General features: G+C 35.6%; 6 protein-coding genes across 6 annotated transcripts; 3 read left to right on the top strand and 3 right to left on the bottom strand.

Moving 5' to 3' along the window:
- Window positions 1–33,485: 33,485 nt before the first annotated feature.
- Window positions 33,486–34,867, top strand: LOC133333459 (uncharacterized). Its single transcript, XM_061541777.1, has 2 exons — window positions 33,486–34,543; window positions 34,604–34,867. The coding sequence occupies exon 1, from the start codon at window positions 33,513–33,515 to the stop codon at window positions 34,305–34,307; it is 795 nt and encodes a 264-aa protein (XP_061397761.1). The 5' UTR covers window positions 33,486–33,512; the 3' UTR covers window positions 34,308–34,543; window positions 34,604–34,867.
- Window positions 34,868–43,048: 8,181 nt separating this feature from the next.
- Window positions 43,049–45,116, top strand: LOC133333440 (acetyl-coenzyme A transporter 1). Its single transcript, XM_061541761.1, has 2 exons — window positions 43,049–44,440; window positions 44,917–45,116. Exons 1-2 carry the CDS (start codon window positions 43,049–43,051, stop codon window positions 45,103–45,105), a joined length of 1,581 nt encoding a protein of 526 aa, XP_061397745.1. The 3' UTR covers window positions 45,106–45,116.
- A 2,518-nt stretch (window positions 45,117–47,634) lies between these two features.
- On the top strand, window positions 47,635–52,134 carry LOC133333439 (dentin sialophosphoprotein). The gene is made up of 5 exons (XM_061541760.1): window positions 47,635–48,455; window positions 48,518–48,843; window positions 48,904–49,104; window positions 49,258–51,734; window positions 52,075–52,134. Exons 1-5 carry the CDS (start codon window positions 47,635–47,637, stop codon window positions 52,132–52,134), a joined length of 3,885 nt encoding a protein of 1,294 aa, XP_061397744.1.
- Window positions 52,135–53,599: 1,465 nt separating this feature from the next.
- On the bottom strand, window positions 53,600–55,939 carry LOC133333432 (eukaryotic translation initiation factor 3 subunit E). Its single transcript, XM_061541751.1, has 3 exons — window positions 55,716–55,939; window positions 55,147–55,539; window positions 53,600–54,422 (listed from the first exon to the last, which is right to left on the bottom strand). Exons 1-3 carry the CDS (start codon window positions 55,803–55,805, stop codon window positions 53,601–53,603), a joined length of 1,305 nt encoding a protein of 434 aa, XP_061397735.1. The 5' UTR covers window positions 55,806–55,939; the 3' UTR covers window position 53,600.
- A 1,267-nt stretch (window positions 55,940–57,206) lies between these two features.
- Window positions 57,207–58,305, bottom strand: LOC133333450 (probable prefoldin subunit 4). The gene is made up of 3 exons (XM_061541770.1): window positions 58,203–58,305; window positions 57,799–58,020; window positions 57,207–57,360 (listed from the first exon to the last, which is right to left on the bottom strand). The coding sequence occupies exons 1-3, from the start codon at window positions 58,245–58,247 to the stop codon at window positions 57,211–57,213; spliced, it is 417 nt and encodes a 138-aa protein (XP_061397754.1). The 5' UTR covers window positions 58,248–58,305; the 3' UTR covers window positions 57,207–57,210.
- Window positions 58,306–59,684: 1,379 nt separating this feature from the next.
- On the bottom strand, window positions 59,685–66,877 carry LOC133333453 (EGFR adapter protein-like). The gene is made up of 4 exons (XM_061541773.1): window positions 66,741–66,877; window positions 60,322–60,598; window positions 59,975–60,255; window positions 59,685–59,903 (listed from the first exon to the last, which is right to left on the bottom strand). Exons 1-4 carry the CDS (start codon window positions 66,777–66,779, stop codon window positions 59,685–59,687), a joined length of 816 nt encoding a protein of 271 aa, XP_061397757.1. The 5' UTR covers window positions 66,780–66,877.
- Window positions 66,878–72,089: the final 5,212 nt, after the last annotated feature.

Genomic DNA, 72,089 nt, shown 5'->3' with positions numbered 1-72,089 from the left:
AAAATCTCCTTGAACTCGAAATGGAAAAACTTCATATCAAAGCATACAGTCAGTCTCAAAGCAAAAGGGAAAATGTTTTTGGCAGTTTGTCGATCCATATATAGTTACGGTGCTCAAATCTGAGGAAATTCTTATTTTAACGAGGTGGACAAACTATATCGTTATTTTATCAAGAAAATATTGAAGCTACCTGATTCTACGCCAAATTACGTAATCGCATTGGAAACAGGATATGAACCAGGGTATATATATATACGTATTCCATCCACATGCAATATCTGGCAAAAATTATATTCGATCTGGACACCCATAGATTGCCCCATATTCTTGGAAAGAAACTTTTAAACAAAGATTTGTCTTGCTTCAAGGATTTAAACGCTAAATTAGCTGCTTACTCCATTGACCATAGCAATATGCACGTGAGCAAGAAATTTTGGATGGACGCAACACAGAAGTTATTGCTTGAAATGAAAACTAGGTCTTATAGCACATATATTGATAAAGCAAAGCGAAGTGAAACCCGATTTTATAAATACCTGAATTCAAATCGTAGTCGACTGTATTGCCATGAAAATATTAACCAAGAACAAATATCTCTTATAATGAAAGCAAGAGGTGATTTACTGTGGTTAAATGCTAATAAAAACAGAAATGCAGGCACAACGATGTTCCCTGTGTAATCTTGGAGAAGCAGAAACAATTGCTCACTTCATTGGACGATGTCCTATTTTAAGAAGTCTGCGTTGCAAATACTTGAACAAAATTTTGTTACATGACGATGATATTATCAGTATTTTAAATGGGGGTGAAGATTTATGCTGACTTCCATTATTTAAATTTATGAAGGAGGCTTTAAAATATAGGAAAATATTAATAGATGAGTACAATTATTAAAAAAATGTAACACCAATAATATAATCTCAATAAACCAGCAGACGGTTTTAATTAAACCAAGCTGAAAATTCGTTACTAGTCATAAGATTTCAAAGTATGTAAATTTGATACTCATTATAATGTATATGAAAATAAAGAAACTTGAATTGAAATTGAATTGATAAAATGGCTTCCACTCCATTGGACTTATTTATTCGTGCACCTCTATTGTGAGATTCGCTGCACACTTTGTTGCACTGAAGGATGACGATATTAGGAGTTAGGAGTGAATCGGTTAAGGAAACTTTTAATAATTGTCTCTCATATATTGATAGTGCTGAAAATCTTTATTTATTATATAGCATATAGCGGTCATTTTGACCGCTTTCCAATTTCAAGTGCAACTGGGCATTTAATGACACTTTTTTTAAAATTTGGTGAATTTTTTATAATAAATGTAATTCTATGAGGTACAAAATTTCACCATAATTTAAAAAACAGTGTCATTAAATGCACAGTTGCTTTTGTACTTGAAATTGGAAAGCGGTCAAAATGACCGCCTTCGGCGTTCTAGTGTTAAACCAGTGAGCGGAGCAGTATAGTCGGACGGGGCCGACCATGCGATAGCCTACACAACTACCACGAACTCTAACTTTCTGAGGATGTTTATTCCGAGTCTGAGTAATATTTCGTGATATTTGCCCCCTCTTGTCCGATTAGAGGTTAACAACACCTCTTCCTTACTTTTTTCAAATATTCAGTACAGTCCTTCTAATTACTTGTCCAGATTACCTTCACGGTGGGTGTGTTGTGATTTTCGGATTATACTCTACTCGAAAACACACAAAAAATTATGTTTTCAGTCCATTTCATCCCAAAATTTTAATCTGATCATCACCGAAAATTGTAGGCGTTGTTCTTGACCATAACTGGAACTTCATGAAAAATTTCAAAGCCATCAGCGCGATATTTCTCCATCTAATGGGTTACTAAATAATATCTGATAATATCTGTAAATATTTGACTGTAACTCCCACATCTGAGTAGATACATCGCTATATTTGGTATCAATTTAAAGGCCAACCACTCCTATTGGATATGCTATCAACTCCTGGGTTCTACATCCTCCAGGAGTAAATATATATGACATAGAATACAAGTTTTCTCATTTTTCACACAAAAGTCAGGGTCCATTTGACCCGCTAAATATTGACCAATCTTTATCAAAACATGCATGCTTATTCTCTGGCCCGATCCCCTTCTCCATGCAAAAATTCGCGGTATTTGGGCCATAATTGCGGCCTCTGGAGCGACCAGAAAAACCGACAAAAATTTAGTATTTGGTCCATTTCATCCCCTAAATATTAACCGATCTTTTCCAAAAATAATAGGGGTCTTCATTGGCCAGAACCCATCCTACATGCAAAATTTCGTGAAGATTGGTTCATAACTGTGGCCTGTATCGTGTTTACAAATTATAATGGACAGACGGACGGACGGACGGACGGACACACATGTCTAGATCGACTTAGCTAGTCGAGATATGACGATCGGTATACTTAAAGGTGGGTCTAGGACCAATATTTCGCGGCGTTACAAACATTTGGGGCTGCACAAAGCTATAATACCCTGACAACATAGTTGTGTAGGGTATAATTATCGAAGTTTTGAACCTGGATGGAATGCATTGAATTCTACGAATGATAATCCGGATAATTGGGATCCGATAGTGGGGCTCATTTGTAAAAACAATGCCTAAATTGACACACGCTTTATGGGAGCAAAGTGTTAAATCTAAATCGCATCTTTCATCTTGGAAAGAGTTAGATGCATTCTCGACAGAGAGAATTCATACTCTTCTGTGTTTGCATGAAATGAGAAATGTTAACACTGTGTCAAACTCAAATAATAGAAATAGAATAGTCATGTATAGGAGTTACCCCTTCTTCGCCTTCTGAATGTTGCGTTCTTTGTTCAGAGCAACGCAGACTACATTTTTGCTATCGATTTGTAAATTGTAATCCTGTCGATAGATTGGCCAAAAGGCATAGATTGTGTGTAAATTATCTTCGTAGGGACACAAAGTAAAAAATTGTAATAGTCGTTCCTGTTGGAAGTGCAATCAGTAATATCAATCTTTCGTCTTCTCCCACTGCGATTGATCCAAGGACGTACGAAAGATTTAATTTCAAAATCCAAATTTTGCCTTCCTTAAATATGAGATTAGTAGATTTTTAAGTTAATACAAGTGAACATTGGATACCCTCCACAATAGGTATACTGACAAATACTTGAAATGAAAATATAGCGTATGTTCGCTATATTTTCATTTCAAGTATTTGTATGGTATAATAATAGAAGGTAACAGCAAGTGTTGTTGTACAAAAAACGATACAACAACCACATGGAAATTTGTTGTTGTAAGTTCTACTAGTGTCAACTCATTTGACAGAAAAATTTAAAGAAACAAATTATCATCAAATTATTTTTATTTTGAAAATGAAATATTTTCGAATCCTCAAAATAAAAATTAAAAAACATGAATGAAAATCTAACAAATTTATTTTTCTATCGCTTCTCTTTCTTCTATCCTATAATATCCTATAATTCTTTCCTATAATTGGGCCATTGCCATATATATGTGTAACACATATGATAATGCTGGAAATAGCGAGTTATTCCTTGAAGAAAGATTTGCTTCCTCAAACTTTCCCAGAAGGCAGATTGAGTAAATTGAATACAGGAGCACATTTAATAAGGAACAATTTCAAATTGTATGCGTTCCCAATTTTCCTGTTGGGTGATTTTTAAAAACATAATTTGTCAATTCATATTGACACTAGTATTACGTTGGAATCAAATCAGCTGGGATTTGCTGTTACCTTTTATAATTGTACCATGCGAACATACCAAAAAGTGAACCTATGCCGATAATTCTACAAACCGGTTTATGTATACCATTATGTACACCAAATACAAATTTCAGTAATTTTTAATGAAACCCCCAAAGCGTGGACTGATACTAATAACGCATTGTAAAATATACAATCCTCAAACTTGGGCATGTTAGATTACATACTTAGGAATTAGCGAATATTTGGGGTTAAAGTTATATGAGGGCTATGCCTAATTAATGACCGACATATGTCAATTTCTAACCAAATATTTTTGTTTTGTGTCTCAATTTTTTTCTTCAGGAGGTAAATTTATATGGGTGAGATGTATAAATGCAGGCTGATATATTTCATTATCGTCAGGATCGAGTTTTTTTATCATGATTTCCTTAGAAAGCGGAATTATTGCAACCGATGGCTAGATCGTCTTAAAATTTCATGATTTGTAGGGTTAAACAGACTATTTCGAGTAACGACTATCCCCTATACTATGGTAGAATACGCCTATATGGGGACAACCCCTACACACGGAACTAATCAGCTAGCTTTTTTAATATAAGAAGGGGGTTAAATGGGGACTACCCCTAACTGGGGGCGAATATTAATAATTTTTGGTAGGAAGATTTTTAACCATATGCGACTACAAAATACCAATGGGCTTAGGAACCCCAAAAATGCCGAAAATTGAGGGTGTCTTATATGGGGGCTACCCGAAAAAATGGGTCTATCTTTATAATTTTTTGTGAATTAGAACCCATTGTACCGAATTTCAGCGAATTAGTTGAAAAACGCACTCAAGAACCCCAAAAATATCGAAAATTGGACGGAACCCTTATATGGGGACTATGCCTAAACGTGGACCGATATAGCCCATCTTCGAACTTGCCCTGCCTGCAGACAACAGACAAACCTATGTGTTGAGGCGAGGAGTGTGCTCTACTCCTCGCCGTGGTGATGTATGGTGTGATGGAGGGGGGGGGGTGTGATGGAGGGGGGGGGTGTTCAATGTAATTAACTCTTGGGAGCGGGGGTAAATCGACAACAAGAGAACTCCCAAGCAGTCAATGGTGTATGGTAAAGAAAAGAAATGTTCAAAGAAATAAAACACAAGTATGTATTATTAAATATTCTAAGTATCTTGGATTTATTGGTGATATTCTTTATTCAACGACAAAATTACCTTTGTAATTTGGGGCGGCGACAGAGGCCTGTTAGTAGATAACGCGTAGACGTTATTCAACAAGTTACTTCTAAAGAGGTTAAACGACAAGTTAACTCTATGGAGGTTGGTCGACAAGTGAACGCTGTGGTTCATACAATCACAGAGGATTGCGGTGATCGCTGATGATCGGTTGTCGTTTACTACTACATTAACATATTCCAATGGGAGAAAAGTGTCGAGCAAGGGTGAATTTATAGCTCGAGGTTGGGTAACACATTTTGTATGATGTGCCGACAACAGTTTATTGGGGGATTGAGGTGTAGCGATATTACTAGGTGACAACTTCTTAGAGGAGGAATGCTTTTTCTTTGACAACAACTTATTTTTGGAGGGGAGGACGTGTTTTAGACAAATCAATGTTTGTATCCTCTCTGTGAGGAATGCGTCTAATTCTATCCAAGAGGACAACGACGATTTATTTTTTATGCTTTGCTCCCAAAGAGTCAAAGTCAATTTTGGCAATCGCTGCAAGCAAATAAAAACAACAATCGGATCCCAATGATCGGTGGTGACGTCATAGACTGGCATTGCAGCAAGGCAACTATTTACCCCACGTTGGATAGTTTTAAGGCCAGAAATAGTTTCATAGAGTAAGGAGGGGATTTCAAACAAACATTTGAGATGACAATTTACCACAATTCGTTTGTTGTCATACGTATCAGACAGAGCTTTCCACGCTAAAGGGAAACTAGAATTGGTGAGTGGAAATCTGGAAACAATTTCACGAGCTTTACCGGTGGTCTTCTGTATTAAATGGCAGAGACGTTCAATGTCCGAAATATGTGAATTGTTTACAAATAAGGTGGTGAACAGATCCCGAAAGGAGGGCCAAGATATAAAATCGCCAGCAAAAATTTCATTGTCGATAGGTGGAACTACAAGACTATGATTATCGACAGGTGGATTGGTGTAGCTATTGTTGGTGGAAGAATTTTGATATTCACAGGAAATTATAGGAGTGGTGGACTGCACAGAATTCGAAGTTGAAGGTGGAGACAAGGTGATAGGTGGTATATAATTGTGACAATTTGATGGAGATGGTGATCGATTTATGGTGGATAGACACCAAGAATACGCAATAAATGCAGTATTGTATTTTTCTTCAACGACATCAATTTTAACAACCTGCGCAGTCTCGGATGTCGCAAGGTATGTTTTGCACTCATCATAGGTGCACTTAACTTTATCCCATAACTCTCGAATTTCTGTATTGCGAATTTCGAGGTTGTACACAGAAAACTGGGATTCAGGAATTCGTTCAAAGAATTCCACAGTTTTTATGACAATGTCAGTGGCTCTATTGAAGCGGGTGAGAGGAGTTATCGACATTATGTATGGTAAAGAGGGGAGAAAACACAGTAGATAATATATAATAATGCCAAAAAATAAAAACTCTTGTACAAAAAAAAAAAAAACAAAGTATGGGGGAATAGTAATTGAATGACAACAAATGTTATACCAAATGCTATAGCTCAAAATATATTTCAGCAAAAACTCAAAAATATCGACAAAATTTGTAAAATGTTGCAAATGTCTATATTAAAGTAGTACAAAGTGAAGACAATTTTGAAGAATTTCTTCACGATGCCAAACTACTTTAAAAAGACCACAAAAAACAAGTTTTTTTTCAAATTTCCTCAAAGTAAACCAAATCTACCAATTGTAGGGTGTAGTTGAGGAGGTGAATGCAAATAATAGGGTGCGGTTGTCCAAAAAGCAAACAAGAATATATCCACTGAGCAAAAGTAATGTGTAAAAACAAACAAAAAAATATATATTTAATTCTCAAAAACAATAAAGCAAAATAATTTTGCTTGGATATATGTAACAACGGTCGATTGTAGGGTGCAAATGTCCAAAATATGTAGATAATTCTACAAAAAGATTTCAAATGCTGAAAGCCTTACAAAAATGACTAATATTCAATGGGTGGAATTGAAAACAACAACAATAAGGGAGAAATATTCAAAAAATTAATATTTTCACAAGCACTCTTTATGCTTCAATTGTGTGCAATAGCTGCCGAATGTAGGGTGAATTTGTCCAAAAATATCAAAAACCCTACTACCAATCAGTATTTATTCAAAAAAAATATAAAAAATATTTTTAATATAATTTGTTATTGGAAATTCCCAATTTTTGTCGCTTGGTACCACTGTACTGTAGTGTGGTGAATAACGAATATCACACAAAACAGAATAAAACAAAGCGACGCTAGCAGCAAAATGGCTATGCGTAAGCAGCTACGCACCCACACAACACACGTCGCGAGAAACGATCCAACAGTGAGAGTTGGAGCCGACAACAATTGTTGGTATATTTTCTGATATACCAAGATGACGCTAGAAAAAGGCGCGTGGAATAAACGTGTGTTGTTATTGCAAAATGACAATGCAAATTCTGCAGTGAGAACTGACCAACGTGAGAACAATAACAACAACAGAAGAATGTTTGGTTGGTGATGGATCTATACCACAAAGAAACCAAACAACAAGATCGTGGACTGTTAGGGTGATTGTTGTTATTGTATATTTGGTGATGCAAATTTAGAACAAAAGAATAACAACAGCAAAGAATCGTTTGGTTGGCGAATAATGGAACAACAAATAAACCAAACGAAAAATAGGAGGAGAAGAGTTTTTTTATGTTATTATTGCAAATATTACAATGTAATTTCTCTACTTGTGAACAAAGGAGGGGGATAACAACAAGAATTCGTTTGAGGAAAAAAGCAACAAATAATCCAAACGAACAATATATGGAGAGGTGATGTTTGTTGTTAGTACAAATATGAGATATCGAGAAAAAACGAATATGTTTGGTTGGTGAGGGTAAAAAACAACAAGTAAACCAAACAGACAATATGTGGAGTTGTGATGATTAGTAATTTAACTGCAGAGAGTCGAATGGAAATATTGAGTGTTGTTGTTGCAATATTACTTCGAATTCTCACTGAAGGGCTTTAAATGAGAATCGAATGGTAACAACAACACCAAATTGGTTTGTATGATCAACGCGACGTAGGGAGAATGTACGTGCTAATGTAAGTCGACTAAAACGACTAAAATTGCAGAAGAAATGAGAACGGGTGATGTGTGTTGCTGTGGTGAGATTAAAAAAAGCAATTTAAAGCAAACAAAATAGCAACAACACGGATTTGTTCTCCAACGATCAACAATGTTTTTTACAAACAAATGTGGACTGTATATAGGTGAATAGGAGTTATATTAAAAGTAGGGATAACCGAAAATCGACCACTGCCAATTCAATACCGATAGAAATGGCAAATAAACGAAAAAACTAACACTCGCGGTAGCTCACTTTTAACGAAATCTGAGTTTACGTACCTGGTGTTAGTATGGTGATTTATTGTTGTGATGAGAGATGATATTATGGTTTCAAATGAATTCTCCGACAAGACCAACAACAAACAGGCGGTTGACTTCTATCCGGCTCGAAGGACCAAATGTTTAGGCGAGGGGTTTGCTCTGCTCCTCGCCGTGGTGATGTTTGGTGAATGGGGGGTGATCAACTTATTAACTCTTGGGAGCGGAGGTAAATCGACAATGAGAGAACTCACAAGCAGTCAATGGTGTATGGAAAAGAAAGTGCAAATAAATAAAACACAAGAAAGTATTAGTTAAATTATTTTAATTACCTTGGTTTTATTAGTGGTAATCTTTTCTTAATTCAACAAATAAATTACCTCTTGTAATTTATGGTGGCGGCGGTGAGACCTGTTAATAACGCAAAGACGTTATACGACTAAGTTTACTCTAAGGAGGTTGGTCGACAAGTGAACGCTGTGGTTCATGCAATCACAGAGGATTGCGGTGATCGCTGAGGATCGGTTGTAGTTTACTACTACATTCACATATTCCAATGGGAGAAAAGGTCAAGCAAGGAGAGCAAAACAGCAACAACCACCGCTCGGTGGCATCTGCACTCTACGGTCTCCGCTGAGGGAACTTACAGAGGAGATGCCCGTGGTGTCAATCAGCAGACGTGATTGACTGAGTTCGGAAAGTTGAGTCAGATCGTATCAAACTTATACATTCCGGCCCCCTTGCTACGACCGACAAAGTAGCAATTAACAATTAAAATGGAATATGGGTTAGTAAAAGCTATATGAACGTAAATTCAGATTTCAAGTGAGCTTCAATGTACATGCTACAAATTTAGCAAACGACACGAGTTTTTTAAACGAGGGATTTGTATATTAAAATGATAAGGTGATCCGGCTCAAAGGACCAAATGATTAGGAGCGCGAGAGCTGAAAAAGGGAGATCGGCAACAACAAGGCAAGTTTCTATCCGGTTCGAAGGACCAAATGTTGAGGCGAGGAGTGTGCTCTACTCCTCGCCGTGGTGATGTATGGTGTGATGGATGGGGGGTGTTCAATGCAATTAACTCTTGGGAGCGGGGGTAAATCGACAACAAGAGAACTCCCAAGCAGTCAATGGTGTATGGTAAAGAAAAGAAATGTTCAAAGAAATAAAACACAAGTATGTATTATTAAATATTCTAAGAATCTTGGATTTATTGGTGATATTCTTTTCTTTATTCAACGACAAAATTACCTTTGTAATTTGAGGCGGCGACAGAGGCCTGTTAGTAGATAACGCGTAGACGTTATTCAACAAGTTACTTCTAAAGAGGTTAAACGACAAGTTAACTCTATGGAGGTTGGTCGACAAGTGAACGCTGTGGTTCATGCAATCACAGAGGATCGCTGAGGATCGGCTGTCGTTTACTATTACATTAACATATTCCAATGGGAGAAAAGTGTCGAGCAAACCAGCAACAACCACCGTGAGGAATGCGTCTAATTCTATCCAAGAGGACAACGACGATTTATTTTTTATGCTTTGCTCCCAAAGAGTCAAAGTCAATTTTGGCAATCGCTGCAAGCAAATAAAAACAACAATCGGATCCCAATGATCGGTGGTGACGTCATAGACTGGCATTGCAGCAAGGCAACTATTTACCCCACGTTGGATAGTTTTAAGGCCAGAAATAGTTTCATAGAGTAAGGAGGGGATTTCAAACAAACATTTGAGATGACAATTTACCACAATTCGTTTGTTGTCATACGTATCAGACAGAGCTTTCCACGCTAAAGGGAAACTAGAATTGGTGAGTGGAAATCTGGAAACAATTTCACGAGCTTTACCGGTGGTCTTCTGTATTAAATGGCAGAGACGTTCAATGTCCGAAATATGTGAATTGTTTACAAATAAGGTGGTGAACAGATCCCGAAAGGAGGGCCAAGATATAAAATCGCCAGCAAAAATTTCATTGTCGATAGGTGGAACTACAAGACTATGATTATCGACAGGTGGATTGGTGTAGCTATTGTTGGTGGAAGAATTTTGATATTCACAGGAAATTATAGGAGTGGTGGACTGCACAGAATTCGAAGTTGAAGGTGGAGACAAGGTGATAGGTGGTATATAATTGTGACAATTTGATGGAGATGGTGATCGATTTATGGTGGATAGACACCAAGAATACGCAATAAATGCAGTATTGTATTTTTCTTCAACGACATCAATTTTAACAACCTGCGCAGTCTCGGATGTCGCAAGGTATGTTTTGCACTCATCATAGGTGCACTTAACTTTATCCCATAACTCTCGAATTTCTGTATTGCGAATTTCGAGGTTGTACACAGAAAACTGGGATTCAGGAATTCGTTCAAAGAATTCCACAGTTTTTATGACAATGTCAGTGGCTCTATTGAAGCGGGTGAGAGGAGTTATCGACATTATGTATGGTAAAGAGGGGAGAAAACACAGTAGATAATATATAATAATGCCAAAAAATAAAAACTCTTGTACAAAAAAAAAAAACAAAGTATGGGGGAATAGTAATTGAATGACAACAAATGTTATACCAAATGCTATAGCTCAAAATATATTTCAGCAAAAACTCAAAAATATCGACAAAATTTGTAAAATGTTGCAAATGTCTATATTAAAGTAGTACAAAGTGAAGACAATTTTGAAGAATTTCTTCACGATGCCAAACTACTTTAAAAAGACCACAAAAAACAAGTTTTTTTTTCAAATTTCCTCAAAGTAAACCAAATCTACCAATTGTAGGGTGTAGTTGAGGAGGTGAATGCAAATAATAGGGTGCGGTTGTCCAAAACGCAAACAAGAATATATCCACTGAGCAAAAGTAATGTGTAAAAACAAACAAAAAAATATATATTTAATTCTCAAAAACAATAAAGCAAAATAATTTTGCTTGGATATATGTAACAACGGTCGATTGTAGGGTGCAAATGTCCAAAATATGTAGATAATTCTACAAAAAGATTTCAAATGCTGAAAGCCTTACAAAAATGACTAATATTCAATGGGTGGAATTGAAAACAACAACAATAAGGGAGAAATATTCAAAAAATTAATATTTTCACAAGCACTCTTTATGCTTCAATTGTGTGCAATAGCTGCCGAATGTAGGGTGAATTTGTCCAAAAATATCAAAAACCCTACTACCAATCAGTATTTATTCAAAAAAAATATAAAAAATATTTTTAATATAATTTGTTATTGGAAATTCCCAATTTTTGTCGCTTGGTACCACTGTACTGTAGTGTGGTGAATAACGAATATCACACAAAACAGAATAAAACAAAGCGACGCTAGCAGCAAAATGGCTATGCGTAAGCAGCTACGCACCCACACAACACACGTCGCGAGAAACGATCCAACAGTGAGAGTTGGAGCCGACAACAATTGTTGGTATATTTTCTGATATACCAAGATGACGCTAGAAAAAGGCGCGTGGAATAAACGTGTGTTGTTATTGCAAAATGACAATGCAAATTCTGCAGTGAGAACTGACCAACGTGAGAACAATAACAACAACAGAAGAATGTTTGGTTGGTGATGGATCTATACCACAAAGAAACCAAACAACAAGATCGTGGACTGTTAGGGTGATTGTTGTTATTGTATATTTGGTGATGCAAATTTAGAACAAAAGAATAACAACAGCAAAGAATCGTTTGGTTGGCGAATAATGGAACAACAAATAAACCAAACGAAAAATAGGAGGAGAAGAGTTTTTTTATGTTATTATTGCAAATATTACAATGTAATTTCTCTACTTGTGAACAAAGGAGGGGGATAACAACAAGAATTCGTTTGAGGAAAAAAGCAACAAATAATCCAAACGAACAATATATGGAGAGGTGATGTTTGTTGTTAGTACAAATATGAGATATCGAGAAAAAACGAATATGTTTGGTTGGTGAGGGTAAAAAACAACAAGTAAACCAAACAGACAATATGTGGAGTTGTGATGATTAGTAATTTAACTGCAGAGAGTCGAATGGAAATATTGAGTGTTGTTGTTGCAATATTACTTCGAATTCTCACTGAAGGGCTTTAAATGAGAATCGAATGGTAACAACAACACCAAATTGGTTTGTATGATCAACGCGACGTAGGGAGAATGTACGTGCTAATGTAAGTCGACTAAAACGACTAAAATTGCAGAAGAAATGAGAACGGGTGATGTGTGTTGCTGTGGTGAGATTAAAAAAAGCAATTTAAAGCAAACAAAATAGCAACAACACGGATTTGTTCTCCAACGATCAACAATGTTTTTTACAAACAAATGTGGACTGTATATAGGTGAATAGGAGTTATATTAAAAGTAGGGATAACCGAAAATCGACCACTGCCAATTCAATACCGATAGAAATGGCAAATAAACGAAAAAACTAACACTCGCGGTAGCTCACTTTTAACGAAATCTGAGTTTACGTACCTGGTGTTAGTATGGTGATTTATTGTTGTGATGAGAGGTGATATTATGGTTTCAAATGAATTCTCCGACAAGACCAACAACAAACAGGCGGTTGACTTCTATCCGGCTCGAAGGACCAAATGTTTAGGCGAGGGGTTTGCTCTGCTCCTCGCCGTGGTGATGTTTGGTGAATGGGGGGTGATCAACTTATTAAATCTTGGGAGCGGAGGTAAATCGACAATGAGAGAACTCACAAGCAGTCAATGGTGTATGGAAAAGAAAGTGCAAATAAATAAAACACAAGAAAGTATTAGTTAAATTATTTTAATTACCTTGGTTTTATTAGTGGTAATCTTTTCTTAATTCAACAAATAAATTACCTCTTGTAATTTATGGTGGCGGCGGTGAGACCTGTTAATAACGCATAGACGTTATACGACTAAGTTTACTCTAAGGAGGTTGGTCGACAAGTGAACGCTGTGGTTCATGCAATCACAGAGGATTGCGGTGATCGCTGAGGATCGGTTGTAGTTTACTACTACATTCACATATTCCAATGGGAGAAAAGGTCAAGCAAGGAGAGCAAAACAGCAACAACCACCGCTCGGTGGCATCTGCACTCTACGGTCTCCGCTGAGGGAACTTACAGAGGAGATGCCCGTGGTGTCAATCAGCAGACGTGATTGACTGAGTTCGGAAAGTTGAGTCAGATCGTATCAAACTTATACATTCCGGCCCCCTTGCTACGACCGACAAAGTAGCAATTAACAATTAAAATGGAATATGGGTTAGTAAAAGCTATATGAACGTAAATTCAGATTTCAAGTGAGCTTCAATGTACATGCTACAAATTTAGCAAACGACACGAGTTTTTTAAACGAGGGATTTGTATATTAAAATGATAAGGTGATCCGGCTCAAAGGACCAAATGATTAGGAGCGCGAGAGCTGAAAAAGGGAGATCGGCAACAAATGTTGAGGCAGGATTTGCTCTACTCCTCGCCGTGGTGATGTGTGGTGGTTGGGGGGTGTTCAAGGTATTAACTCTTGGGAGCGGGGGTAAATCGACAACAAGAGAACTCCCAAGCAGTCAATGGTGTATGGTAAAGAAAAGAAATGTTCAAAGAAATAAAACACAAGTATGTATTATTAAATATTCTAAGAATCTTGGATTTATTGGTGATATTCTTTTCTTTATTCAACGACAAAATTACCTTTGTAATTTGAGGCGCCGTGGTGATGTAAACGACAAAATAACTCTATGGAGGTTGGTCGACAAGTGAACGCTGTGGTTCATGCAATCACAGAGGATCGCTGAGGATCGGCTGTCGTTTACTACTACATTAACATATTCCAATGGGAGAAAAGTGTCGAGCAAACCAGCAACAACCACCGCTCGGTGGCATCTGCACTCTACGGTCTCCGCTGAGGGAACTTGCAGAGGTGTCAATCAGCAGACGTGCTTGACTGAGCTCGGGAAGTTGAGTCAGAACGTATCAAACTTATACACTATGAAAATTGCAGCAACGTATCTCAATTTCTTCAGAAGATAGCGTGATTACAATAGACGGACGGACATGCCTAGATCGTCTTAGAATTTTACCCTGATCAAGAATATAAATACTTTTTAAAAAATATATACTTTATACCGGTATTGCTATTAAATGTTGTAACAATATTTATTTTTGGAAATATATTTTCATCACATATCACAATCGCTACAAGTGAATTAAATGCGATTAGGTCGTGGATCTTTCGCTTTCCACATAGTGATCCACTTTCAACTATTTTTCATAAAATTGTTGGATTTCTTTAAAATCTTTACATTAAAATTTTATAATTCTCGATGCTTTAACTATTTTTTTATTTTTTAGAAATCTGCTTGTCATGTTTGTCCAAACATGGGAGAAATAATGTAATTAAATAAAATATTCGGAGTTCGTCCTGATTTCATTTCACCTAAAACTTCTTCTTCTTAGAAATATATCCAAATTAAATCTTAACATTCCAATATCTTTTCTATATATGTACGCAATCATTTTACTCAATCTATCGTTTTTTACAATATGAATATAATCATTTGAAAGATTTATTGGCTTCTCGAAATATTCTACATAAAGTAGCATACCTTTTTGGATTTTTAAAGGATTTCCAAATTGAAAAAAATGCACTTCATCTGAATTTAAACTCAATTTCAATTTAATTGTTAGGTCGTGATCCACAGATATACTTTCAGATATTTTTCATAAAATTGTTTGATTTCTTTAAAATCTATACATTAAAATTTTATAATTATCGATGTTTTAGTATCAGTCCACGAACATACAGTTGTGTTAATCAGGTAATATTGTTACCACTAATAAATACTCGGCATTGTTCGAACCCCTTTATTAATAAAACTATCGTAATTAAATAAACATATCGTACAAAGATATTTAACATCCAATCTATCGCAAAATGTTTAATAGGGCCCTTTATCCAAATAAAAAATAAATAAATTCGAAAAAAATTGTTATGTTTTATCAATTTTGTCTTTGGTCAACTTTGACCACTAAAGGTTCGTACCATATGTAAAGATAGTAAAATGTCAGATTCAAATCTGTCTAACTCACAAAAATTGCCTAAGTTGAACCAAACGAACTTTAAAAGAAGTTTTATTTAAAATGTATTTTTTTTTCAAAATTAAAATTTTGCTTTTAAGGGCTATGATCATTTTACAGATTTTTTATACTCTTTAAGTGATTTTTTGTACTATTTGTTGTCAAGCTTAATGATCGAAGTTTTGCAATGAAAAGGAAAGCTAGGAGATGAACCTACGCACCCATCATTATACGACGTATTTCGGCTTGGTTAAGCGGTTCATCAGACATATTGGGCTATGTGGCTGTACAAAGGTATTTGTGCCAGAGTTGATGCGAAATTGCATCTGGGAATTAAATTCAAATTTGTGAAGGTTCAACATTTGTTTGTTTTTACTCTAGAAACAGTGCTTTTCAAAGCAGATTTTTGTTGTAGCAATGGATAGTTAATACACATCTGCAACACCCATGGCTTAGAACGCTACCAGCAACAGAAATGTTGTCAGACCACGATTTGTGTTGCTCTGAGGACCTAAGATCAAAATCTAGCCGTGCAAAACTTCGATCATTAAGACTTGGCCCGAAAGAGAATAAAAACTCACTTAAAAATTGTGTGAAATCCTACATTTTTAATAAAAATTAAAACAATTGAGATACTTAAAAATAAATGATTCCATTTTTATCATAAAGTGTTCTTACGGCATTAGTAAACTTAATTTAGCATTGAATGACATCAAATTGTCTAAGGTCCTCCACCGTGCTTCACATGGCGCATTTGAATTTTTTCATCAACAAAAAAGCCAACCGTCGCACTTAGGGGAATGATCATAGGATTAACCCTATCGAAAATGGGGAAAATTATTATCCTATATCAAATAACTAACGCAATACACGTCTGATAAATTGATACAAACATCAACATAAGTCCTGTGTACCACATGTGTATGTGTACCACATTTGATTGAAATAGGTCCGCGTTTATATAGTCCCAACATTTTCTTAAATATTTTTTTTTGTATTTTTGCACTGCTTACATTATTCATATATAATTCTGAGATATAGCTCCCATAAATATTTTCGTCCGATTTTATGTAAATGGTGCACCAAAGTCCCTATATATCTTTCGATTTGCACGAAATTTAGAATTGCGTACTGAATTATGTGTACAATGATTTGTTATAAGTTACGTGAAAAAATTTAGATATAGCTCCCATATACATATTTCCGTCCCATTTTATGTAAATGGTGCACCAAAGTCCCTATATATCTTTCGATTTGCACGAAATTTAGGATTGCGTACTGAATTATGTCTACAATGATGTGTTATAATTTACGTGAAAATCGGTTCAGATTTAGATATAGCTCCCATATATATTCTCTTTTGATTTATTGAAAATGATGCACCAAAGTCCCTATATATGTTTCGATTTTCACGGAATTTGGCAGAGCGTACTTAATTAACTATTTTTGCATCACTGAAGGATGAAATGATAAATTATTTACTGGAAATAAAGTAGTATACTATTCTTTTAATAAAAAAATGTTATAATAAATTTTTAAATAAAATTACAAAGGATTTTATAGACTACCATACTATACCACATTACCTGTACATTTTCTGGACGATATGAAAATCTATTTTCAAGTTTATTTAAAGAATCACGGAAAATTGATGACTATTTTTTTTAAATCTTTGTTATTTTTAAGCTAAGACTTCATGTAATTCAGAGACGAAAGCTTTTCAATTAATATTTTTAAGTTACCGCCAAAAAGAAAAATGATATACCACATTAACGGAACATTTATTGTAAAGAAAATTCGATGTTTTCGTGCTGGCGCAAGGTTTTATTATTGAATCTGATGCTTAACCCTTTCAGTGTCAAAAAAAAAAAAAAAAAAAAATTTAGTCAGAATAGAAATCTAAAATTTTTATTTAAGATCATTTAAAAACACATAGTTTAGAAAAAATAGCAATTGTCATTTTAATCCTCGGCCAGTTTCGTCTGTCTTTCAGCAAAAACAAAAACGTCAGTAGTAACGGTACATAAGATAACCGAAAAATCGCAAAGAAAGAGAGTACTTTTAAATGTGGAATTTATTCGACAAAAACACTGAAAGGGTTAAGAGTTTGGCGCATAAAACTGCAGAAGTAACTACTATTGGTAACTCGAAAAATACAATAATTTTTTTTTTTGAGAAATATATGTCACTTTTCTGGTTAACATGTATTTTTTTTACTTTCAATGACGGTAAGATGATGCGTGGTATTGATTATTTCCACAAAGTTTGGGAAGGTTGTAGTGAACGGGGAGAAGAGTCAAGTTACCTTTGTGCTTCGTTACTAGTGCAGGATTCCATTTTTTCAAAAAGTCTATTAAAAATATCAAAAATGTTAAATTCCTAAATTTCCATCATCTAGTATTGACATTTATTAGCGATTCCCCTACAAGGAACTATGTTATACTGTCGAGACATCTGGTGTAAGGAATAATGGGGGATTTAGCACTTTTAGTGCTAGATTTGGCAATTTTTAAACAATTTTTATTTTTCCCGGATCTTTTCAAAATTTTTTGTATCATTTCGTTTTTCAATTTCACATTGGAGTTTCCGTATGTTTGTCATGTTGAATTTGATTTCACAATGTTTAACCAGTGAGCGGAGTAGTATAGTATGGCCCATACGCAACTACGACTTTAAACTTATCAAAACAGCCATGCCTTTCTTCTATTTATTGGTGTCCGGGTTATAAATGTGACGTCTTGAGTGACTAGAAAACTGGCAAGAAACTCTTTAGGTTCATTTCATCCTCTAAATATCATCCGATCGGATTTTACCATAACAGGAAGTTTATGCAAATGCATATCTATATGCGCGACATTTCTCCCTTCTGGTGTGGTAATGGTAATACTAAACAATATTAGAATACGTAGATCTCTGTATATGTTTATGTATAGCTCCACAACCGGTATCTGGCATTCTGGAATAAATGTATACGGCATAGAATGCAAATTTTGTAAATTTTCACAACAAAAGTCTTTATTCATTTTACCCGCTCAATATGCTTATTATTTAGCGTTTCTCCCATGTAAAACTTTATGACCTCTAGAGGAACCAGAAAAACAAATACAAATGCTTTTGGTCAACTTCAAAAGCTAAATATTGACAGATTTTACCAAACACCAAAGAGTATAATTCGGCCCGAACCATATCCGGTTCGTGACGAAATGTTAATGGACAGACGGACACACATGTCTAGATCGACTCAGCTAGTCGAGATATGACATATGTATGTTAATTATGTTATGTTAATTTCAATTATCTTATTCGTTATTTAGCATAAAAATAATGTTTTAAGAAAAATAGATGTTATTATAAACTATAAAACAATTTCTTTATATACATTTTTTAGCACATTTTAGCATATTTACATACATACAAAACGTTTTTCTATTTTTATTATTAATTTCGTATTTTGTTGGAGTTTATTGGTTATTTTATAACAAAAAAAAAAAAATTTTCATTTTATACCCTCCACCATAAGTTGGAGTGCATATTAAATTGGTCATTCCGTTTGCAACACCTCGAAATATTCACCGGTGGCGCCATAAAGTATAACTATTGTAGATCAGAATAAAATTCTATATCGATTTGTGTATGTTCGTCTGTACGTCTGTTGAAATCACGATAGAGATAGAGCTCTGACATTTTGCACATACTTTGTTAGTGCTCCTAGGATGTATTGCAAATGGGGTATATCGGTCCACGTATAGTTGTAGCCCCCATAAAACGGTACCCCAATATTCGGTATTTTGGATACGTTTTTCAACCCAAATGAATGTAGTTTTTTAGTAAATTTCTGCACTATGGGCCAGAGATCCAGTTTTTGGCTATAATTAGAGCAGTGGGTTTATAAAATTAATAAATCATAACATGAAATCGTATTTCTATGTATTAAGGTCTTAAAACTATGACATACCTTAATTAAATTTGAGTTAAAGCCAATTTGTTTAAAAAACTTGCTAAAAAACACCAATATATTCGTAACTCTTCTTTTTCAGATACTTTTGCAAAATAGAGTGACAAAAGAAACACAAATCGCAATATGACAGTGCATGGTATAATTATTACAAGGTAGGGCACAGCTACCAACTGATTACAATTTTTTCTTAAGGTGGCTTGTTCATTCAAATCAAAATACATATTTTGTGTATGTGTGTGTATTGTTTTGAATACAATGTCAAATAAATTCAAAATAATTTGAAATATATTCAAGTTTAATTGAAATGAAAATAAAGTTTTTAACAAGTTCGTCTGGAATTAATTAATTTGTTATGGATGAATCAAATATATTATGGTATTCCCTACTGGATTTTGGGAAGAAATCATAACCTTTCATTCATTTTCGCGTTTTTAGTTTTGTGTTGAAAAAATGTCAAATAAACACAAACACTTGTTATTTTATTTTTGACAGAAGAGGCCACACGTGCATAGTTGCGTTTTTGTTATTCATCTCAAGCTGCCCTACCTTGTATTATTGTACCATGTGACAGTGTGAAAATGAGATTAAAAATATATGTGTACAACATAAATTATTGAATAAATGAAAACTTACGTATACAGAATTACTTTTATAAAATATTTTCAATTTTTCAAAGTTTTGCAGTAGTTAAATTGATATACCTTTGTAACTATATATTTTACTTAACAATTGTATCTACCAAATTTAAAGACTAAAATTCACTACCAAAATAATACAGGCAGGGGACAATTGACTTATATTAAGATCCTGATTTTTTTAAGAAATTTTGAATTTGAGTATAAACGAACGAAATCAAGTTTTTATTTATAATTATATACAAATTGATACATACATTTAAAATTTTGCACTTTATTAATACCGTATATGTTATTTCTTTATTTTTCAGATCACATTCATTATAACTTCGTTCTAACATATTGTGCCCATCAAACATGACAAGCCCATATACAATGGGTTCTATTTACCATAGCCCCAGTGTACAAAGTTATTGCGGACCAACGGATAATTTGTCTTTAGCAGGTCATTATAGTGATATGCGATCAACAACGTGGTACGGAACGACTGCGAACGACCCACGATTCGCAAGTAAGTTTATTGTGAACTTCTGAGGCTTGGTATTTTTTAATATCATTTGCAGAATATAAATTACAGTATGTAAAATTCAAAATTTGATATAGATTTATTATTTTTATGGATGAAAAAAAACATATGTATTCCAAATCCATAATTCAGCCGTTAGATGGCGGAGTTCTCGAGATCTCCATTTTGAATTCACCTTTCTTCAAGTTTTGCTTTAAAATATCCTTGACTGTCACGATTACATCAACAAAATTGAGTTTTTTTCCGCGTCCATCCAATAAAACAACTCTTTTGCGGCATAAATCATATTTTTTCTTGATTAAAATAAAATTATATGTCGATTTGGACTTGCCCGTCTGTATGTCTGTTGAAATCACAAAATAGATCGCAATATTTGAAACAGAGCTTTTAAATTTTGATACCAATAATTCTAGGATGGTTGGTTCAATTTTAGAGCTGCCTTGGAAAAATTATCAATATTGGCTCATGTTTCGGGGTAGCCCCCATATATCGGTACCCCCAAAAATTTTGTATTTATAATTTTTTGGACATATGTTACAAATCTTCCTACTAAAAAATATCAATATTGGTCCACCATTAAGGGATCAATTTAATATTATATGTTATTATCAACATGGGTCCCCATTATTCGGTATTTCGGGCATGCTTTTCAACGGAATTCGCTCTAATTTATTTTTCAGGTTCTTATGTGGTGTCTAATCTTCCTACTAAATAAGATCAATATTGATTATTTTTTAGGAAATCGCTGATTAAACCTTTTTTTCAAATCAAATTTATTTAAATTTATGAAATTTTTTTGGGAATTATATTTTTATCAAATAATATATATATATATATATAGAGATCGGTCCCATCCGATTGTCCATACTTTAATGACTTTAACCATATTTTCCAACCGACGGGGATGTAATTTGGTATTAAGTGTTCCGGAAGGCTGACTTATATAAGTTGATATTTTATTGCACAATAAAACACGTCATGTTGAGTATGAGTTTGAAATGGAACTGAATTTGTATTCTTTAATAATATCGTTTACGATATTACAATTCTTTATAATTTTGTCTGCTTGGTTGTTTTTCGATTGTTGCAAAACAAAATGCAATGAACGTCAGTTTGTTGGCGTATGGGAATGCTGAGTTAACAAAATGAACGTCTGTTCGTTGACAGAGGGGAATGTTGAGTTAACACCTCCCCCTAAATTTCGAGCGTCCTCGTACGGTTTGAAATATGGGATGTGAGAAATTCTATTTATCCCAGCCGATCTTACTTCAGATAGTTCTGGCAGATACGCGTGCGTCTTGGTTTTTAATATGGGTGTTGAAATAATAACATTCTCTTTCTGGAACTTAACGTTTTTAGCAGAATAATGACAACTGCAATGGCTATTGAAGACAACCCTATGTTGATTAAAAAGCCTTACTTATGATTTGAAGATGTTGTACTTATTATTTGTAATTATTTTACTTTTTCTAAAGATATGGTTTCTTCGATGTTAGGTTCGTATATTTTTATAGGGTTTCTCCAATATTTGAATGGTGAAGTTGTGATATTTTATTAAATAGAAGTTCCTGGTTGACGTCATTGAATTGATTTAAAACAAGTGAAAAGGCGTTAAGTTTCGCCGGGCCGAACTTTGGATAAGGAATATTAGATTTTTTTAGTGGAGAAATTTGGTACCCAAAATGAACCCAATGTGCCAAACTTCAGTGAATTCGGTTGTTCATAAAAATATGAACATGCTCGGCTTTATCCATTTTACTTTTTGATCACTTCACATTTATGTATTTCATAAATGATGTTCAGGTGGTTTTATGATAAGTGACCAATGCAGTCACAAGATCTGTGTGTGTGCCCTGATAATAAAGAGTCAATAGAAATCCACACACAAAGATATTGGTGCGCTCATTTGGTGTAAACAAATGACCGCAACCCCATGTGCACTGTGAGAACTGATGGTTGTTATGTGTTTAAGATAGGCTAAATTAGATTAGTTTATGTAGTACTTAAGCCAGAATATTTCATAAATAAATTAGAGTTGAAACTACAATCGAAAGAAACGGTTGGGTTTCAATATCTCGCTCTAACATCGGTAGAAAAGCGCTCTATAGAACCCCAAAATATCGAAAATTGGTCGGTACCCTTATATGGGGACTACGCCCAAACGTGGACCAATATATCCCATCTTTGAACTTGACCTGCCTGAAGACAAAAACCGACTCTATGCAAAATTATGGCGATCAATCTCAATTACGGACATTACTAGATCTTATCTTATAATTTTATTCTGATCAAGAATATATACGTTATAGGTTCGGAAGTGAATATTTCGATGAGTTACAAACGGAATGACAAAATTAATATACCCTCCATCTATGGTGTAGGGTATAAAAATTACTCCTGGTGATAATTCCTCTATTGTGAGAATATTTCTGTTGTCAACGACACTACAATTTGACTGTTTGAGTTTTAATAGGTTCCCAGATGCGTCCGATTTTTTGGAAATACCCATATAGGGGAGTTGTATGGTGACCGTGAAGGTTGTATTATCCCGTGATCCAGAAGTTTTTTAATTTGCGATTCAACCTCGCCTTTGGGATGCATTGGATAGGGATAATATCTTGAATAAATTGGATTTTCTTCTTTTGTCTGAATTTCACCAACAACAAATGTGGTGTTGGTTGGTGTTGGTATCAATTAGCGCAACGAAGTTCGCTTATAACTGTTAGCACACAACTTGCACTAAGTAAACCGGTTTTGATGCAAAAATGATAATTAGACAACAGATTAGCATTAGACTTTGTACTCAACTGCAACAATTTTTTTTGTTCACATTATTAGCTGAAAATAACTGGAAAATTGCACTCTTTTCATCAAATGTATACTTCTACACACCACGAGTTAGACTCGTGATAATCAATTTAGGCACAGAAACTGTACCACGAGTCAGACTCGTGGAAATACGCCAAAGGGATAATATCTCATTGGGGTCGCTGAATAAGTTTTTATGATTTTAAACTAAACTATCGATTTGAATTTTTTTATTCGACAGTCATGTGGTCGTTCCTGATATTAATTGTGTTCACTGATTGAGACATAAGCTGATTTATTCGTATTTTATTTTTGTTATTGACTATCATATAATTTTTGGTGCATGAATATCTGCTGCCAACTCTTTTAAACTATAATTTCCTAAAATTGCATGAAACTTCTAAATGTTAGGTAAAAGAAAACACCTTTGCTTTGAAAAATTTTTTATCGAAAGTTTTACATACGTATGATGTGTAATTTTTGTGTGTCCAGAGGATGCAAAAAAAATCTTTTCCATTTGGGATAGGATATGTTATTAATTGAGATTGGATATAATTTTTATTAGAATCTGTGTAAATCAAATTTTATTGCCCACAACATTTAATATCGCATAATAGCCCATGTGCTGCATTTCGAATTTGCTCGAATGTGAAACATTTTCCCCACATTTGGTGTGCTCCATTCCGAATAACCCAAAAATATTGGTGATATAATTCGAGCACATGTAGCCTTGTAGATCGAAAAAGATATGAAATTGTGAGCACATGCATGTTATAAAAGAAAGCAGAGTATATGGCGAGACCGGCAAAATGACAGTGATATGAAATTGTACGTGCTTTTCTGAGCACATACATGTTAAAAAAGAAAGCAGAGTTTATGACGATGTCGTCAAAATGACCGTGGATGCTGTAATGTTGCCAAAGGCATCGTTATCCATACCCATTACACTGCCGCCACCTCCGCCGCCGTAATGATTGCTAGAATTTTGTGAGCTCGATATAGCAGATATGACAGATTATTTAAAATCAATACATTCCTACGCGCAGCAAACGTTTACGATTTTCACAACATTTTCAGAATTGCTTTGCAAACATCGAAATACTTACACAGATTCTAAGGCGACGTCGTTTAACACCTTCCAATATCATTAGTCTTCTTATACAAATAGAAAATACGTAAATAAAACATATGTTTTTGTTGATAGTTAGTGAACACAGTTCGTAACATATTGAACAAAGCTAATCTTTCGAGCCGCACTTTCGATCGAAATGGATCACCATTTTGCAAAAAATGGGAATCTAAAAAAGTATGGGAATTCAAAAACTCTCGGAACATGTCACATGGACGTATATTTGCCAATCATTATAATTACAGATGTATATACAAATGTATGTAATATGAGCATAACCTGGTGATTCAGTATAGTCGTGATTTTCGGTGCAATCATTTCTAACCTAGTGGACATTTTCTTGAAACTCGCAAATTATAAAGGCTTGGTTAATAAGGAGTCATTCCATACATATGCCATATGTGACCTGGTGAAAAGAAGAAGAATAAGTGATTCCATAATAAATTAGTCAAATTTTATAATTGTTTAAGTTTTATAACTCTGTTCAGTTCAGTGTGTGTATGTGGGTTAAAGTCAATCTTTGGAGAGAAGAAAACAAACAAACCCACTGGTCTCTAAGCAAAAAAGTCAACAGTACAAAACAGAGTCTGACCAATATAATATATATATATATATATATTAGGGCGGGCCAAATTTCTTGTCGATTAAACCCAGCCCCTATGGACAATTCTAAGAAATTTTGTTAACCACGGGTCTTCGAGTCTCCCACTTTTCAGTAAATGATGTTTCCCCTACAACATCATTATGAATCAAAATTCGATTTTTTATTCATCGTTTCATAGCTATTTTAACTATTTTTCGTCTATTTGCTGAGAAAAATTACAAGATTTTCGGTAAATTTCATTAAAAAAATCGAATTTTGAATCAAAATGATGTTATAGAGGAAAAATTCATTTGAAAAGTGGGAGACTCGAAAATCGAGATAGACCTATGGTTCCTTCACCAAAGTTGCTTAGAATTGTCCATAGAATCATTCTAGAGTTAATCCATACAAATTGGCACACACTAATATATATATATATATATAAAGGAAAATCAATTTTGTTTTTTGATACTATACGGACACCTTATTGTGCTGCAAAATGAAGCATGAAAGGTTTTCCTCATCAAACATATATATTATCACCACATGGCGACTACCAAGGAAAGGCCTTTTATCGAAGGAGCCCAACTGTAAGAAAGACAGTGTCGTCCTTTTATTTATTATTAATATTGCGGAACAATTAATTTCGTTCTCATTTGTTTTGGTTTTGAATATCGTAATGTGATTTTGGTTCTCGTAAGAACACTCATCCTTTGATTTATTTTTTTTTTTTCAAACTATATTAAAAATATTTACATTGGTTGAAGAAATGCATATATATTTTTCTAGAAAATTTTGCGTGCTGGGAATGAAGTTTCCAAGCATTAACAACCTGTTGTGTGCTGATCCCAACAGTTTGATTATCATTGCTCTGTATTAAATATGTGAGAGGGTACTTGAGCAGAAACTGTTATACTTACTGAAATGTTACAAAATGCTGACGAGACTTTCAATGACTGTATCAAGACTCAATGTAACTGTTTTAATGTTGTTTTCTCCCTTCAGTATATTTTTATTGTCTTTGCTTCTACATTAAACTTAATTATTCTAATTTACCAACCCAACACGGTTAATGATATCAGCTTGAATTACAACTATTACAAATTTTCTGGTCACTGTATTATGGTATATACAGTCTTTCATTTTACACTCATTCATTTTATTTAGTATTAGATATTCTACGGAAACCGCAAGCTTACTTTGTTATTCGCTAAATTCGCTCTTTTGTTTGACAAGAGGTACTAAAAGTTAATGTCGAGTTTGGGCTACCATGAAATGTAGAGTGAACACCTGGTAACATGGCTGGTTGGCAAAATATGTTGTGCACAACTCCAGCTTTCATAACCTATTAAAATTTGGACTAATCTCTCATAGACCGTGGGAAGATTCCACACCCACCGCTATAAGGTTACGAATATGAATTTGTCACCGCCACTATTTTTGAGGTAGAAATTGTATAGGGGTTGGAGTGAATCTCATAAAAAATACCTTTGGTTATATCCTACAAACCGGCTGTTTAGCTGAGAGGGGCTCCGCCAATGGGAGTCGGTACGCCGAATGCGTCGAGCAGTGGACCGTTGGGTAGGGGGTGTAAAAAGAGCGCCGTGACAGTAGAAGAATATAAAAACATGATGTTTTCTTAATAAGTAATTCAATATTTATTGATACGTTGATTGTTGGTAACGAAGTTACCTTTGGCAACGATATGCCTTTGCGCAACGATATGCGTGGTATTTGTCCGAGTGACAGGTTGATACTCCTTGATGCTTATAAGGCAAAATAAGTGAAAAATAATTATTATTTAAAACTTCAAAAGCGCTAACCCAAGGTTGCAATAAACCTTAGTGCATACTTTTTAACTAGTAATTGAAGATCACAACAGGGATCAATAAAAAGTATTTTTTATACAAATCTAAATTAAACATTCCGACCCCCTTGAAACATCAAGGTATTTTTTTAAACAATACAAATAATTATATGATAATATTGGTACGATTCGAGTATATAATTTTATGTAATAGGTACCATATGTGTATAGTGCAGTGCGAGCATTTTAATTCTAAAAAAAAATTATTGGAAACGCAGATGAACTTGCAGAAACAGATTCCGAATCCAACTCCGCTACAACGATATGTACCATGAAGCCGCCAATGAATCTGCAGTTACAGATTCGTACTTCAATTGAGCTAGTATTAATACACGACACAAAATTGTATGAATCCGCAAATGAATCTGCAGTTACAGACGTTGACCACATTTCGAACAATTTATTTTACTAGTGCAATTTACTAGTTTGTGTCCTTTTGACAAACAATTTATGCAACGATCTTGTCGCTTTACCAATGCAAACCTATTTGCTGGCGGTGGTGTTTCTCATGACATAGAGAACACGATTTTCTAACTAAAGGGATGGTAAATGTTCCGAAACGGATTCACGAGTTGTATTTAGCGACATAGGCATTTTCAAAGCAGTGGAGGGTTTCACATAACTTTCTAAACATACGAGCGTGTTTATCCTTTCTGAAAGGAAGTTATATAAATCTTTCCACGAGGAAGAGATGGTTTAGAGCTTTCCATGCGAGAGAGAAACCGCGATTGGTTAGGGGAAATTGTGAAACTATTTTTCGAGCTTCTCCCGATCTTTTATGTCGCAAATAAAAAAAGTTCGACGTCAGACAAGTCCCGAAAGGTTGGCCAAGTAGAAAAATCTCCATCGAAACCCTCAATATCTATTGTAGGCAGGGACATATTGTGAACTATATCACAAGCGGAAGAAATGTTGGAATTAGAGGTCATATTTAAAAGAAAAAAAATCTAAAACTGCATAAATAATTAAAATAGCGAAATTTTTTAATTTATTTGTTGTCCCGATATGACAGGCTGTTGCGTGTACCAATTTTAAAATTTAAAAAAGCAATAAAATACTCGATAGTATTTTCTTTAAGTATTTATTTTGCAACACCCTATTACAAACAATCTAGCTAACCAATATTACCTACCAAGGTAGTGTAGCTACTCGACCTAAACGGACACAATAGAAAAATAATAAACAAAAAGTATTCCTCTCAAGCAAGCAACTAACGTATGGTGAGTACTCGACCTATGCGGACATAACGAAAAGACGTATAACTGATCTTACAAAGCACAGACAACAAGTGCTGATCAGAGAACAACAACAAAGCTAGCAGTGATATGGGCGGACGGTCAAACAGTGTTGTTGTTTACGACAAAGCAAGCAGACGAGAATTTGACTGTTACAAAATAGCCAAAGCAAAAACATTTATTATAACAATGAGGACTTCTAATAAACAAATTAAACGGGAAATATAAATGGCTTCTTTTTAAAATGTTTATGAAGGAGCTATATCAAAACTTGGGCCTAAATAGAAAGTTGTTCTCAAAAATTTATTTATCCTCCAATGTCCCGGAATGACATATTACAACTACTATTAGATAAAATTACAGCCAATTTGGTTGAAAAATGTACCCAAAGCAAACAAAATACAGCAGGTTTAGATTGAAAAACCTGCCTAAACCCCCAAAACATCAAATAAAGTGGAGTTACATTATGGAGCTTTTCGGAAGCTTGGAGAATATTGTTAGAAACATTGCATGTAGACATGGAAAAACCAGGAAATGTACTTAAGTACAAATGTACTTTGCTATATGTTCTTATGAATATATTTAGAGAAGCGCCAGGGATTTAGCTAGTATATAATATTTCTATTAATTCTGCATGTAGACATGGAAAAACCAGGAAATGTACTTAAGTACAAATGTACTTAAGGGGACCCCCCCCATTCTCGGGGTCAAAATTTTTGTTGATATAATTCGAATCTACACTGATTAAAGAATGTCTCTACAAAATTTCATGTGAAAATCTCAAGAACTCCGATTTATTGTCTCAGCATCAAGTGACGGCTGAAAGGCTTCTCAAACTTTAAACGCGTTTTTCTCTAAACATTTTTTTGCGAATGGCGGGCACGATAACGTTTCTCTGGGAGTGTATAGCTCTCGTATGAACTAGGATAAAGCCAATCGGTAAAGATCTTGTTCTCAAAAATTTATTTATCCTCCAATGTCTCGGAATGACATATTACAACTACTATTAGATAAAATTACAGCCAATTTGGTTGAAAAATGTACCCAAAGCAAACAAAATACAGCAGGTTTAGATTGAAAACCCTGCCTAAACCCCCAAAACATCAAATAAAGTGGAGTTCCATTATGGAGCTTTTCGGAAGCTTGGAGAATATTGTTAGAAACATTTCTTACACAATGATCATCCAAAATATAAAACTACAGCCAAATGCGGAAACTACAATCAAAAGCGTAATATTTCGAAGAGTAATAGGAGAAATAACAAACCATAACAAACTCAAATACCATAAAATTTTAGAACTAAGAACTGTATATACAAATTCATATAGATTGTTTTATGCGTGAGCATTGCTATATGTTCTTATAAATATATTTAGAGAAGCGCCAGGGATTTAGCTAGTATATAATATTTCTATTAATTTTGCATGTAGACATGGAAAAACCAGGAAATGTACTTAAGTACAAATGTACTTAAGGACCCCCCCCCCATTCTCGGGGTCAAAATTTTTGTTGATATAATTCGAATCTACACTGATTAAAGAATGTCTCTACAAAATTTCATGTGAAAATCTCAAGAACTCCGATTTATTGTCTCAGCATCAAGTGACGGCTGAAAGGCTTCTCAAACTTTAAACGCGTTTTTCTCTAAACATTTTTTTTGCGAATGGCGGGCACGATAACGATTCTCTGGGAATGTATAGCTCTCATATGAACTAGGATAAAGCCAATCGGTGAAGATCTTGTTCTCAAAAATTTATTTATCCTCCAATGTCTCGGAATGACATATTACAACTACTATTAGATAAAATTACAGCCAATTTGGTTGAAAAAGTACCCAAAGCAAACAAAATACAGCAGGTTTAGATTGAAAAACCTGTCTAAACCCCCAAAACATCAAATAAAGTGGAGTTCCATTATGGAGCTTTTCGGAAGCTTGGAGAATATTGTTAGAAACATTTCTTACACAATGATCATCCAAAATATAAAACTACAGCCAAATGCGGAAACTACAATCAAAAGCGTAATATTTCGAAGAGTAATAGGAGAAATAACAAACTCAAATACCATAAAATTTTAGAACTAAAAACTGTATTGTGGTGTGCGCCTTGTAGGGTTAAATTTAAAAGAAGAAGAAAAATTGATAGCACGCACAAAACAGCTGTTGTGTATAACAGTTGGCAAACGTCATAAAGGGGGATAAAAGAAAAACTAATAAGAGGGTAGGAGAAATTTCCTGGGAAAAAAATGATAGGAAAACTGTCCTTTTTAAATACACCTGCGAAGAAGACTGGACGTGTGATCTCCCCGAACAGCAAGAAAACAAATTTAAATTTGAAAATCGACATTTAAACTTTATTGATCGATACATATAAATATAAAAAAAGGAAAAAAAACACCTATGCATTTTTTTTTAAATACAAAAAGAAAAACATACAAAATTTAAAAATATTGAAAAACAAATCGATGCAAATATTTGAAATAAAACGAAGTATCACTACAACTAAATCTACATAAATCCAAAGGGAGTCACACACTTCGCCGTCCAAGTCCAACGAGGGAGGCGCTGATTTAACGCATAGCCAATCCGGCATGCGCTGGTATATTCACCCAATAGACATAAGACACTGAAACTCCGGACAGACAGACGGACGACCAGCAGATAGTTAAATTCCGGGTTGTTTTTTTTTCCATGTAAAGAAAGAAGAAGAAGCATTAAAAGTATAAAAAAGGGTAAACAAAGGTGTTATTATATTAACTTGTACTTACCTTGTCGTTGAGGTGCAGGTGGTTAGGACTCCGAATTGAGCTCAACTCTGGGTTAGGTGACCATCCTTCGTTGTGTCCTAGCGTTTGTCGTTGGTTTTTATAGGCGACCACTTCCTTTGTTTGTCCTTAGGCGATAATAAAGAATAAAAAAAAGAAAATTTAATATATAATAATTCGGAATATAATTATACGCTAATACTATAAACATACACACCTACTTGCATTACATATTGGGAGAATCCAGCATCCAACACAAAAGCCACCTTCAGCGTCCAAGCCCTTAGAAAGTCCTGAAAAGAAAGAAGAAGAAGAAGAGGAGTAAATATTTGGCGTGCACATTGTCGACTACCTAATATTCTATTTGATATAAATTTTGATTGATTTTTTTTGGTTTGATTTTTTTTAACTAAACTGTATATTTGATTGTTTGAGATGAATTTCAAAAACCCCATGAACTATTTGCTACCTCAATGTAAATTCGAAAACCAATGAAAGACTTTTTATGAATAAAAATATTATAACGTTTTGGCTTTAAAAATTAAACAAAAAGTCTTGTGATATGGACAACTAAAATAAGAATGGGTAAGAAAACGTAGATTCAAAACAGGTGGGGAAAGTATGGGGTATTCCCTGATAAAAATGGAGATTAGGAATACCATGGAGGGGTGGGATCTCTTCTGGCACAAAATACCATAGAAAAGTGCCCAATAAACCAATTGATTTCAGACGGACAATTGCCCTTTTTTCTGTCATGCTATTTGCTGTTGCTATCTTTTGTTTGTCCTCCCACTGGCTATAGATGTTTTGTTTTTTTTTGTCCACTTTATCGAGGTCAAATCTATTGACAAGAACTGCGGCCTCAAAGACTGAGCTGTTGCCGGAGCAAGCTGTCAGCCAGCCAACGCCGTCAGTAGATTAGTTCCTACTCCAGACGATAAAGGTCCCTAGGACAGGACAAAAATGGCGCCCGCAACATGGGGCCTGAGAAATCAGGTGTCCAACTTCATATTTTTTTGCCTCTCCTTACGCTGTCCTACGTCTGTAGGGTCGGGCACCTGAGTCACGGCATTAGATTTGTCGTAAGTCGCGCTGTTGGGCAAGGTATCCGCCCTGACGGGGGTAGGATGGGGTTGGGAAGGTGGTGAGGTTGTTTCCGATTGGAAGATTCGTAAGGCTGTGTTTACATCAGTAGATCGGTAGCGACGAGTCTGAAAAGAGGAAACAACCAGCATTAGTTTCGGTAGTTAATTTAAATAGACCAAATTAGTTTGCTTACCTGTCCGTCCGTCTAAGGCAATATAAATGACGCATGTCCAAACTTGGGAGTCCTGGATAGGTGCGCATGTGATATGTGTAATCCAGTGTCCTTGAGTAAGTGTCCGTTAGGTAGCAAGCTGATCCCTGTTTTTGTTCATTTTAAGGCAACGAGCAATCTGAAAAAAGAAATGTTTATGAATTGGAGATTGAGTAAATATTTTAGCTCATTGTAGTTATGATATTGATTGATTTATTTTTACCCACCTGTGAAAGATCTACGTTTTCGAATCCCTATACATAATTTTTCGGCATTCCGTATAATTTACCTAGAAGGAAAATAAAGAAAATCAGTGAAGAAGTTATTATATTTAAAGTTTAGTTGTCGATCGAGATACAATCTTAAGATAGAAGAGAGAAGGAAGATAGTAAAAAGTTTGCAGAGGTAGTGTGGTTAAATACTAGCTAGGTTTAAATGGTGAATACAAGGTCGAAATCGTATGAATCTGAGGATAGAGGCCCTAATTGCTCCATAATGTCTACGGTTACGACGACAGCCACTGGTACCGATACTACTTCGACGACAACAGCGGTAACAACAATGACAACCTGCGCGCTGACCACCACGCGGCAAGGTGGTGGTATGATGTCGGCCATATCGAGCCCAGCTCAATCGGTAGAGGGGTCATTTTCGTCTGGGGAAGACACTATTGGTACGCCAAATTTCAGCAGTGTAACCGCTCAAAATATCCACCAGGAAAGGAGAAGAGAAAATTCTCAATGGCAACAGGAACGGATGGGTGTCCAAGCTGCCGATCATCAGCTGCGAGAGGTCATTAGTTCAGCCATAGAAGTGGGCCAGATAGAGTTGATACGTCTGCTCAATGAGAAATTGTGCGTGTTGGTACCACAACTGGTGCAGAAGAGTTTGGCAGAGATGGGAACGAATTTGAACGGCAGTGACAGGAACCAAATCGGTACAGAGAGCAGAGCGATACCCGCCGTAAATCCTGGGTCGGGGCAGCCAGCTAATCTCTCAGCACCTACCGCCCAGGTACAGAAGGGAACGACGGTTCTTTCTCATCATCGAAATACCCAGGGTGGAGTGTATTCAAGTCAGCCACAGAGCCAGCATGATAGGCAGCTACCAAGCCAGCTACATAATCAGCCTTATGGCCAACCAGCAAGCCAGCCCTATGGCCAACCAGCAAGTCAGACACAAAATCAGCCAGCAGCATATGGCCAACCGGACCAGCATTACCAACCAGCCAGCCAGTCGAGTAGGCTTCCGCCAAATCATCCACCGTATCTTCCGCAACAGCCAAATGGCGGTTGGCAGTATTGGGGAGAACAACCGACAACTTTTCAGTACCCCGTCTACAGCCCGAGACGCAGCGAGATGGACAAATGGAGACTGCGATTCGACGGTACGTCAAAGTCAATCACCGCCGAAGACTTCATGTTTCGTTTGGAGCGCTTAAAGGAAGACTACGGCTACCGCGATGAGGAGGTGGTAATCAAGTTCCCTCAGTTGTTAGAAGGGCCGGCGGAAGATTGGTTCTGGATGCAGCGTCGATTAGGTCGTTTGAATAGCCTCCAAGACATCAAACAGGCATTTTTGTCACAATTCCGCCAGTTTGAAAGTGACTTTGATGTGCAGCGTCGGATGATGGATCGCCGCCAAGGCTCTCAAGAACCATTTGAAGAGTTTTATAACGCCATGCTCCGCCTACACTGCCAGCAAAGAGTGCCGATGGAGGAAAGCATGTTAGTGGAGATGCTAAAGAATAATTTGAAACCATCGATGGCATCGTTGGTGTTCCCCATGAAGATCTATGGGCTGCAACATTTTCGGGAAGAGTGCCGAAAGGCGGAACAACTGTTGGCAAATCAAAGGCAGGCCTCGCAGGCATACAAGCAGCACTATAATCAGCGAGTTCACGCCCTAGAGTCCGAAGGACCTAACGAATGGGAAGTGGAGGCAATCTCCAGGCAAGCCAATTATATTTGCTGGAATTGCAAAGAGAAAGGACATGGATTTGTTGAATGTCCGTCCAATACACGCAATCTTTTCTGCTATGGTTGTGGCTTAGAAAATGTGACCAAGCCCCGTTGTCCGCAGTGCCAGGGAAACCAGCAGTCCGGATCGATGAAGGGGGTGCCTCGTCCGGCTCAATCGCAACCCCAGAAATGAGGCATGAAGAGCATGGGAGGGCGCAGGTCAGAATTCTTGAGAGAATGAGTAGCGATAGTGTAGTGATGGAAGAGAAACCCGTAGGTAGAAGTAGGGAAATTAAACCTTGGCATATACGTCTGAAAGAGTACGAGGCGGCTAGGAAAAGGATTTTTGATGAAGGAGACGAAGATAAAGTGAATTGTAAGGGCCATGAAGGCAATGAAAACATAGTAGTTATAAGCTATAGGAATGAAGTGAATTGTAAGGGTCATGAAGGCAATGAAGATATAGAAGATATTAGTTATAGGAATAAGGTAGACTGTAAGCGCCATGAAGGCAAACAAGATGCGTTAAATAATGAAATTAATGAAGTACAAGGGGGGAGAACTTCGAACAGTAAGGTAACTAAGTTGATTCTTAACACTAGTAGTAGACGAGATCGGATTGTAAAGGCCAGGAAGAGATTCAGAGCAAGGAGAAGGCTTAGACATCAGATAGCAGAGGCGACGCTTTATGAAGGTGAAGACACTCGACTGTATGCCCGGATAAAAATAGGGAACACAGAAGTTGAAGGCCTTTTGGATAGCGGGGCTACTGTCACTTGTTTAGGAAAAGGTGCGCTTGAGTTGGCAGATAAAGAAGGAATATCCATTTTCCCTTATAGGTCACATATTAAAACGGCAGATGGTACACCTCACCAGGTAGTTGGTAGAATTAGGAGCAAAATCAAGTTGAAGAAAATCGAGAAAGAGGTCGAATTTTTCCTAGTCCCAACTTTAGGCAGGGTTCTTTATCTTGGGATTGATTTTATGCGCGCATTTGAGTTGTTAGCCGCGGTGGAATGCCTGTCGATCGAAGATGAAACTGAAGCGGAGCCAATTGATCCAACCGCCCACATTTTGACCGAGGAAGATCAGAAGATATTACAGAACGTTGTCGAGCAATTTCCGTCGTTTGCGGTGCTAGGGCTGGGTAAGACCGAGCTGGAGACACACACCATCGATACCGCAGAGGCAGAGCCTGTTAAGCAGAGGCACTATCCCGTCTCGCCTGCAGTTCAGACTCTCATGTTTGCGGAGTTGGATAGGATGCTGGACATGAAGGTCATTGAGCCGAGCCAGAGTCCTTGGAATAGTCCTGTAACTTTGGTGCGCAAAGGTACCAAGAACAGGCTATGTCTGGACGCTAGAAAGCTTAATGCTCTTACGGTCAAGGATGCCTATCCTCTCCCGAACATCGAGGGTTTGCTCAGCCGGTTAGGAGACACACATTTTATTTCGAGTGTGGATTTAAAGGATGCCTTCTGGCAGATCCCGCTCGAAGTAAAGAGCAGGGAAAAGACGGCTTTCACTGTCCCAGGAAGGCCCTTATATCATTTTACCGTCATGCCTTTTGGGCTGTGTAATGCGGCCCAAAGGTTATGTCGGTTGATGGATAAGGTCATTCCTGGACATATGCGTGAAAGGGTGTTCGTGTACCTAGACGACTTGCTCATTGTTGCCCCTGATTTCCAAACACATATCGACCTTTTGGTGCAGGTGGCGCACCATCTAAAGAAAGCTAACCTAACGATAAACGTGAGCAAGTCAAAATTTTGTTTCCGGGAGCTACGCTATCTGGGCTATATAGTTGGTGGAGGTCAATTAAAGGTGGATCCGCAGAAAGTGGCTGCCATAGTGGACTTCACCTACCCGAAAAACGCACGACAAGTTCGCAGATTTACAGGGATGACCGGCTGGTATCGCCGTTTTATCGCCGATTATGCCACCATAGCGGTACCGATTTTTGCAACCCTAAAGAAAGGACGATCGTTTGAGTTTGGGAAGGAAGCCCAGGAAGCATTCAATAAGTTAAAAGAGGCCTTAACACAAAGTCCAGTGTTGCAACACCCAGATTTCGGTAGGCACTTCTATGTGCAATGCGATGCTTCGGATTTGGGGATTGGCGGGGTTTTGTTTCAGAAGGACGATGACGGAGGGGAGCATCCTGTAGCCTACATGTCGCAAAAACTAACACCGGCCCAGAAGAATTACTCAGTAACCGAGCGAGAATGTCTGGCGGTAGTGATGGCAATCACAAAATTTCGGCCGTATATTGAACTGATGCCTTTCACGGTCATCACAGACCATTCGGCGCTTAAATGGCTGATGACAAATAAAGAATTGAGTGGAAGGTTAGCCAGATGGAGTTTGCTTTTGCAAAGCCACTCGTTTAAGATCGAACATCGGCGAGGAAGTCAGAACGTCGTCCCGGATGTCCTATCCAGATACAATTTAGAGGAGTTGTTAGGGCAAATGGAGAGTGTGGTAGATTTGCTGTCGGAAGAATTCAGGAGTGAGGAGTACTTAGCAAAGGTGGAAACCATTAAGCAAAATAAAGAATCATTACCCGATCTTATAGTAAGAGATGGTTATATTTACAAAAAGACTATTCCCATCACCGTTGATATTCCCCATGAGGATTTTGTATGGAAGCTTTGGGTGCCAGCAGGTTTGACATCTTCAGCGATTATTAAGGCCCATAACACACCCACAGCTGCGCATGGAGGCTACCATAAAACACTGAAGCGACTTAAGCAGCTGTATTATTGGCCGAATATGAATTTGCAGATAAGGGAGTATGTGAGAAGGTGTGGGATCTGCAAAGAGGCGAAGGCAAATTACAAAAATATGCAACAACCCATGCAGGCCAATGTGTCTTTCGAGCGACCGTTTCAGAAAGTGTACGTTGACTTTTTAGGTCCATATATTCGGTCGAAGTCCAACAATTCCTACATTTTTATCGTACTCGACCACTTCACGAAGTACGTGTTATTGAAGCCAATGCCAAAGGCGACTGCTCGGAATGTTATTAAGTTTTTGATGGACGAAGTTTTCCACAAGTTTGGAGTGCCGGAAGTATTGATGTCCGACAATGGACAGCAGTTTGTTGGAAAGGATTTCATAAGTTTCCTAGAATCATATGGCGTAAAGCACTTCAAGACTGGGCTATATTCGCCACAAGCAAACCAATCAGAACGAGTAAATCAATCGATCTTGTCTGCGATTAGATCCTACCTGCAAGACGACCAACGGGACTGGGATCAGAATTTATCCTCGATTGAATGCGCTCTTCGATCTTCGGTTCATTCATCGATAGGTATGACACCCTATTTCGCTTTGTTTGGTACGAATATGGTTACCCATGGGAGTGTGTATAGACTGGCAAAACAGCTAGAGTGTATGAGCGATCCAGATTTTAGTGCTCTTCCGAAGTCCTCAAAACTAGAGCTGGTGAGAAATGAATTAAAGAAGAATCTGCACAAAAGCTATCTAGATCGAGCTCGAAAATACAATATACGTACACGGAAAGTTAGGTTTGTACCGGGTCAGGAGGTTTATCACAGGAACCACCAGTTAAGCGATTTCAGCAAAAACATTAATGCCAAACTATGTAAGAAGTTTGTGAAGTGTCGGATTGTGCGGGCAGTAGGCAACTGTTTGTATGAGATAGAAGATCTGAAAGGAAAAAGCTTAGGAGTTTATCATGTACGTGACTTAAAACCTTAGTGACTAACTTCTTATGAACCATTCAGTCTAGAATTTATTCGGAACCTAATATCAATTATTTTACCTTGATTGAGATAAGAAGACGATCTTAGAGAGGGATGGTTTAGGCTTTTTAAAATTTTGGTAATTCAGTGTGTTGTGTGTGAAGTATTGCGGTTTGCCTGGTTAACGTTTTTGTTCTTTTGTTTTTGCAAAAGGATCAATTGAAGTATGATGCGTAATGGAAGACATGTACAGCTCATTAACTTTTTCTCACAGTATAAGTGGCCAATCTTCTGGTATCAGCAGCAGACGACAAAATACGAGAATCAGAGTACGCAGAAAGCATCCCGGATTTGCCGACTCTAGAGAAAGGCTTATTATTTAAATAGTATAGAATTTTGCGCTTCAGGAGCCGCCACGTTGTGACATGTCTTTGACCTTTAGTGCAGAACCTCTTTTACCAATATAAATGGTGCCGTTTGTAACTAGTGACACGGGCGGAGGAACTGTTGTACACGTGGTCGCAGATCCGTCCCTCATTCGTCTTATGACACTAGAGTCTGGAAAACGGGAGAACAAGTTCAAATACACCTAGGCGCATCTGAAATACCAACGTATCTGACGTTTTGACGAGAGCTGTGATGCGAGTAGATGGTACACTTATAAAGTGAGTAAAAGAAGTATGTCGAATCTAAAAACGAATATTGTTCGTTGGTAACGAGGAAGCATGAGAGGCAGAATGTAGATTGATTTCCAGGTTAATCGTAGGTAAATGCAGGAGTGGTAGTTCAGAGTTTTTATTAAGTTAAAAACGTGAGGTTTCATGGTAATTTATTATTCAGATTGTGAATAATTCTTATTTACAGGGGCGCAAGTTCACAATAGGCCAAATGGAAAAAAAGGAATATGAATACACATTAAAAACAAAATCTTACCTTATCCATTTCGGGTGGAAGCAGAGCTGGTCTTTAAGCAAAACCGATCTTCCGCAATATGCCTTTACCACACATTTCTGGGCAGCAGCATGCGCCACGCCTTCAAAACCCCGTCATCCTTTTCGAAATTCGTTTTGGTTTTTGTTTAAAAGTAATAATTTGATTTTATAACACATCACTATTTTTATTTTTATTGGTTTACAATCGGATTTTATGTCCAATATCTGAGGTTAGACACTAAGCCTCGTAGTATGTTATGAGAAACCTTTAATATCTAGATCCAAATACCTAAACTTTGTCATTAGAAGAAATTTTTGGTTTTATCCAGATGGAATATGGTTGCAAAATCACTTCAATCATTCTTATTCTGGAATCTGCTAAAACCACTGCTGGAAAGCTTGAAAACAGAACACACTAATGCTAACACACCAAATCTTCCTAACTTAGGGTTTTGTGTGTTGTAAGATATATTTTCATAGAATATATATTTTTCTTTGTATCGTGGAAGCATTTAACACATATCACTATCCTTGCAACTTTATCATTCCACCTTTTAACCACTTTCGAAGATCATTATAGCGATTTTTCTTTTATTTGGAATGAAGCAAGGATTTGTTGTATTTTTATTTATTGGTGAAGCATTGGTTTGATTGATTATTTGGCGATACTTTTGTTGTACTTCTCACGAATGGTAGCATACACTCGCTTTATATATTTATTTCTTTTATTTTATCATAAAGCCACCTTTTAACACTTTCTTTGATATAAAATTTTTTTTATTTCTATTTATTTTGGTTTTTTTTTCTTCAACTTCAATTTCTAATTATGAATATTTATTTTTCTCTCATAATTTTGATTTTGTTTTGATATTATCTTTCTATTCCAATTGGATTCTTCTTTCTTTATACTTATTTTCTTTTCTCTTTGGCGGAATATTTTTTTTTTTCTTTCTTTCTTTGCCTTATACGTCGAATTCATTGTGGCATCTTTTCGAACTTAATTATATTTCCGCCAAAATCACGTTGTTTCATTTTGATTCATGAGTGCATTTTATGAGTGAATATGCATAATTTGTACAACCACTTGTTACACACACACACATAGGAATCGAAAATTTATTTTAGGTTAGATTAATTATTATTTTTATTATTATATATATATATTTTTTAATTTTTATTATTTTTTTCTGCATATTGATTTGGCCATTATTCACAATTGATTTTTTTCTTTAGAGTATTTTCATATATTACTTTTTTTGGTAAGGATTTATTTTACAAGGGCCATTCACTCACACACACAACAACACTAGATGCTTTCCATTGATACTTTTTCATTCACATTTTCTTTACCTTTTTGTATCACTTTTTCACACAACACAATTAATTTATTTGAAAATCCGGATGCCACTTTTTTTTTATTATTCACTATATCTAATTTTTAACTTTAAACATTTCACTTATTTTTCACTCTACTTACCCGATTTTTTTTTTATTTTCTGCAACACCGAAAAGTCCGTCCGCCAAGCTTCACTCTTTATTCTTTTGCAATACATACCAACCCTCAATCAAAAGCGTTCCATTCATTGTCATATTTTTTCAGTCCGCCTAAATAGTAAAGCGTAACGTTGGGCGTATTTCTTATACAATGTTTACACGAGTGGTAACTAATATAGGTTACACTAGTTTACGACAGGGTAAATGTTTCATGATAGTTTAGCCGAATATTCTCCCCGGAAAACGGGGAAATTGGCTTTAGGGATGCCAAATTAGAATTTGTAGGTATGCCAAACGTTTATTTTATTTTTTTTTGTGTAGTGCCCAAACAAATACATATTTTTACATAGATTTTTATCACTTAATGTCGCACATTTTTCCCTCCTATCCTTTGATAAGGATATCGGCAGGATAGTGGGGTTTGTGGTGTGCGCCTTGTAGGGTTAAATTTAAAAGAAGAAGAAGAAGAAGAAAAATTGATAGCACGCACAAAACTGCTGTTGTGTATAACAGTTGGCAAACGTCATAAAGGGGGATAAAAGAAAATTAATAAGAGGGTAGGAGAAATTTCCTGGAAAAAAAATGATAGGAAAACTGTCCTTTTTAAATACACCTGCGAAGAAGACTGGACGTGTGATCTCCCCGAACAGCAAGAAGTCAAATTTAAATTTGAAAATCGACATTTTTATTGATCGATACTTATATATATATAAAAAAAAGGAAGAAAAAAAACATCTATGCATTTTTTTTAAATACAAAAAGAAAAACATACAAAACTTAAAAATATTGAACAAACAAATAGATGCAAGTATTTGAAATAAAACGAAGTATCACTACGACAACTAAATCTACATAAATCCAAAGGGAGTCACACACTGCGCCGTCCAAGTCCAACGAGGGAGGCGCTGATTTAACGCATAGCCAATCCGGCATGCGCTGGTATATTCACCCAATAGACCTAAGACACTGAAACTCCGGACAGACAGACGGACGACCAGCAGATAGTTAAATTCCGGGTTGATTTTGTTTCCATGCAAAGAAAGAAGAAGCATTAAAAGGATAAAAAAGGGTAAACAAAGGTGAAATAATATTAAATTGTACTTACCTTGTCGTTGAGGTGCAGGTGGTTAGGACTCCGAATTGAGCTCAACTCTGGGTTAGGTGACCATCCTCCGTTGTTGTCCTAGCGTTTGTCGTTGGTTTTTATAGGCGACCACTTCCTTTGTTTGTCCTTAGGCTATAATAAAGAATAATAAAAAAAGAAAATTTAATATATAATAATTCGGAATATAATTATACGCTAATACTATAAACATAACTTACCTACTTGCATTACATATTGGGAGAATCCAGCATCCAACACAAAAGCCACCTTCAGCGTCCAAGCCCTTAGAAAGTCCTGAAAAGAAAGAAGAAGAAGAGGAGTAAATGTTTGGCGTGCACATTGTCGACTACCTAATATTCTATTTGATATAAATTTTGATTGATTTTTTTTTGGTTTGATTTTTTTTAACTAAACTGTATATTCGATGATATTTGAAATGAATTACAAAAACCCCATGAACTATTGGCTACCTCAATGTAAATTCGAAACCCAATGAAAGGCTTTTAATGAATAAAAATATTATAACGTTTTGGCTTTAAAAATTAAACAAAAAGTCTTGTGATATGGACAACTAAACTAAGAATGGGTAAGAAAACGTAGATTGAAAACAGGTGGGGAAAGTATGGGGTATTCCCTGATAAAAAATGGAGAATAGGAATACCATGGTGGGGTGGGATCTCTCCTGGCACCTAATACCATAGAAAAGTGCCCAATAAACCAATTGATTTCAGACGGACAAGAACCTATTTTACTGTCATGCTATTTGCTGTTGCTATCTTTTGTTTGTCCTCCCGCTGGCTATAGATGTTTTGTTTTTTTTTTTGTCCACTTTATCGAGGTCTAATCTATTGACAAGAACTGCGGCCCCAAAGACTGAGCTGTTGCCGGAGCAAGCTGTCAGCCAGCCAACGCCGTCAGTAGATTAGTTCCTACTCCAGACGATAAAGGTCCATAGGACAGGACAGTTTTTCAATTTTTATTTTGAGGATTCGAAAATATTTCATTTTCAAAATAAAAATAATTTGATGATAATTTGTTTGTTTGTTTACATTTTTCTGTCAAATGAGTTGACACTAGTAGAACTTACAACAACAAATTTCCATGTGGTTGTTGTATCGTTTTTTGTACAACAACACTTGCTGTTACCTTCTATTATTATACCATGTGTTTTAATAAAAAATATTTACAGTATATCAACATAACCCAACATTCCGTTTACCTTACATTAACGTTCGTATAACTTTCCCACTACGTTGTTCTCAATTGATTACAAACAGGTGTTGTTGTTTTGGTTGTGTTTTTGTTTTTCTTCTTTTTACTTTGCGGTAGCGTAGGTCCAACCACTCATTTGTCGTGTTCAGGTGTTTCTGTTTAAAAAGAGCACAAAAGTACGGGTTTTTTTATTAATAAAAATTAATACGGCGATGCATGTTTATTAAACAATAAATAATTCTTCGACAAATATTTACAATTATTTGTGGTTTTGGCCAAAATAGAACAGCGGTGCAAACAGACGCGAAAAGAACCCTGCCGCCGCAAACAGAACCCGACACAAGCAGGCACCACTCATGTTTTTCTTTCAAATTGTGTGACGTGTCGTTTTTTGTTTGTTTTTATTTTTAAAAAATATTGAATATTTCACGGTTTCGTGCAGTACACTTTTGAAGAGTAAAGTCATTGGCGGGGAATAGACGATATGAGGCGTCGTCAAAATTCCAAGGAGACCCTTTTGGTCACGGATGACAAAAATGATTCACATCACGAGAAAACAGACATACGCGGCGACCGGGGCAACATCTTGATATTGTTGTTCTTGTATATACTGCAAGGTATACCGTTGGGTTTGATAGCAGCTGTGCCTATGCTTTTGCAGAATCGTGGAGCCAGCTATAAACAGCAAGCGGAATTTTCATTTGCCTATTGGCCCTTCAGTTTGAAGCTGTTGTGGGCACCCATTGTTGATGCGGTGTATGTCAAACGTTTTGGTCGACGGAAATCATGGCTGGTGCCATGCCAATATCTCATTGGTGGATTTATGTTGTTCCTGTCATGGCAGGTGGATCGCTGGTTGGGTGGCAATGGAGTTGAACCAAATGTACCGCTGCTGACCGCATTATTTTTCTTGCTAAACTTTTTGGCTGCCACCCAGGACATTGCTGTCGACGGCTGGGCTTTGACCATGTTGAAACGTGTTAATGTTGGCTATGCCTCCACCTGCAATAGTGTGGGACAAACTGCTGGCTACTTTTTGGGTTATGTAGCATTTATTGCCTTGGAATCAAAGGAGTTCTGCAACACCTATTTACGTTCCGTACCCAAAGATGTTGGCATGGTAACCCTACCGGAATTCTTGTGGTTCTGGGGTATCTGTTTCTTGGTGGCCACAACTTTGGTCGCCCTCTTCAAAAAGGAAAACATTGCCAAGCATAAGGATGATGGTAGCCGCTACACCGAGGAACATGAATTGAACATCTATGAAAGTTATAAAATCCTTATCGATATGGTACGCATGCGTCCAGTACAGATTCTAGCTGGTATCCTATTAACGGTGAAGGTGACATTTGCCGCTTGCGATGCTGTGACTTCCTTGAAACTAATCGACGCCGGGGTACCCAAAGAAAAATTGGCTTTGCTGGTCGTACCCATAATCCCCTTACAAATTGTTTTGCCATTGGTTGTTAGCCGTTATACAAATGGACCCCGTCCCATGGATGTGTACGTTAAAGCCATACCGTATCGTATTGTTTTCGCTTCCTTGGCATCGTTAATTGCCTATTTGACACCGTATATGATTGCGGGTGGCGAGGTGCCAATCTACTATTATGTCCTGTTGGTGGTCAACTATGGCATCTATCAAATATTTTTGTATTGTATGTTTGTTGCTGTTATGGCATTCTTTGCCAAAATATCCGATCCAGCTGTGGGTGGAACCTATATGACATTCCTGAATACATTATCGAATTTGGGTGGTAATTGGGCGAATACGGTCATTTTGTGGTTGGTCGATGTTCTCACGTGGAAAGAGTGTGTCAATGTCGATGATAGTCTGGCGGAAAAGAATCATTGTCTGACCAAGAAACAAACACAGGTGAGTCAATGAGATGGGGTGAGTTTATGTCTATGTAGAGATCAGAGTGAGAAGACCTTTGAATGCCTACTATTCTTCTATGTGAAGATCAACTGGTCTTCTATGTTAAGACCTACTGGTTTTCTAAAAGAAGACATTTTGGTCTTCTAAAAGAAGAGCTTTTCGTCTTCAAGAAGAACTAGTTTTTTAGAAGAAGACCAGTTGGACATTCTGTTCTGCGAGAAGCTCTTCTGGTCTTCTATTAGAAGACCTGTTGGTCTTTTTCTCGTACTTGTATGAAAAGATACTTTGGTTTTCTATGAGACGACGTTCTCGTCATCTTTGAGAAGACTTTTGCGACCTCCAAGATTATACCTTTAGGTCTTTGAATAACTGTGGATATTCTGTAATCAGACTTTTAAATCTTCATTATTTATTTTCCATATTCTCAATATTAATTTCATAATAAAAAAACATAATTTTATTTTATTTTACAGGAATGTACATCTGCCGGTGGTGAATGTAAAATCGTATTCGATGGCTATTATATAGAATCAATTATCTGTATTATATATGGTATTGTTTGGCTACTGTGTGTACGCAAATGGATTAACTATCTACAAAATCTACCCAATAAAGCATGGCTGGTGGTGAAATCCAACAATGTGACGGCCAAGAAAAGTTAGCAATTAATAGTCTGACAAATGTAGAGGCTAATAAAATAAAAAAACACAAAAAACCGAAATTGTTATGCACATTTATATATTTGAAACTTACGCCTAGAGAGGAATTCTGTATAATTTCAAAATTTCTTTTTAATTGTTGTGTAGGTTTTATATATGATATTTTATTTCATAAAAAGAAATAATTTTACATTAGACTTGTTTCAAACTCTTTTCGATTTGATCTTACTATCTTATTTGGTATATAATCAGTTTTGGCTGGGCCGTATTATTGGCTCCATAGCATTATATATTATAGTCCAATGTTTATCATTTCCAATAGCATTAATTATATTATTTATAATAGTTATTATATAAATATATTTTTGTATAATATTTTTCGATTTTTTAATTATTTTCATTGTTGTGAATTGTCTTGAGAAGAAGAAAATTTCCCAAAAACTTAAATAAAAACAAAAATTAAATTTTGCTTATAGAAAAACAACAATAACGAAGTGATTTATTAAACAATTCATTCAAAATATAGGGTCAGAAACGAATTAGAAAGCAAACACCACTCGTCTGGATATGGGCCAGATGATTTCATCCGAGCTGTCAAAATGCTTTCAATTTTGAATTAATCGTATGAAAACGTAACAATCAATTTGACAGTTTGGGGGGATTTTCAACCAAATTTGCCGATAATATTCGCCTCTTAAACGACCTGTTTAATGGACCTTTCTTATAATACATAAATCAGTAAAAAAGTTATCTATTTCTGGCTTCTTATCAACAAAATGCGAGATGGGTTTTGTATCTCAAACCAAAAACTGTTATCTATTCTAAATGATTATCATTTAATAGTGATTTTGACAGGAACTTGTTCAAAATTTATTACTACCTTTTTGTTAATAACTAATTGTCGTATTATTTTTTAATTCAGATTCATTCGATTTTCTATGATAAGTTTCCTCAATAAGTTTTCTAAAACGCTTTTTGGCCTTCTATTAAAATTGAATTATTGTTTTATGTATCCTTATCAATTAATTTATTATCCATTAATTTTAATTTACTTTTATCAATTTAGTATCCATTTCTTTTTTTATATTTCTTTAATTATACTTAAACACCACGTTACGTTACCCACTAACTGCTAACAGAGAGTGATAACTGTTATAACGCCAAACATATGTTGTGTGCCATCATTATCGATAGATTTTGTTATCGATCAATTTTGCAATGATAGGCCGCCATTTTTAAAAAAGTGTTGTGATGGCCAAAAAAAATTAAGGGCCATCAAAAATTAGCTGAAAGGAGGAAAAAATACCCTCATCCTTTGTCACAGTCTCCGTTGTGTGTGTTTTTTGTTTTTATTGTAATCTTTGTGTTTTAATTAAATGTTGAAAAATTAAACTTTTGTTTTATTGCAAAGACGAAAATGGAGCGTAAAAGCAATTCAATGCGTACAGATGATTCGTCATTGGGCATACTCGATATGGATAAATTCAAGGACCGAGGAAAATGTAATTCGAAAAATCTGGGATATGAACAAATTAATGGTCATATGAAATAATTAAAATTAATATTTAATTATAGTTTTTGGTGACTTATCAAATGAATCGTTTAAGAATGCCTTTAAAAGTTCCGCAAACATATCTTCGGATCGTAGAATAAGTGATCGTTTAAATGTAAGTATGCTGCGGGATGTCTGTATGTATTGGAATGTGTATATGTTTTGGATTTGTTTCTTTGTTTTTTAGATGGAACGCAAAAAAGCCTTGGAGGCCTTGCAAAAAGCCGACGGCAAATCTCCCGATGTCTTTAAGAAACCCCATCAAGTCTCGGCGAATAAGGAAAATATGAAAAGCATCATAAATAATGGTTTAGCTACGGAAAATTCTATGCGTAAGTTGTTGGCTATGCTAATATTTGAAAGCAAAATTGAATGTTTCTCGAAGTGCATGTTATAATTTGCGTTTTTATTAGAGATTCAGAGGCTTATGTTGAGTCGGATTTTTCCACACATTCCTCATTAACTATAAGGACTGCCTTCAGATCATCTATAAAGATTCCCTTCAATTACTTTATAAGAATGCTTTCCGATCATCTATAAATACACCTTGAGATTGCCTATATAGGACTGTCCTAAGCTTGTCTATAAATGTCCCCTTCAGTTCGTCTTAGAATACTCTCATTAACTAGTCTATAAATACTATCTTCAGGTCATCCATAAAGACTCTATAGAGATCGAATATAAAGAAACGTCTCTAAAGGAGTTCATCTCGCCTGTTAGACACCCTTTCAGCTTGTCTACAAAAAGACCTTTAGCTCGTCTAAAAGGCTTCTATCGGCTCGTTTAGAAAAAGTCTCTCTTCAGCTCGTTTACAAAGACTGGCTTCGGCTCATTTAATTCTACATTGATTTTTTTCTTGTATGATTCTTCTAAGTCATTCTAGCTATACTATTACAATTCCCAATAATATTCAATTTTTTTGTATAGAAAATCAGTAAAATATTTAAAATATATTTTAATTTTTGTGTTTGTTTTCATTAATGCATGTCTCATTTTATGCCCGCCATCATATTCACCACCCACAAAAAATAGCACTTGATCACACAGATTATGTACCATTTCGCCGTCCCAATACAATTAATATATCCGATCTTGTAACAGATGAAACAATACATTTAGAAACAACATCTTCGAATCCGCCATCAGCCTGTAAAGATGCCAAAATCTCATTTGAGCCAACCGAAATTACGGGACGTTCGACGCTGTACAAGAAAGAAATACGCAAACCACCAACCGCAACGGCATCCGCATCAGCGAAACAATTGAAAAATATATCCGTCGAAGAAATTTTAGCTTCTTCATTTGCTCCGAAGACACGTAACCTTTGTAAAACCTTGCAGGGTAATTGTGATACTTCGTTAAATGTTAGTGGTGGCAGCGGTGCAGAAATGGATGCAACAGCCAGTAAATTACATGGTATATCCATGGTATCTTCTTCGACAGTGTGTAGCTCTTTTGATCACTATCAAGACTCAAAAAGTCTACCACGTACCGCTGATATGTCAATGTCCAAGAAATCATTTTCACAATTATCATTTAATGGTGAGGGTGGTGGTGGTGGCATTGGTGGAACATCTTTTTCATTTAGTGCTGGTGCAGGCACCGCTAATGAAACTGGTTTCACCAATGAAGAATTTGCACCGGGAGAGCTAATGCAATCGAAATTGCTAATGGATGAAATATCATGGGCTCAAGAATATGCTGCCATACCGGCCAAGACATTGAGTGAAAAGGCCAAGGAAAAGGCGGCCATTGCAGAGGAGGCGGTATCAAATGGTTTTGATTCGCCGTCAGCATCAAAGTAAGTATCAAAATCACATGTGAAATATTACAAAATTACAAAAAAATAATTGTTTTTCATAGTTCCATAATTGCGGGTGATCCCAATTTTTCGGTGGGTAACTTTTTCCAAATGCGTTCAGAAAATATATGGGATATTGTTAAATCGAATAGTCCGGATAAATGTCGTACACCATTTGCCTTGGTCGATGAAGATGATAGCAATATGGTTAGCACCACAAATATAAATAGTGAATTATATTCTGTACCCGCCACTCCGATAATTGATAATAAAACGTACACTCGAGTCAATAGCCAATTGGAGGCGATAAATCATGAAAGTAAAGATTCCGGCAATGCATCCGAAAATTCTTACCTTCTAAGTATGTCAGCGATTGGTAGAGCTTTGGGTAAGGTTCACAATATTTTACGATATCCAAAAAAAATATAGAAAATTTTCAACTTTGTAGAAAATTTGGATGGCGCCTCAAGCACCAAAACCACAACAACAATAAATAAATCCAATACTTTAGATGTCACACCTAAAATTGATCAGAAAACATATACCAGAGTTTCGAGCATCATTAATTCAAAACATGAAAGTAAAGATTCGGGAAATGTTACAGATAATTCGTATTTGTTGAGCATGTCCGCCATTGATAGAGCATTGGGTAAGTTTAGACATATGTGTCTTTTACCTTATTTATACAATATTCCAATGAGCATTTTTAAACCGGTAACAAAGCACATTTTTAAAATCACAAAAATAAAAAAATTCTCTCTCGTTTTACTTATTTTATTTTTTTCTATTTTTGTTTCTCTAGAAAATTTAGATTCCAAAAATACCTCAACCACTGCCCTCACGGGTCAACTAATAATGCAAGCCAAGAAATCTCGTTCATGCATGAATCCCCAGAACGATAACAGTTCAACGACAATAGATGGTCCTCGTCCACGTAGTGCTCAATCATTGGATACCGCCGATATGAAAATGCTAAGTCGAGATATGGCCAATTTCATATTGGAGAATAAAGAAAATGTTGATCCCATCACGGGACGTGGTAGCAATGGTAGCCGTATTGATTTATCTGATACAGTTAGTTTTACCGAATCACTTTTGAATTCAAGTGATATGAAAAAATTAGAGCGTAGTCCAATGCAGCAACAAAAACAACAGCAGCAGTTGCAGAGATCACCGCTGAGTCCCATTGAAGTGGCATCGACCACCCCAAATATTTTCATAACTGAGGCGGCACCCGTTGACGATGGTGCCGAGGCGGATAATGATGAATGGCCGGGTACACCTAAACAAAATTTAAGTCGTCGTGTACGTCGTAAATCACCACGTGAACGTAGCCCAATGCGTCCGGCAGATGTTGCCGATTCTCCCAATGAAGATGATAATGCCCGTACCCCAGTGAACTCTCGTCCATCACGTTCTTATGTGGTGGATAAACGAGTCGTCGGTGTGGCCAATAAAGAACCCAAATCCTTATGTTCCACACGTTTGGATGGCGATCCGCGCAATGCTGCTGTGGATTGCGACTTTGGTATATCACCCAATCTGTCATCCAGTAAAGTGGGTACTAGTTTGGCTGTACGCAGTGCCAGTAATGCCCAATTATCGCCACGTAGCGTCAGCGAATTTCGTGTGGAGAGTTCACCACTTTCCTCAACAGCCTCCACTCGATATCAATATTCGCAAAGTTCTTCGCCCACACCCACCTTGGATACGACAAGTCATTCGGAAAGGCAACAACTTACACCAGGGATTGGAGGTGGTGGTAATGGTTTGGCCCGTAAGGCTGTCTCCTCACCGGTGGGCAGTGAAGCCTCCAGTACTTGCAGCTACAGTACACTACATTCCGCACGTTCCACGGTTTCAGCCACAAATATGCGCAGCATTTCTCGCTGTTCCAATTCCAGTGAATTCAGTCACCGTGATGGCAAACAGATACCACTTAAAGTCACCACCTTGGAGTTGTCGTGGGGTAGCATTAAATTGCGCAGTGATTCCCGCAAGTCGATGCAAATTAAAAATATTGTCAGCAAACGTTTGGTCATACGTATCGAGGTCAGTGGACCCGGTTTTCAAATTGTCAACTCGGAACGCAACAACACGATTACCATGCATTCGCAGGAGTGCCGGTCCATAAATATAAGTTTCTGTCCCACAGTTCGTGGTGTGGCAATTGGTAAACTATCATTCTATGCACCCACCTCCAATGGTTCGGGCCTGGGTCAATCATTCCTAGACGTGGCTCTATATGGTTACGGTGGTAATGCCAGTGTGATACCACAAAACATTCTAATGGGTCCGGTGGGTAGTCCATTTATTACAATGGGCGATCTGTGTGAATTGACACATCCCCTGGAGCGTACAGTTAGTTTCTACAACAAAGGACCCCTAATGGCATTTGCTGTTGTATCCATAGATTCATTGGGTCTTTTACTACCACGTCTATGCGACGCCTTTGAAATATATCCTCAAAAGGTGTTGATACCACCGCAACACACAGTGGATGTGCGTATCGTTTTCAAGCCACGTCGCGAAGAAATTAAGAAAATGCTAAAGAAAATGCGCAATGTTCTCACCCTGGCCAATATGCGTGTCATTTGTGGCGATGAGGCAAATCGCCAACGAATACGACGCCTGCTGAAACAAATGAGCGAAACAGATCGTGCCAAAATGTCTTCAAATGTTTTGGATATGCTGTGGACAGAATTCAATGATGAAGTGGAAATGAAGGAGCTGCAAAATATTCATGAAAATCCCAGTGTGGCCATGGATTTGGCATCCGGTTTTCGTATACATGAAATCCTACTAACACTCAACTATGATAATATGGATGAAACGGCGGAGGCATCATCTCTATTCTTACCCGAGGGGGATGAAACAGTGCTATTTCGTACAGTTGTATGTGCGGCCGATTCACCGACACCGCCACCCGCATCTAGCCTGGGAACGGTTAATGAAATGTATGAGGATGAAGATGGAGTTGGCAGTGAAACGTCGGAAGAACCTCGTGCCAAACAACAACACCATTTCATTGCATGGTCTGTTAAGCCGTCAATATTGGAAATCAATTTGAATCGTCGTTTCGATCGGACATCCTTATTTGTCCAGAATGGTTTTAAATCACGACAATATTTTGAAATCACATGCAATAGGAAACATTTATTTAAATTTACCCCCTCCGAGGGATATGTGGCTCCCGATAATGGTCAAACGGAGGTTGTCGTCAATCTTAGTGCCAATGCAAAAGAAGAGGATTTGCGAGGAGGGGATATTTTAGTAATGGTGAGTTAGTGTACATTTTTTGTTTAATTTTAGCGTAAGTATTTTTTTTATATTACACATGTGTCTATTCCCTAAAAAAATATTTTAAAAAATTTCACGCCTGTGTTTAGTTTTTTAAAAAATCCTTGCCTGCATTTAGTGTTTGAAAAATATAATTTTATAAAAACAACAAACTGGGATTCAGCCTGACTATTTTGCAAAAACAAAATACAAATGGTATCCCAAATAAACCGCCAACACTACTGAAGTTTGAAAAAATATTTTTAAAAATTTACACTTCAATCCCTGAATGTTTTAATTTTTTCTATTCTACGATTTACAATTTTTTTCTTTCTTTCAGGTCTATATGGAAAACGAACGCATTACAGTTCCCGTTAAATTCACTAACAATGACTATTAAAAAATATTGAATGTTTTAATTTTTTAGCATTTAAATTTTTTTATATATTGTTTAATGTTGAACTTATTATATTATATATTGCTTATATGATGGACCCCAGCAGCTTTGTTTGCTCATCCATTGATATATTTTTTTAAAAGCTGTAATTGGTTTTTAGTAAAGTAATGAATAAATAAAGAAAATAATAAATATCCATACTGCAAAGTTATTAGCAATTTTTCAATTTCAAGATACGAACTACTATCGTTTCATCTGAGCCATTCAGAGATTTTAAAATATAGATATTTTATTCCAATGGAATTCCCATTCCATGGCCCACATATAATAGGGGAGAGGGGTGCACCTTTGAACGTGGGGCACCTTTGAACAGCGCTCATAAAATCTTGGTGTAATATTTTTCCGACCCGCAACCACATTTTTGTATATGACAATCTTGTTCTCTATATGCGTAAACCACTTTGGCTTGCTTTTTCAGTTGTCGAAAAATTGTTCATGGGTTACCATGTTTTCTCAGTGTCATTGTAAACTTTTATTCATTTGGTTGTAAGGGCGCAGGAAGAATTCTGTGATAGTTTTCTTTCGTCAAACAAATATTTTGCATTCCAACAATCATTTCAAACATAACTAATGTAATTTCTTTCATATATATTTATTACAAAAAAAGTTATTTTAAATTTCCGTAAAATGCCATGGGTGGGGCACCTTTGAACATGCCCATTAAATTCGAGTAAAATGCGTAGTTTTTAACTTTTGGCTTCGATTTCTCAAAATTTCAAATGGGATAATAAGACTACGAAATTAACTGTATTTTTCACCATATTAATTTTTGTTTTTATGTCATATTATGTTTTAATAACTTTTGATCTAAATTTTTTAAATTTTGAACATTTTTTATATATTTTTTAATGAAGTAATGCATTTCTGATATGTATTAATAAAATAAATATATATTTAAACATAAACACTGTAAAAAACCATGTCGTTCAAAAATGTCAACCTCTGTTCAAAGCTGCCCCCCTGGGGGGGCAGTTTTGAACACTTTGAGTTCGTCCATTAAAACAGTAATAAAATATATTTATCAAGCTTACAGTATGTCATATGTATATTCATTTTGAAGGTTACATATGCACCTATTAGTTAAAATTTATAAGAAACTAAAAATTATAAAATAAAAAAATTTATAAGGCTTGAAAGCAAAAAGTGTTCAAAGGTGCCCCCCTCTCCCCTACTTCAAAAAAGAATTGAAAATCGAAAACTTTTTTTCGCCCAGAATCAAGATGTTTGATTGTAAATTTATTCTGTAGGCTTTTTTGTTTTTGTGTTATTTTTCAATGTAAAATACATCCGTGTATCAAATGGAATCAATTAGAAAATAATAAAATAATAATTTACTGTAGCTGTTGTTGTTGTAATAGCTTTATATTATTCTTGCTGTAGTTGTGTAATTTTTTGTTTATTGTTGTTGTTTAATAATATTTCCACGAGTCAATATTTTCTGGAATCTTTTGTATACTCTTACGTTCAATCAGTCCTGCCAAATGTTCCGAACGCATTGACAGCGAATCGATCTTTTCCACCAACTGTTGATAGGGACTGAGCGGCTGTGTACCCATAACAACATGTCCTAGCTTCGAATCAATTTTTGCATTTAGCCTGGCATTGCGAATCAAATTGACAATCCAACATTCAGCTTCGGCGGTTGTCATATTCAATTTGTCAGCCAACATACTGATCGTGATACACTGATGTATGCGACAGAATGTTTCGAAGATCATGAGACGAGCATCTTCAACGAATTCATTGAGGCAGGCAACAATGAAGAAATCATTTAGGATAACCGTTTGACATTCGTGCAATTTGAGACGAGCACCTTCAAAATCGAAATTGACATAAAGGCATTCCAAAAATTCGGTGATAGGATCACGATATGTGTAGGATTCTTGTTGGATGACCTTAATCAAATCCTTGAGGGCATTGCGACGAGTACGATTGATAATGACGGCGGTGGCCAAGTAACGCATAATGTGTGGGCACATCGTTTGAATGGCATTCAAATACAATGGTTTGTACAAAAACATATCAATAATTAAATCACGTCCCTTGGGGTGATTGAAGAAAACGAGCACGGACCAGTGGATGAGCCAGGTGCGTTGTTGCAAAGCTTGAACAGTGGTAAAGTTGGCATTGTCGATGTAATCACGTAGACGTGTCAAATCTTCCAAGGCGGTATTCCAATTCAAGGTTAAAATTTCGGCAGCCAATTTACCCCACAAAACATTCAAGTAGTTCTGGAAGGGAAGAAAGAATATTTTTGTTATAAATGGAAATGTAAATAGTTAGAATTAATGACACTTATAGTTTTTTTCATAGATGCACGGTTCTGAAATATTTTCCAAATATGCTGGTCTTACCCTATATTTTTTGTACCTCCTTTAGAATATTTTCTTAAGCTAATTTACAAAAAAAAAAACTTGATATTGTTCGCCTATATTCTGAAGACCTGCACGCCGTCATTGTGGGAGTGATAAGGAAGACTTCGACCACAAATAGCGATGCCTGATTCTTAGTAAATTCCCGGCACTTTCTATCTGTCTAGAACCCAGATTATGATTTAATCAAGAAACTGTATCGATCTGGAATTGTAATCATGATTACAGTTATATTTCTGGGATTTTGAAGGCCACACGACGGCATATATACAAAATCCCAAGAAAAAAATCTTTATAACTCTTAGACTGTATACATTTAATAATTTGCATGGGAAACAACTCCATGGTTTTTAATTTCATGTAAAAACCACACCTACGCCAGCACTCAGTAGAATTATCCCCATTTTATTTATTTGTGTTCAACAACCAAATTACAAAACTAAATTAAAATCGAACCCAATACAGATAATTTTCTAATCAAGATTATGGCATACCCCTAGCACCTCATCCTCATTCTTTCATTTGTACTCCATTCAAAATTTCAATATTTTCCTCAAAACCCCACTAAGCAATCAATCCTTACCTTATCATCCGGCGACATAACAATCAAGCAGAAATACAAATATGATGTGGATTCTTGATAATTACCACATTCATATAAATATTTTGCCAATTTGTAGGCACTTTCCAAATGTTCATCCTTGAAATTGTAATCCTTTTGCAAGGCATTCACAAAAGTCTTGGTATCCTTCATACTTTCACCATTCTTCAGGATATCTGTTGCCTTCATCAGGGGGGCTACTTCATTTTGTAGCTGCTTAAGGGTGGCCAATACTTCAGCTTTACGCTGTACCAATTCCTCGGGCATCTCCTGGCTCAGACCCAAACGTTTGCGTGTATCCATGGTGTAATCGATCATGTTGGTCTTATTTACCGTTTCCAAAATATATTCGAGCAGCTCTTTTTCATCGTAGATCTGTAAGTGATTTGAAAAAAAAAAATTAATATCAGCCATACATTTTTTGAAATCAACACCAGCAATTTAGTCATCTGCGGGCCGTGCCCAGCAGCATCGTCAAACAAAAACATTTCTGCACGGCTTTGCATTGCTGGTGTTTTTTCGCTGCTACTGCTGCCAGAAAGAAAACTAACCTCTTTGCCACACAGAAATTCCAACAGGGGAAAAGTCAAATGCCGATCCAAAAATTGACAATTAGTTCTGGTTAAATCAAACTCCGCCATTTCGTCTGCTAAAATTCAATACTTTCGAGCTGAAATCTTTTAATTTTCCACGATTTTATGGCAAAAAATAAGCGTGCTGTCTCGAATTGGCAAATAATTCGATCAAACGTCAAACGTGTAAAGGGAGAAAAATAAATCATTTATCGTTATCGATAGTCGCTGGAAAGGCGATTAATATGCAAATATCATGTTATCGTTTGGTTAAATGTCAAAGGAGACCGATTTTGCGATGTCATGTTATCGGCGTATAACGTACATATGTATTTTGCGTTCAGGTTTAAATCAGAAATAAGGAATAATTTTTGTTGTGAAATTTTTAAAATAAAATGGAACATAGAAAAAGAAATAAAAAACAAAGAAAGTGTTTTAAAAAACGCAGAATGTTTTTGTGTGATGACATTTTTACGTCGGTTTAAAATTTGCATATGTTTTTGGTTAAGATTTCTTAGAGAATCCGATGGTGGATTGGCGGTGGCGTTATAATACTCGCACAGTCGGGAGCCGGGCCAATACATAAAAGAAAAAAAAACAAGCGCGATATGATCGAAAAGATCCACTCGAATCGTAAAAAACGGTGCTTCAAAACGCATGATTATTTTCTGTGAAATATTTAACGAAATAACTCGAGGATTGATATTTAACGCCAATATTTTCGAAGAAAATCGTGATTGATCATGTACAACAACAACAAAGAAATAAATATTAAATGTGGACGAGCAGAATACCAAATGGTAAGTCGCTTAAAAATAGGCTTAAGTCATGTTCCAAGACCCAAGTTCTGGAAGCAAGGGAATATTTTAGATTTTTTTTACTTTAAGAAGCTCTTTAGGCCCAAATTACCACGATGTATGGTTGTTCATAATTCTTGGCATCTTTACATCTCGTATGTAAAGTTTAAAATGCACGGTCAAGGCCGTCCACCCAAAAATAACTTGTTTAATTAAAAAGATATGTTTGTTTTGTAACCGGTGTTTGGTCGTGGTTTTTGAAAAGATTAAATCCATTCCATAGAGGAATGGATTAAATCTTAGGCCGAACACACAAAATAGCTTTTTAGTTGAAAAAATACGATTAGTTTCAGTTCAACATTAAATACTCGGAAAACGCTACATGCGAACTTCATCGATAAAAATTATATTGTTGCAAACGGGTCAAGACCAGTTCACAAAATTTAAATTTTCCAAAAATTACCAAAAAACTTTTCTGCGAACCCTGATTGATTTTAAACATACTATACTGTTCTAAATTTTTATATATGTAATTTTGCAGAGACAAAAGAAAATTGAGATTTTTGTTATAAATAAATTTATTTCATTGTTTCGCGCAGCCGGTGCCGACACACAAATGCTACAGGAGAGAGATACACACAAACAGATGTCTTATACAACTAATGTAGATGTAGTAATTAATCATCACTTTCCAATGAGATATTGCTACCGAAACGTTGATACAACTGAGCTTTAAGTTCATTCATTTCAGATTTAATATCATTGGCCTTGGCTTCGATGGCGGCAATTTCTTTTAAGGTTTGCTCTTTAGTCTCTTGCAAAAGTTCCTGCAAAAGATAATTTTTATTAGAATATAAAATATAATATTAATATTTTGTGCAGATTTTAATGTCAGATTGAGAAGGAAGCCATTTTCAGATTTAACTGAAGTGTTTAACACTGGTTGGCCTTATTCCCTTGACCATATGCCATTGCATAGACATTATTGGTTTGTTCCCGTACTGAAAGAATCTTTGATTTTTTACTACGGTAACGAATTTTCGTTTATGTTATCAAAGAAAATAGAAAAATCTCGTAGATTCTTACAGTACAGGAACAGGCAATATATGTAGACGTAACCTTTCCAGTGGTAAATATTCATTCATATTTAGATATAAATTAAATGTTTTGTTTTCAATCGAAGAGAAAGGCTGCTGAACATTCACAAACCTAATATTTCCAACATTTTAAAATCTCCACAAATCACACAAATTATAAATATTTACCTGTGTTCTGGTCAATTTGTGTGACAGAAATACTTCGCCAAAAAGGAAAGGGATCTCTTCATCTTCATCGAATAATTCAATTTCCTCCAACGCCTCTTCGACACTTTTCAAATCGTTCTTTTTCATTTCCAATTCAACTTTCAGTTCATCCATGCGGGCATTGTGTTTGGCGAATTTATTGATTTTTTGTTGATCCTCAAATGAGATGTGGACATCATCGTGCTGCAAAGAACAAAATAATACAAATTATTAATTGTTTATATTCCATATATAGAGCATTCCATCAAACACAAAAAAAAAACATATGAGTAAGCACCCAATGACAGGAATGGACTTTTGATTGAGGTTAGACTTGGTAGTTGTATTATTTAGATACGTTGGAGCCACCGCATTGACAAACTTACATTCTGGAATACTTTATTTGGTGCATTAGCTACTTTTGCTGCCATTTTTGATTTATTTCAATCGATTCGCCTGTGATTATTTTTAATTTTTATGAACAGTTGTGCTGCTGCTGCCCCTCCTGTGACACTTAGTAAACTTAGTAAAACAATTAGGGTTCTATAAATCGTTTTAAGACTAATCGTTCATATGTTGTCAATTGTTGACTATAGTTTTGTACACACTATCGATGGCCGCTTTGCTTCAATATATGTACGTTGGTAGTTAAAAAATCATTTTTTGTAAAGGGCAATGAAAAAATGTGCACCTATGCTTAACCTACAAAAGAAATCTTAATTATATATAATAATAAAAACCCCAAAATACCGACAATTGGGGCTGACCTGATATGGGGGCTACCCGAAAAAAATGACCTGTATTTATAATTTTTAGTGGAGAAATTTGGTACCCAAAAATAACCCAATGTATCAAATTTCAGCGAATTCGGTTGAAAAACGCGCTCAAGAACCCCAACATATCGAAAATTGGGGCTGCCCTGATATGGGGCCACTCGAAAAAATTGACCTGTAATTATAATTTTTAGTGAAGAAATTTGGTACCCAATAAGAACCCATTGTACCAAATTTCAGCGAATTCGGTTTAAAACGCGCTTAAAAATACCCCCAAAATAACATAAATTGGGGGTACAGTTATATGGGGGCTACCAAAAAAAGTGGACCAATATTTATAATTTGTAGTGGAGACGTTTGGTACCCAAAAAGAACCCGATGTACCAAATTTCAGCGAATTCGGTTGAAAAACGCGCTCAAGAACACCAACATATCGAAAATTGGGCGGTACCCTTATAGAGAGATTTGAAACCTATTAAGAACACAAAATACTAAATTACAGTCAATTCGGTTGAAAAAACATTCTCACATATTTTTAAAAGAATTAATAATTGTGGGATATTTTAAAGAAAATCAAACACCACATATTTTATAAAGTATAAATGTGTATTTTTTATATTTATTTTATTTAACATGGTATATTTTAGATATTATATATATATATATATATATTTTTTTTTTTTCAATTTGCCATACCTTTCCGATTATGTTCAATTTTATTTAAACCTATTTTTTATTTATATTATATTTTATATATAAAAGAACAATGCGCGAACGAATCTAATTAATAATGCATACTGTTAACAGTTTATTCACAGTTTATAATTTGTAGTATTTGTATTTTTAACAATTTATTTAAACATAATAGCATTGCAAAAAAATAGACTATATTAAAAAAAAAACATTTAAACTTAAATTTAAATTTTCCCGTTGGCTAATTTTTAATTGCAAATTATATTTTCTGATTCTGGTAGCGATTTCTTTTTTATGCTAATTTTTAAATTAAAGCCCGATTTTAAATTAATTTGTAAAAAATTCGTTTGTTGTATTCCATGGTGGTGGTGGTAAGATTTCCTAGCTCAATTTCTGTTGTTGTTAAACATTTAATTCGTCCATCATTTTACGAAAATCATTTAACGAACCATATGTATCGAATTGTCCCGACTCAAAGCCACCCCGATCACCACGTGCATGACTGCCATGTGACATATTCGTTGTGGGCCGGGGTAGATTTAAAGGCACCGGTAATAATTCTGGCATTACCGAATGGTGGGTTATCAGAGCACGCAGTGATGAAAATTCCTTGGTGAAGCCCTAGAAAATTGAGAGATTCGTTATTGGTAAATAATATTTTTATTTAGTTGAATATACAAACAAATGTTAACCTTAATTTTATAACCATTGGCCGTTTTCAAAATCAAATAATGAGCTACTTTGGGCGCTGGGGGAGGTACACGTAGTGACAATGCAAAACAGCCGGGTTTTGTATTACTTTGCCTAACTAAAAACGAGCCAGGTGGCTGTTTCGATAACACCTCAAGGGATATTTCTCGCGGTATGCCTGCCTGAAACCAGGGGGCACCTTTTAATTCTTTCTGCTCGGCTGGACTTAAACCCTCAACGCGCAGTGTCCCACTGGGTGATATTATTTTTGGACTTGAGTTGGCTGTGAAAGAAAAGAAGAGGGTTTTTTTTTGAAAATTAAAAGATTAAAATTCTCATTTCCTCCTACCACTACAAGTTTTCCTCAGAAATGATTTTTGATAGCCAAATTCTGAATTCGATTCGGCAAAACATTGCGAACTTTTTAGATCGGTTAATGATTGGCGACACGAATCACCAAATCGTGTTGAGATAAATTTATCAGGATCACAAATTGCTTCATTTACATAGCCATCGGAAAAGGTTTGTGCGCTATACGAATTGAGAGACGGAGGTGTGCTATGGACCAGGGGCCGACTATCTTCGGTGGATCTTTTCAAGCCCATACCCATGGTGAGACGTTTTACCTGGAATGAAGGAATTAATATTAGATAACCAAACAAAATAATTTTTTTTTAAATATTTTTTTTAAATAACATTTTTTTAATATTTTTTTGTAGGCTTGGATTTTGTAAAAAAATATTTTTTGAAGGCCTAGATTTTTTAAAAATATTTTTTTAAAGGCGAGGATTCTTTAAAAGTATTTTTTTTGAAGGCGTGTTTTTTTAATATTTTTTTAAGCCGTGGATTTTTGTAAAAATATTTTTTGAAGGCCAAGATTTTTTAAAAATATTTGTTTTGAGGTTTGGATTTCTTAAAAGTATTTTTTTAAAAGGTGAATGTTTTAAAAATGTGTTTTGAAGGCGTGAATTTTTGAAACACTTTTTTAAGGCGTGGATTGTTTAAAAATATTTTTTTGAAGACGATTAAAAAAAAACATTTGAAGGCGTGGATTTAAAAAAAAATGTTTTTGAAGGCGTAGATTTTTTGAAAAAAAAAATGGAATGTGTGGATTTTTTGAAAAAAAAATTGAATGTGTGGATTTTTTTAAAAAAAAATTGAATGTGTGGATTTTTTAAAAAAAAATTGAATGTGTGGATTTTTTTCAAAAAATTGAATGTGTGGATTTTTTTTAAAAAATTGAATGTGTGGATTTTTTGAAAAAACAATTTTTTGAAGGCGTGGATTTTTTGAAAATAATTGAATGTGTGGATTTTTTGAAAAAAAAATTGAATGTGTGGATTTTTAAAAAAAAAAAAAAAAATTTTGAAGGATTTTTTGAAAAAAAAATTGTTTCATGGCCAGAGGAGTGTATTTTTAATGTTTTTACAAAACAAACCATAGGAGTGTTTTTTTGTTTTTTAAAAATATTTTCAACGCTAACAAGAGGCCCGAATTTTTTTTAAATTCCCTTTTTCAAGGCTAACCATAGGTCCTGATTTCTAAAAAATATTTTTTAAAGGTAACCATAGGCCCGAGTTTTTAAAAAGAAATTTTAAAGCTAACCATAGGTCCGAATTTTTTAAAAATATGTTCAAAGCTTTTCTCAAAGCTTACCGGAGACGTGGATTTTTAAAAAATATTTTGTTTTTTATGACAAGCTGGACTGTGTGTTTTGAACTTGTTTCTCTGTTTTTTAAGAATTTAAAAATCTATCCCCTCACGATTTGAAATCCAGCTAGCAAATCGATCAATTATCCATTGTTCTAAGTAGAATAATTAATTTCCCATCCCAGCCTTGGGACATGTGGGCCATGTATTGTCAAGTTTTTTCCCCCAGCCATTCATAGTTGAAATGAATAGCTCCAAAAACTGAAGGCACAAAACACTTTCACCCCAGATTACCTCTATATGTTATGCCGACATCTGATGGTCGGGGTGCATTGTTCTAACACTGCATGGCAATGTTTACAATAGAAAGTTGGCCTGTTGCAATGATGATGATGATGAGAATACAAAAGGAAACATTATACAAGTAGTTCCAACGTCCTGCCCTCCTGGCATCCTTCCTGAATGGTGGTAGATACAATAAAAACAATAGAAGTTGTTGTTTTGGTTTACGTCACCATCACTACCTGTCAAACACACACACACAGAGCAGAAGCAGCAGCCGTAGCAACATTCATTGTATACTTCAACTTCTCCGGAACATACATCTCGGTCAAAATGCCCAACAATTCCGCTGTTCAGTATACTCGTATTGCTTTCCGACACGAACACACACACACCCACAGTCATACACAGCAACAACAATAAAGTCGTCGAACTTTAGTGTAATTGTAAAGATTTATCCTTTTTTTGGTGGAAAGCGGATGAGATGAGAGAAGAAGGTAGTGGGTGTGTGGAGTGCAGGATTATGCATCCATCACACAAAAAGAAAACATTCCCCCCTATTTCATTTCATTTTTTAGTTTTATTTTTTTGCTGCTGTTGTTGTGCCGGATAACATATTCATGGAAGTTTTGTAATATTTAAAAAGAAATTACAATAAACTGTTGAAAAATAGTTGGTTCTCTTTTTTTTATGTTGTAGTTGTTGCTGTTGCTGTTTTTGCATATGTGGGGATATATAGTTAACTGGTTAAATGGTTCAGTCTTTTTTTTAGGTTGTGTTAGGGACAAACAAAATAAAGACACTTTTTTTGGGTGAGTGATAAATGGGGGATCTTTGTTTTGAATATTCAAAACATTGTTAAAGAATCATAAAATCATAAAAAAGGACATATTTCTTTAAAGGACCAATAGTGTCGTTTAAGGGGAATTTTATGCCAGTATAAGTGCGTATTTTTAGAAAATGTATTTCTTAAAAAAAAAACTTTTTAAAAATATTTCTTAAAGCCTTATGAAATTCGCAAATTTATTCAAAATATTTTTATACCCTACACAACTACGTTGTCAGGGTATTATAGCTTTGTGCAGCCCCAAGAGTTTGTAACGCAGCGAAATATTGGTCCTAGACCCACCTTTAAGTATACCGATCATATCTCGACCAGTTGAGTCGATCTAGACATGTGTGTCCGTCCGTCTGTCCAATATAATTTGTAAACACAATACAGGCCACAGTTATGGGCCAATCTTCAAGAAATTTTTCATGTAGAATGGGTTCTGTCCAATGATTTTCTGGTCGCTCCAGGGGTCGCAATTATGGCCCAAACAAATTTTACATGGAGAAGGGGATCAGACCAAAGTATTAGCATGTCTGTTTTGATAAAGATCGGTCAATATTTTGCGGGTCAAATGGACCCCTGTGTGAAATATTACAAATTGTGTATTCTATGGCGAATATATTTACTCCTGAAGAACATAGACACGAGAAGTTGATAGTATATCCAAGAGGCATGATTGATCTTTAAATTGATACCAATTATATAGTTGTATGTTATACGTAAATATTTAAAGGTGTCTATGTTCCATGATATTGTTTAACACTACTATTACCTCACTAGAGGGCGGAAATGACGCGCTGATCACTTTGAAATTTTACATAAAGTTCCGGTTATGGTCAATGACGATGCCTATAATTTTCGGTGATGTTGAGATGGTGCTTAGGGTGCAATAAACCGACATCTTTATTTTTGTCAAAAGGTAATCAAAGAGGATTTAAAAAAATGAAGGCTAATAAAAATTGGAATTAAAAAAACATTTTATTTGAAGGATATTCAAAGGGACATTATTTTTTAAGGTTAAAAAACGATTTTTTTTCTCATTTTCGGATTTATATTTGGCAAAGGTAATCAAAGAGGATTTAAAAAAAAAATTGAAGGCTAATAAAAATTGGAATTAAAAAAAATATTTTATTTGAAGGATATTCAAAGGGACATTATTTTTTAAGGCTAAAAAATAATTTTTTCTCATTATCGGATTTATATTTGGCTCAAATAAAATTAAATCATTGCAAAAAAAGAGATACGACATCATTATCCCTTTCGAATGCAACAAAATGCAATTGAATAAACAAAAAGAAAAACATCAACAACAAATTACTATGAACATCCGATTTTATGTGTTATGCCTTACAAAGGACACTCGCCCAATCCACAACTCCCTCACCCCACAGCTTTGAATTACACAATAGTAATGTTTCCTTTGATGTCGTTTACCTGTTGTGGACTTGGGGATAAATGTCTACCAGTAGATGGATGCAAACACCTACACCTACTAAACTGTCTTCACTGTTTCACACCGAAATACATACCTTTATACATATTTACAAAATGATGACAACATTGTAATAAAATGTTATAGACATACAAAACTATGCCAAGTTGTTCCTGGCATGTAAAAAGTTGCCTCAAGAAATGGAGCAGCAGTGGCAGCAAGCCTATTGACATACCCACCGATATAGTTGGGTAAATACATAGAGATGTATGTTAATAAGTGAGTGTTTCTTGTTTGTATGTATGTATGTTTTTCCTTGCACAGACTTACAATATTCTGCTGTAAAAAGGTGCAAAATATCATAGCATAGATTCGCGCATTTGCATTCCGTCGTTACATAGTTGTACAAAGGAGATTGATAGGAAATATATATCTATACTGATAAAAGAGTAAAGTGATTGACTGACTGAAACGGCTGAAGCTAGAATCTTGAAATTATGGGTGAGGGTCATTCTTGGTCCAAAGGTGACAGATAAGGCTGGGTTTTTGGAAATTCGTACTAAAACAGTACGAAAAGTACTAAAAAGTACTAAATGTCAACTCTTAAATTTGGCTTGGTGGTCGTTGATGTAGTGTAGGATAGATGTACCAAAGGGTTTTTGGAAATTCGAACTATAACTATCCGAAAAATACGAAAATCTACTAAATTTGGTACAATTCTGTAAACGGATAGCGCTAAAAACTTGAAGTTTGGAGTGTGAATTAAGGTTGAGAAGTAGGGTCCATTTAAGGAGATGGTTTTTAAAGCTTGTGTGTACGAAACGTACTACATGGTACTATATTTGGTACCAATTTATTTTGGAGGACGAAAAGTACTAAATCGTACTATAATTTGTACAATTTGGATTTGGATGAACAATGAAATTTGAAGTCAGGATCATTGTAGGCGTGTAGGATTGGGGTCAGGCTTCCGTTTAAGCAATTTATATATTAATGGGCACTAAATGGTACTAAATTTGGTACAATTTAAATTTTAGGCGAACCGATAGAGCTAGAATCATGAAATTTGGAGTCAGGATCACTGTTAAGGTGTAAGATCGAGAGCTAGAATCATGAAATTTGGAGTCAGGATCACTAGGTTATAAGATCGAGACATGTTGGAAGTTTTAAAAATGTGTACTAAATTTGGTACAATTTGAATTGTGGTTGAACCGATAGAGTTGGAATCCTGAATCTTGGATTTGGGATTACTGTGGAGGTGTAGGATTGGGGTATGTAGGAAGTTTTGGAAATCGGTACTACTGTGTACTATATTTGGTACAATGTGAATTGTGGGTGGACCGATCGATTTGGAATTCTGAAACTTGGATTTAGGATCAATGTGGGGATGTAGGATTGGGATATGTAGAAAGTTTTAAATGTTCGTACTACGGTGTACTAAATTTGTTACAATATGAATTGTGGGTGAACCGATACACAGTTGGAATCCTGAAATTTGGATTTAGGATCATTTTGGGGTGAATGTTTAAGTTAAGTAGGACGTTTTGGAAATTCGTACTACTGTGTTCTAAATTTCGTACAATGTTAATTGTGGTTGGACAGATAGAGTTGGAATCATGAAACATGTATTTGGGATCACTGTGCAGGTGTTGGAAGTTTTGGAAATTGATACTACTATGTACTAAATATGTTATAATTTGAATTGAGGGTGAACCGATAGAGCTGGGATCCTGAAACTTGGAACTAGGATCACTGTGGGAGTTTAGGTTTGGGGTAATTAGGAGGTTTTGGAAACTAGTACTACTGTGTACCAAATTTGGTACAATTTGAATTGTGGGTGGACCGATAGAATTGTAATCCTGAACCTTTGATTTAAATTGGAATTGGAAATTGGTACTACTGTACCAAATTTGGTACAATTTGAATTTTTGGTAAAAAGATAGAATTGGAATCTAGATTTAGGATAACTGTGGGGATGTGGGTTTGGTTTTAATATTGGAAATTCGTAATATTGTGTTCAAAATTTGGTACAATTTAAATTGTGGGTGAATCATAGAGTTGAAAATACTGAAATTTGAATTTGGAATCATTGTGAGGGTGTAGTATTTTGTTGGATGGTTGAGGTGGGTACTCTTGGAAATAATGTGTGCTAAATTTGGTACAATTTGAATTGTGGGTGAACCTGTAGAGCTCGAAAAATGAAATTTGGTACTAAAAGATACTCGAATTAAATTTATGGCCGATATTAATGTGTCGATAGTTTAGTTTTTCTGACATATGCAGTTTTCTGTGAAAATAATATGTTAATACATGTTTAAATGTATCCCACATTCGCTAACGAAGTAGCGGGCATATGCTAGTTGCCTATAAAGCACTTAGATATCTTTTTATAGTCTAGAGCGGACACTGAGGCACTTTGGTACATAGATCTTCTAAAATGTATTTCTGTACCTGATATCCTATGCTATTTAGAGGTCATACTGGTATTTAGAAGGCGTACTGGTCATTCTATGGCAGACGCAAATTACAGAAAACTTGTTATTCAGTCAATTTTCTAAAAAAAACACCTTACCAATGGCGGTTTATCCAACAAGCGCCGGCAATTGTTCATTTCCGTTACTGAATTATCCTCCTCGGAACTGGGTGACAATGGTACCTGATGCGGATGATGTTTGACAATGTTGGTGTCTTCATTGCAACTGCATAAGGAAACAACAAGAAGGGGAAAAGAAAACGTAAATATTGAATATTTTTGTTTAGCTATCCGAAAAGGATACGCTGTTAAATAAATATTTTATTACGCACTCACACACATGCAAATATACAACTATTTGCATATGTGTATGGTACACACGCATGTACACACTCAACATACCCTATGCTAATTTGTGGTAGAGCACGTCGTCCCAGGCTATTGGCCATGTGATGTGATGCCGCCGCCATATGTTGTTGTTGTTGCTGCTGCAGGGTATGGTGATGATACGAAGATATCGGATTATCATGATGATTATGGTGGTGATGGTGAGGAGGATGGTTTTCCATGCGTAATCGTATATCTTGCATGATGTTGGTCTTTTTACCGGCAATAACTTTGTTTTGTAGACTTCCGTCGGAACAAATCATTTGTAGTTGTTGGTGGTGGTGTTGTTGTTTTGTGGTTTATTTATTGGTGATATGTATAAAAATATGTTGACTTGCTGATATCAATTGAATTATCACGTTGTACATAATTTGTTTTGATTGTTTTTGTTAATGAATTTCAGCATTTCGTCGTTTTCAATTGTTTTCACTTTTTTCATAGTATATGAATATTGTTATTATATTTTTCAATTAAATTGTTTTGTGTTAAATTTATATTTGTTTTTTTATAAATCAATTAATTTTAGTTATGCATAATTTAAGTGAATCCCATGTTGATTAGCTGCAAAGAAAAATCAGATTTATTAGGGAGATGAAATGATTTGTTTTAAGTATTTTAAGTTTTTTCTTTATTTATAGGGTTAAATTTCGTAAATAGTCTGCTTGAATAATTTTAATTGTCGGAGGATTAATTTTTTTTTGTTGAACAAAAAAAAAAAAAAAAAAAAAATACAACAATTCATTCCCTTTCATTGTATGATTTATTATTAACCAACACCCAAGCCCTTAAATTTATCAATAATCAGGTCATCTGTCATCATAAAATATTTGACATATTTCTCATTTTGAAATTGTAAATTGTTATCTGGCTACTGATTAATTGTTTAATCAGGCAGTTCACAGATACACTCACACACACACGAACGCACAATCATCAATTCCAACAATAGAAGATTGCGATGGATAAATAATGCGTGAGTTCCGTCAGGCGGAAAAAGGGTCACTTATAAAGATACTCACGAACACACGCACTCACATATGTCAAATATGTGACATGTTATAAACAATAAAACCACTTCAATTGATTGGAAATCAACAACAAAAATAAATAAATAAATGACTTCACATTAATGATCTTTCAATGGGAAAGGGAAATAAGTGAAAATTGTACGGAGAGGGGAATTACCGCTGGGAGAGATGGTCTTAAAATTTAAGACTCAAATGGATAATTTTCAATGAACTAAAATCTAACGAGTTAAATTCGTGAGAGATATTTCGATAAATGAAATAAGTTATCATTGAGAAGCCCACTTGGTCTACCCTCACAGACTCAAACGGCTTAACACTAGTTTAGTAAAAACAATCCGATTTTTCTGAAATTTTTTCCAGAGGTATGTATTTTTAACCTAATTATGGGCATATATTTTTTTCTTGGGGGACGTATCCGGTTTCAATTCAATTTACTTCATAAATGAGAACCTAGCCCAAAGCGTCATGAGCCAATCCAAAAACTTCATTACGTGGACTACTCTAACTTTGACCGGGAAGTTCTGTAACGGATACCCGGTTCTCGTTTTTATAAGGCCCATATCTTTTGATCCATAACAAATACAGCCACATATCGCACCATTTTGGAAAAGGTGCGAAAAAATAATCGCGGTCCCAAACCCAGTTTTTTTGCTGTATCTCAAAAACAATAACCCATCACCGTAATCGGATCCGTAGAAACGGGTACCCGTACCCGAACTTCCGGCTACCGACTATCCTCATAATTAGGGTAAAAATACCCACCTCTGGGGAAAAAAAACTTCAGAAAAATCGGATCATTTTTACTAAACTAAAGTTGTTCCATTTTAATATCCGGGTCAAAGGACCCAAGAAAAAAAATATATCCCTATAATAATGTTAAAAAATATACCTCTGAAAAAAAATTTCAAAAAAAATCTGATAATTTTTACGAAACTAGCGTAAAGCCTGATACCCGTACCCGAACTTCCGCCCAAAATAAACGGGTACGTCCCAAAAGGAAAAAATATCCTAATAATTAGGATAAAACCAGTGAGCGGAGCTGTATAGTCGGACGGGGCCGACCATATGATATCCTACACAACTACCACGGAACTCTAGCTTTCTGCGTTTCTATATTCTGAAACTGGGCAATATTTCGTGATATTTGCACCCTCTTGATCGATTATAGTTCAACAGTTCCAGTTTCTAACCCTGGCATATTTTCCATTTTTTTTCTTGAAGTGAATTTTTACGGTATAAAATAAAAAACTCGTCACTTTTGGTTGATTTGACCCTCGGAATATTGACCGATCATCATCATCTAAACATCCGCTATAAGTATTTGGTCACATCCCCTTCATGTTCTGCATATAATAATTGCCTCTAGGGGAAATCTAGAAAATCTGTCAAAATTAAAGTTTTCCGTTCATTGCACCACCTGAATAAAATCTCAACTTCACAGAAAACTATAGGCGTCGTCCTCGACCATAATCGGAACTTCCATTACAATTTCAAAGCGATCAGCGCGACATTTCCGTCCTCTAATGGAGTAATAGTAATACTATGCACATATTCACATTTACCGATCCGTCCGTCCGTCCGTCCATTGTAATTTGTAAATACGATACAGACCACAGTTATGGACCAATCTTCACGAAATTTTGCATGTAGGACGGGTTCTGGCCTATGAAGACCCCTTTTGTTTTTGGTAAAGATCGGTTCATATTAAGGGGATGAAATGGACCAAAAACTTTATTTTTGTCTGATTTTCTGGTCGCTCGAGAGGCTTCAATTATGACCCAAACATCGCGAATTTTTACATGGAGAAGGGGATCGGGAAAAATGGGTCAAATGACTTTTGTGTGAAAAATTACAAATTTTGTATTCTATAGCGTATAGATTTACCCATGAAGGACATATACCCGAGATGTTGATAGTATATGCAAGAGGAGTGGTTGACCTTGAAATTGATATCAATTATATTGTCGTATGTACTCGGATGTGAGTCTTACACTTAAATATTGACAGGTGCTTACATATATATAATTTTTTATAATTTTCGGTAATGATCAGATAATAATTTTGGGATGAATTGGACCGAAAACTTATTTTTTTTGAGTTGATCTATAGGCCACAATTGAAACACAACCCGCGGTGAAGGCTATCTGTACTGTACTAATATCGCGAAATATATAGAACCACAGAGAGTTAGATTTTAGTGGAAGCTGTTTAGGGTATTATATGGTTGGCCCCGTCCGACTATACTTCTCCGCTCACTGGTTTTGTCTTACGCTTTGATTTAGTCTTGGAAATGAATTTGTTTTAAATCCACGCTAGGCTTTTCTGGTTTTGTTTTGACAAAATATTTTTGTTATAGAATCTGTGATTGTAAAAAAAAATTATTTTTTTTAAATCCTCCATTATAGCCCTTGGTTTTTTTCTTTGTGTAGTTTTTTAATTATTTTATTTCCGGTTTCGAGTTGTTTTATTAGTATCAAACTTCATCAAAATTATATTCGCGTTTCTTAGCATATGTCGTATCCGGTCGCTGGGGCCCAACAAATTCCTTCATTGTGTATGCCAAGTTTTGTATATTTATAAATCACTTATTTAAATTCGCTCAATTTTTAATTATCTCAATTAGGTATTTTATACTTTCAACATTTTTTTCAGATACTTTCTAATTACATTTTTTTTAAATTGCCGACATTTTCATTTGTCACCTAAAATTTTCTAAAACCACTGTGCACAAAAATTCACAAACACTCAATATTCCATGCGTTGGCTTAGATTCCGGTTAAATTTACAACATTTGCACCAACAAAAACAACAACAATAATGTTGCACCAAACTTCATTGGTTAATGAAATCCGGTAATTGCCAGCAAGAAATGTCTTTCCCAGAGCTTTCCGGTTTCTGGACTACTTGCACAGCAGCAGCAACACTGCTTTTGTTGATGGATAACTTTTGTTTTACACACAACAATTTTTATTTCTTACATTTCATTAAATTATTTTTTTATTTTCTTTGTATTAAACACTTGAGTTTTGTTGCGTTCCGTTTTTTTATTATTATTATTTTATTTTCCTTTTTCCGTTTGTCTCCCGCGTTAGTTTTCTCTTCAGATTGATTGCATTACTACTACTGAACTCAGTGAACTGATACTAATGTACAAATAACTCTTCTCTGTAGGCGAATAGGGGTCATTTTCCTTTGCTGCTGCTGCTGCTGCTGAGTATTTACGTGTGCGTGTGTTTGTTCCATTTCTTTAGCTGACACTTGGATGATAATGTTGTTGTTGCTGTTGGTTTTTTATTCATTACTGTAACCTGTGTGGCAGTTTGTCTGTCTGTCTACCGCTATTGGCCACATTTGTTCTCATAGGAAACACATTTAGATGAAGAAGAAGAAAAACAACAAAACATAACTCTTATAAACATAAGCCAGTAATGCACTAATGCACAAAATAGTACGATAGCGGTGATTGCCAAACACGTTTTCTCTTTGTCTCTCTTTGCGTCAGTCATTTTTGTTGATGATCTCTCAGTTACGCTCTCACGCAATTACTCTTAATTTAGTTCTGTTCAACTCTGCAGTAATGTCATGTCCCTACTCTACCACACAAACTCTCTCTCTCTCTCTTTCCTTATTTTGTATATCTCTATGACAGAGTCTCTCGTAACTGAGAGATCATCAACAAAAATGACTGACGCAAAGAGAGACAAAGAGAAAACGTGTTTGGCAATCACCGCTATCGTACTATTTTGTGCATTAGTGCTCTATGACATAGCTCTCATAGAGAATGTCGCCCGTTAGTTGAATGCTTGGTTGGTTGGTTGACTGGCTATGCAACAGGTTTTTCCTTCGTTTGTAATTCACCCATCACCGCATATCCTATCTCCCTGAGAGCAGCTTATGTTTGTGTGTGTGTTTTTAAGTGCTTTATTGCGTTCACATGTAAGTACTTTATGATGTAGTCTATATATATAAATATGTCAGTATGTAGAGGGAAGATACAACGATTTTATATGTCAAACTTGTTCAACAAAAAGAA

This window comes from Musca vetustissima, unplaced genomic scaffold (genome assembly GCF_032173495.1).
Source record: "Musca vetustissima isolate MV318-11 ecotype Yass unplaced genomic scaffold, APGP_CSIRO_Mvet_v1 utg3767, whole genome shotgun sequence".
Classification (NCBI taxonomy): Eukaryota; Metazoa; Arthropoda; class Insecta; order Diptera; family Muscidae; genus Musca; species Musca vetustissima.
Note: the sequence above shows the minus strand (reverse complement) of the source record. Positions and strands in the feature narration are given on the sequence as shown.

What these genes read in the sequence shown, in the direction of transcription:
- LOC133333459 (XM_061541777.1), top strand. Translation starts at nt 33,513, where the DNA reads ATGGACAAATGGAGACTGCGATTCGACGGTACGTCAAAGTCAATCACC.
- LOC133333440 (XM_061541761.1), top strand. Translation starts at nt 43,049, where the DNA reads ATGAGGCGTCGTCAAAATTCCAAGGAGACCCTTTTGGTCACGGATGAC. An exon ending in TGACCAAGAAACAAACACAG is followed by an intron (nt 44,441 to 44,916) that starts GTGAGTCAATGA and finishes TTTATTTTACAG; the next exon opens with GAATGTACATCTGCCGGTGG.
- LOC133333439 (XM_061541760.1), top strand. Translation starts at nt 47,635, where the DNA reads ATGCATGTCTCATTTTATGCCCGCCATCATATTCACCACCCACAAAAA. An exon ending in GATTCGCCGTCAGCATCAAA is followed by an intron (nt 48,456 to 48,517) that starts GTAAGTATCAAA and finishes TGTTTTTCATAG; the next exon opens with TTCCATAATTGCGGGTGATC. An exon ending in AGCGATTGGTAGAGCTTTGG is followed by an intron (nt 48,844 to 48,903) that starts GTAAGGTTCACA and finishes TCAACTTTGTAG; the next exon opens with AAAATTTGGATGGCGCCTCA.
- LOC133333432 (XM_061541751.1), bottom strand. Translation starts at nt 55,805, where the DNA reads ATGGCGGAGTTTGATTTAACCAGAACTAATTGTCAATTTTTGGATCGG. An exon ending in AATTTCTGTGTGGCAAAGAG is followed by an intron (nt 55,540 to 55,715) that starts GTTAGTTTTCTT and finishes AATCACTTACAG; the next exon opens with ATCTACGATGAAAAAGAGCT. An exon ending in TTATGTCGCCGGATGATAAG is followed by an intron (nt 54,423 to 55,146) that starts GTAAGGATTGAT and finishes CTTCCCTTCCAG; the next exon opens with AACTACTTGAATGTTTTGTG.
- LOC133333450 (XM_061541770.1), bottom strand. Translation starts at nt 58,247, where the DNA reads ATGGCAGCAAAAGTAGCTAATGCACCAAATAAAGTATTCCAGAAT. An exon ending in CAAATAAAGTATTCCAGAAT is followed by an intron (nt 58,021 to 58,202) that starts GTAAGTTTGTCA and finishes TGTTCTTTGCAG; the next exon opens with CACGATGATGTCCACATCTC. An exon ending in ACAAATTGACCAGAACACAG is followed by an intron (nt 57,361 to 57,798) that starts GTAAATATTTAT and finishes TATCTTTTGCAG; the next exon opens with GAACTTTTGCAAGAGACTAA.
- LOC133333453 (XM_061541773.1), bottom strand. Translation starts at nt 66,779, where the DNA reads ATGAACAATTGCCGGCGCTTGTTGGATAAACCGCCATTG. An exon ending in TCTGAGGAAAACTTGTAGTG is followed by an intron (nt 60,256 to 60,321) that starts GTAGGAGGAAAT and finishes TTTCTTTCACAG; the next exon opens with CCAACTCAAGTCCAAAAATA. An exon ending in CCAATGGTTATAAAATTAAG is followed by an intron (nt 59,904 to 59,974) that starts GTTAACATTTGT and finishes TCAATTTTCTAG; the next exon opens with GGCTTCACCAAGGAATTTTC.